This window comes from Phacochoerus africanus, chromosome 4, assembly GCF_016906955.1.
Source record: "Phacochoerus africanus isolate WHEZ1 chromosome 4, ROS_Pafr_v1, whole genome shotgun sequence".
Taxonomy (NCBI): Eukaryota; Metazoa; Chordata; class Mammalia; order Artiodactyla; family Suidae; genus Phacochoerus; species Phacochoerus africanus.
The window spans coordinates 15,308,732-15,380,820 of NC_062547.1; the positions used below are offsets into that span (position 1 = coordinate 15,308,732).

General features: G+C 38.5%; 4 protein-coding genes and 1 pseudogene across 4 annotated transcripts; all 5 read left to right on the plus strand.

The window, feature by feature from the left end:
• Nucleotides 1-1,088: 1,088 nt before the first annotated feature.
• Nucleotides 1,089-2,019, plus strand: LOC125124475 (olfactory receptor 140-like; annotated as a pseudogene).
• A 12,263-nt stretch (nt 2,020-14,282) lies between these two features.
• On the plus strand, nt 14,283-15,218 carry LOC125124052 (olfactory receptor 4C15-like). The gene has a single exon (XM_047774230.1). It carries the CDS (start codon nt 14,283-14,285, stop codon nt 15,216-15,218), a length of 936 nt encoding a protein of 311 aa, XP_047630186.1.
• A 10,456-nt stretch (nt 15,219-25,674) lies between these two features.
• On the plus strand, nt 25,675-26,648 carry LOC125124053 (olfactory receptor 4C11-like). Its single transcript, XM_047774232.1, has one exon. The coding sequence runs from the start codon at nt 25,711-25,713 to the stop codon at nt 26,623-26,625; it is 915 nt and encodes a 304-aa protein (XP_047630188.1). The 5' UTR covers nt 25,675-25,710; the 3' UTR covers nt 26,626-26,648.
• Nucleotides 26,649-36,586: 9,938 nt separating this feature from the next.
• On the plus strand, nt 36,587-37,501 carry LOC125124054 (olfactory receptor 4C11-like). The gene has a single exon (XM_047774233.1). The coding sequence runs from the start codon at nt 36,587-36,589 to the stop codon at nt 37,499-37,501; it is 915 nt and encodes a 304-aa protein (XP_047630189.1).
• A 14,296-nt stretch (nt 37,502-51,797) lies between these two features.
• Nucleotides 51,798-52,730, plus strand: LOC125124476 (olfactory receptor 4C6-like). Its single transcript, XM_047774586.1, has one exon. It carries the CDS (start codon nt 51,798-51,800, stop codon nt 52,728-52,730), a length of 933 nt encoding a protein of 310 aa, XP_047630542.1.
• The last annotated feature ends 19,359 nt before the right edge of the window (nt 52,731-72,089 follow it).

Consider the following 72,089-nt stretch of genomic DNA (forward strand, 5'->3'; position numbering starts at 1 on the left):
TAGGGCTGTACCAGTGGCATATGGAGGTTCCCAGACTAGAGGTCAAATCAGAGCTGTAGCCACTGGCCAACACCACAGCCAAAGCCATGCCAGATCCGAGCTGTGCCTGTGACCTACGCCACAGCTCATGGCAACACAGGATCCTTAACCCACTGAGCAAGGCCAGGGATCAAACCTGCATCCTCATGGATACTAGTCAGATTCGTCTCCACCAAGCTACAATGGGAATTCCCTCTTTCCACATTTGAGAGCTGAGGGTTCAGTTGTGAATTCTCATGGAAGAGAGAGTAACTCTTACCTGTATAACAGAACTCTCAGCTCACAAGATATATCTGAGAATTACAATGTGTAAGTTCACAAACACAGAGGAGGGCTCAGAATCATGGGACACTGAGGTGACTTACAAAGTCACTTGGAGTTGGAGCCAAGAGGAAAACCCAGATCTCACGCAGATGGCACAGTGTTTTCTCAGTAAATTACACACCCAATTTTGCCCTATAGATGTTTCACAAGTGACAGGTACTGGGTGTCTGAAGAGATGTAAATCATCATGGAGAAAGTAAGAGAGAATTGGAACAAGGACTTAGGCAAGACTGCCAAGAACATGCTCCTCAATAACAGTGACCATTTTATTTTCTTTTTTATTTATTTTTTTATTTTTTTGTCTTTTTGTCTTTTTTTTTTGTCTTTTTGTCTGTTGTTGTTGTTGTTGTTGTTGTTTGTTGCTATTTCTTGGGCCGCTCCCGTGGCATATGGAGGTTCCCAGGCTAGGGGTTGAATCGGAGCTGTAGCCACCAGCCTACGCCAGAGCCACAGCAACGCGGGATCCGAGCCACGTCTGCAACCTACACCACAGCTCACGGCAACGCCGGATCCTTAACCCACTGAGCAAGGGCAGGGACCGAACCCGCAACCCCATGGTTCCTAGTCGGATTCGTTAACCACTGCGCCACGACGGGAACTCCTGACCATTTTATTTTTAAAAAATTGAGACTGTAATTCTTTCCTCATTAATAGTTATCATTCTTCATTCCATCGCAGACAGTTCAGGCCTCAAGAAGGTGTCCCTTTGCTGAATGGATCTCCACATGTCTCCCAACAATGTGACTGAGTTTGTTCTCTTGGGACTCGCACAGAATCCACACTTGCGGAAAATACTCTTCATGGTCTTTTTGTTCATTTTTCTATTTACACTGTTGGCCAATCTGTCCATTGTCATTACCATCTCCCTCAGCCCCACACTTTTGGCCCCCATGTACTTCTTTCTCACTTACTTGGCCTTCATCGATGCCTCCTTCTCCTCTGTCACCACCCCGAAAATTATCATTGACCTGCTGTATCAGAGGACAACCATCTCCTGGGGTGGCTGCATGACTCAGCTCTTTTTGGAACACTTCCTGGGAGGATCAGAGACCATTGTCCTCATTGCCATGGCTTATGACCGCTATGTGGCCATCTGCAAGCCTCTGCACTACACAACCATCATGCGCCATGGGCTCTGCCAGCTGCTGGTTGTGGGCCTGGATTGGGGGGATCCTGCACTCCACTGTCCAGATTTTTTTCACACGTGAGTTGACCTTCTGTGGTTCCAATGTCATTGACCACTTCATGTGTGACTTCTTCTCACTGTTGGAACTTGCCTGCAGCGATACCTAAACACTTGGAATTGTGGTGGCTACTAACAGTGGGGGCATGTGCTTGCTCATTTTTTCCATGCTGATTGTCTCCTACATTGTCTTTCTGAGCTCCCTGAAATCCTATGGCTCTGAAGGAAGATGCAAAGCCCTTTCTACATGTGGCTCCCACTTTACAGTAGTGGTACTCTTCTTTGTCCCATGTATCTTCACCTACATGCGTCCTGTGGCCACTTACCCTGCAGACAAGTTGGTAACTATGTTCTTTGCAATCCTCACTCCCATGTTAAACCCTCTCATTTACACAGTGAGGAACACAGAGGTGAAAACAGCCATGAGGATTTTGCTGAATAGGAGAGTAACTCCGGCTGCTCATGATGCCTAGAAAGTGATGATTTCTATACATACACAAAATTATACTTGTAAATTGTGAAAGAAAGTTTAGAAATTTTGCATCTCATTGATTGGGAAAAAAAATGACTAGAACCTAACATTTGTTGAATCTTGAATAATAATGGCTAGTTATTTAATAAGTACTTTGACAACTTTTAATCTACTTTACTAAGGCTTCAATATTCATATTCATAGCTTCAGAATAGACAATGGAAAGAACTTCTTTAAACCCATAGTTCAATGATTGTAGAATATGTTTTTCTCAACTGTCTTACTTCTTCTTTACCAAACTCTTTGTATATGTTACTTGAATGAAATTCGCTTTACTATAGACCTTCATTTGAGCATACTTGATTTGCTTAACTTGTGGTAAACCAGATAATGGGTAAAAATTCTTTGATAGGTACCCAAGGAAGGGAAGGAACAGTTGGGGAGTGAAAGTATCACTGTTGATTTTTGTTTTTTTATTTTTTTTTGCTGCACTATGAATTTACCAAAAGTGAAAAGGGAGACATTCACAAAATAAGGAAAAGAATATTCATAATCTAGTTACTTTCATGACTCAAAAATTAAGCCAGACATTTTGATATACTTTTTTCTTAAAGCTAGATTTAGTTGATTAAAAATACTATTCTTTATTATATTCTGTACTTCTGATTTTAGAAATATCCTTTCTTTTATGAAAAAATAGTGAGAGTACATGATGGTTGGTGTCTTATAAATTTTATTTCTTAATGAAAACTTATTTTCAAAGTTGTTTGTATATATGAAATTACAGACTCTGGAAAGCACCTCCCTGCATTATCTGCCTCCTGTTAGGAGTTCTAGGAGACCTGTGATGATTGCATGATTCCTCTGCATGATACGGCTCCTGGAATGAGGGGATGAAGAGATAGAGAATGACTAAAGTTTACTTTATTTGTTTGGTTTTATTTTATTTTATTATTAAAGTATAGTTGATTTACAATGCCATGCCATAATTTGCTCTTGTTACTTCAATAGCCTTATGGCACACTTTTTTTTTTTTCTTGAATATAAAGAAAATGTTTTCTTTTTCCATACTAATACTTGAGGAGCCATTAGAAACAAGAAGGGTAACAATATTTCATCAAATTTCAACAGAAAGGCATATGGTCAGGTTCCAAAGCTATTACCCAGTTGTACTCAGTTGGTCTGATACATTCATTTACATAAAACAAACCCTTTACCATCTATCAAGCATTGTTCTTTCAATTGATTTACTCAAATACTAAACTGGTATTTTCATTTTGTTATCCTTTTTTTTTTTTCTTCACAAAAACAAACTGAAACCAAGAGAGGTTTACTAATTTACTTACCTTACATCATATGTGCTTACTCCATAATATGTGTAAGGGAAACCAGAATAAAACTTCCTTTCAAAATTTCAGCTACAAACTTCCAACTCAGGTCAACAAAACAGTCTTTCCTTCAAAGGAAACATAGTTTCCTGCTTTATGTTTAGATCTAGAGATAAGAAAATTATCTGTTATCTTAAAGATTCACTTTATCCTTCTAGAAGATGGTGTTAAATTTGTTGTATCCTTGTTTCACAGGAAGTAGTACATTTTAGTACTACAACTTTTTTCCTCTCTTTGAATATTTGAATTATGCCACCTCACTTTTACAAAAGACTAACATTAGTATGGTTATATATATATATATGTATTTATATATATATATATATATACATATATATATATATATATATATATATATACACAAAAATCCCCTTAAATTTCTTTCTGTTAGTGAAAACAAGTACTAACATTGGTCTTAAAGGCAAAGTGGATGATGTCAACTTTCGGAAACTGGGGGATACCTGAGATGCTCCTGTATACATATGGAGAATATCAAATCATTCTACATTATTTACATCTTTTTTTTAATAAATCAAATCTTCTCTGACAGCAATACTCCAACTCATTACTTCTCACAAATGTCCCTTTCTCAAACTCACTGTACATCTGGGGCTATTTCTTCTATAACTTGAACAAACAGTAATTTCCAAGCATGGTACTGGGGTGACTCTGTTTACTAAGTTTTGCATGGCTGTCTCCATTTCATAAGAAACAGAACTTTGTGGAGTTCCCATTGTGGTGCAGTGGTTAATGAATCCGACTAGGAACCAGGAGGTTGTGGGTTCGATCCCTGGCCTTGCTCAGTGGGTTAAGGACCCGGTGTTGCCGTGAGCTGTGGTGAAGGTTGCAGACGCGGCTCGGATCCCACGTTGCTGTGGCTCTGGTGTAGGCCAGCGGCTGCAGCTCCGATTAGACCCCTAGCCTGGGAACCTCCATATGCCCTGCTGGAGTGGCCCTAGAAAAGGCAAAAAGACAAAAAAAAAAAAGAGAGAAACAGAACTTTTCCCCACAAGGTCAAGTCATGGAAGATGATATAATCCATCTATTAAAATGATCAAGTTTGCAACTGTTCATGAGAACAAAACATTTCAACAGAATCTAGACTGAATGATATATGGCTCATTTTGTTTTATGACTGTTAGGGGACACAGCAGCCAATGGCATCTTTTAACCAGGCAAATCAGGGTTAGAGATTACAAAGCTGTCACTGCCCATGTCTCCAGTACATTTCCTTCCCCTTCTTTCTTTTCACAGGACTATAGCTGGTCTCTCTCTCTGTCTCTTTATCTCTCTCACTTTTTACCCTGTATTTTGAATAATTTGAGCCTTTCTCAGTTCAAGGTTTTTATTTATATTATTCTGCTCACTGCTAGAATTCCCTTTTCCAGAATTTCAGCTTGGCTGGATCCACTCCATTTTATCTACTTTCAGATGAACTCCCACCTCCTTAGACAAGTTTTCTCTGTTGACATTTTTTTAACTTTTCTTGAGTTATTCTCTAATCCATCTGGTTATACCCTTAATATGAAGGGTCACAAACTAGACTTTAAAAATTATGTCTTGGAGTTCCCATCGTGGCACAGTGGAAATGAATCCGACTAGGAACCATGAGGTTGCAGGTTTGATCCCTAGCCTCACTAAGTGGGTGAAGGATCCAGCATTGTCATGAGCTGTGGTGTAGGTTGCAGAAGCAGCTTCAGATCCCAGGTTGCTGTGGCTGTGGTGTAGGACCGTGGCTACAGCTCTGATTTGATACCTGGCCGGGGAACCTCCATATGCTGTGGGTGCGGCCCTAAAAATAAACTATAACATAAAATAATCCAAATAAAAATTATGTCTTGACTTTTATTTTCTCTGTGTTCTCCACAAGTTTGTACTCCCTGTAAGGTCAGGTGTTATGTTTATTTGTTCATGCTGAGGGTAGAACACTGCCAGTCACCTTGTAGGAGCTTAATAAGTATTACTGAGTAACTCTAAGTCTAAAAGTAACTTAGCTCTTTTTGATATTTTCAAATTCATAGATCAGGTAAAAAGAAGGACAGAACAAATAAATATAAGTGATAGAGGAGTTAGAATTATCCAGTTTTCATGCCTCCAAATGTCTTTTTTTGGAAGCAAGTACGATCTCACATTAGCAGTTGACTATTCTATGTAGACGACAACACTGCAAAACTCTCTACTACCAGTTTTCCTTGCTTAGAGAAACAGAATGAGAATCACTCATTCTGGAATTAACATACTTCAGAATCTAGGGTCTCTGTCTATATCTAGATATAGTGTCTATATCTACACCCTTTAAGAGAAAAGAGCAAGTCTATAGATCTGTATTTTTTAACTAGGGGATAAAGATTCTTTTTTTTTCTTTTTTTTTTTTTTTTTTTGGCCACACCCGGGGCATATTGAAGTTCCAGGGCAGGGGATGGAACCCCCTGGAACTCAGCAGAGACCCAAGCCACTACAGAAACAAGTGGGATCCTTAACCTGCTCTGCCACTGCCAGAACTCCAGGATAAAAATTCTTGCTGTTACAACCTAGAGTTGGGTTTCTAAATCCAAAGGATGTTTATTTTCTCCAAAGTCTTACTTTGTCTGTCACTAGAGAGACTCTGACACTGATCAGAGTCTGACTTCAATCTGCTTCTTTCCGTGGGGTGTGAATACACACAAAAATAGGAGGGACAAACACCTTGGTATGGACGCTCTCTGAAGGGAACTCATGAGCTAAGTCCAGATTTTCCCTAATCTTCAATCCCAATGCTTCATTACTTTAGAGTAAACAGACCTGTCATCCCTTCTTTTCCAAAAAAAAAAGAAAAAATCCTTTCATCTCTAGAAATTGTGCTCTTAATTTTAAAGATATGGCATATCAAGCTCAGGATCCAAGAGGAGAAAAGCACATTTGGTATGAATGCATATATGTTTGCATATTTATACATAAAATTTGTTATTCTTTAATAAACATGGACTGCTGCTCTAGTACCCAAACTGCACACTTCTTTATAGACTGATGCTGTGCCTTACCCCAGAACTATTTTTTTTTCATTTAATAAATACACAGGTATTTCACCCCAATTCTGCAAAGGCACTGTGTGTCATCCCAGTATACACCATTTTCTATTTCTGAATATGAAAGGAAACAAAAGCATGTTCCAACAGAAGCTCAGAAGATGTTAAAAAAAAAAAAAAAAAGAAGAAGAAGAAAGAAAGAAAGAACTCTAATTGGCTGGGGACATAAAATTTTTACAAACAGTTGAGCAAGTCAAACTGTGTTTTGGAAAATTGTAATGATGGGAAATTTCCAAACCCTGAGGAGAACTGAGAAGCTATTCTGCAGGTTCATGACCTCTCAGGGAAACCTCTTTAAATTCCAGTTTGAGGTCACGCTGGAAACTTTTGCTCCTTTACTTTTTCCTTGAGATCATGTTGAAGATAGTGCTTGAGAAACAGTGGGGGAAATTCTCTTTCTCATCCGCCAGAGTGTTCTTTTTCTCTCTCTTAAATGCAGAAGTAAGGCTGGGAACCCTACTTCACATTTTGGCCATCTATTGAATGGACTTTTCTCCGTAGAGAATAGAAGATTGCCACTACCAGAATTTTCAAGGAACAGACGTGGTGAGATTAATAATTCACATTTTTGAATTTTTGGAGGATTTTAAATTGGGATGTAGTACTTAAAATACAGATATTGTGATGCAGGCTACCAAGTGTAAGGCAAGCTAGGCTCTATCACTTACCCTGTGTATACTCAGGACAGTTACATATAAATTTTTGCCCTAAGAATGTTCATTTTTAATGGGATCCTATGTTAGCAAGGTCAAAGGATTTGGAAAAAAAAAAAAAATAATACACCTCGAGTTAACCAGACAGAACTTGACACAATTTAAGTGCTCAGTAAATAGCAGCTGTCTGACTACAAACTTTTTTTTTTTTTTTTTTTGGTGAGATAGGAGGACCTATTCAATTCTAATGAAATTAGACCAGAGTTCAGTTTTTCGTCTTTAAGTCCAAATAACTGAAATACAATAAGTGAAGATTCCTGTCATAGCTACTCAATAGCATTTTATGTATTTGTTCTTAATATTTTTGCACTTAACATTTACCCTCTAAATCTGTCCTTCATCCTGGTGTTTTAGATTAAAACAAATGGAATTTTTTTGAGGAGACACAAATAATACCAATATAGAAGCAATGTAATTCAATTCTGTCTGTCATTTAGGGAGTTATTGATATGTAAATGTAGCACTTAATATTCCCACAACAAAACGTTAAGGAATGGCCCGGGGAAGGACATGAAAAGTCTCTTGCTCAAGTCACAGAGTAGTCTTTTGATTTTAAATGTGCTCATTTATTTTTTTCTACATGTACTTGTCATAAGTAGCATTTGATTTCTGCTTCTAACTGTTTCAGAATATTTAAATGGCTGAAGCTCTGGACTGGCTTAGTGCTAGTGGTTGTGGCTCATCTTGCTCTTAAAAGGAGCTAAATTGCTGAGATAACAAGTAGAAAGAAGTCTCAGGCATCCATCAGGAGGAACGCAAGTGGAAACATAGAAAACTTATTTTTTTCCAAATTCCAGAAATAGTAAGAGTAGAAAGGTTGAGACATTTAAAGAAGTCAGCAGAGAATATTGAGAGGAGAGAAAAGGTTTGAAATCTGAAGAGAACACATTTTTCAACCTGTAAAGGAAAGGAATATGCTTAGCTAGATAGACAAAGAATAAATCTTTTTTTTTTTTTTTGTCTTTTTGCCTTTTCTAGGGCCGACCTCTTGGCACATGGAGGTTCCCAAGCTAGGGGTCTAACTGGAGCTGTTGCTGCTGGCCTACGCCAGAGCCATTGCAATGCAGGATCCGAGCTGCATCTGCAACCTATACCACAGCTCTCGGCAATGCTGGATCCTTAACCCACTGAGCAAGGCCAAGGATTGAACCCACAACCTCATGATTCCTAGTCAGAATTGTTAACCATACACCACCAAGGGAACTCCTTTTTTATTTTTTTGACAAAGAATAAATCTTTTATTGCTGAAGTAAATAATAATAATGGATCAAAAATTCAAGGAAATTAAGTGAGGGTAATGAGAATGAGGTTTCAATTTATTTAATATTAAAATATAATCAGGAGCTCCCATCATGGCTCAGGGGTAATGAACCAGATTAGCATCCATGAGGATGTGGGTTCGATCCCTGGCCTTTCTCAGAGGGTTAAGGATCTGGCATTGCTGTGAGCTGTGGTGTAGGCGTAGGTCGCAAACGTGGCTCAGATCCCATGTTGCTATGGCATAGCCCAGCAGATGCAACTCCAATTCAGCCCCTAGCCTTGGAAATTCCATATGCCACAGGTGTGGCCTTAAAATGCAAATAAATAAATAAATTCACAAAGGAAAGATCATGGAAAACTTCTATGAGCAATGTAAACAGAATAAGATATTTCCTCTAGAAGTATATGCAATGAAAAGTGATATTAGAGTGAACACATAGGATAGGGAGGGCTGGGCCCCTGGTTTGGCTATTTGCGGATGGTTTATAGCAGATTTTTTTTTTTTTTTTGTCTTTTTGCCATCTCTTGGGCTGCTCCCAAGGCATATGGAGGTTCCCAGGCTAGGGGTCGAATTGGAGCTGCCCGCCTACGCCAGAGCCACAGCAATGCAGGATCCGAGCCGTGTCTGCAAACTACACTACAGCTGGTGGCAAGGCCAGATCCTTAACCCACTGAGCAAGGCCAGGGATCGAACCCTCAACTTCATGGTTCCTAGTCGGATTCGTTAACCACTGAGCCATGGCAGGAACTGCTACAGCAAATACTTTTAATATAAGATTCTATGATATATTAGCACGTTGGTTCCATCTAGGCAAATTAGTTACACTGGCTAGATAATAAAATTTTCTTCAAACCTCATCTTTTTTTGAACAAATATGTAGGTGATGCGTAATATGGTTTTGTGGGTATTAAAGTTGATTTGTAATATTAGATTTTCTTGTATATATATATATATATATATAAATACATATTGAAAATAAAAAATCTCTACCACTTTAATATATTCCTTTCTTGATATTAAAATTATATTAAAATGTCTGTATAAATGAGCAAGGTTGTTACAATATTTTTTGTGTTTTTCTCATTTAACATATTGTAAAAATTCTTCACTTTTATGTCTTTGTATTTTAATTAGTGTTTATGCCTTACACACTTGGCTATTAATTAATGTGTTATTAATAATATTAATGTATTATTATTCAACAATTAATACTTCTGAATTTTCACTATATGACACAGCATCATCTATTATAAAATTTATACAACCTCATTTTACCTACAGAATAATTTTTAAGGTTGGAGTTACTCGTATAAAGAATACAAACATATTTAGGATTCTGGAAATATTTGATAAAACATTTCCCAATAAGATTACATGAATGAAGCCGTTTCATTGCAATTTAGAATTTAGAATTTAAAAAAAAAAACATGATTTACCAACATTTTATTATTTTGATAGACTCAATTCTCCAGTTCACCTCGTGCGTACAGATACTATTTAAAAATAATGCTTATGGAGTTCCCATCGTGGCGCAGTGGTTAACGAATCTAAGAATCATGAGGTTGCGGGTTTGATCCCTGGCCTTGCTCAGTGGGTTAAGGATCAGGCATTGCCCTGAGCTGTGGTGTAGGTTGCAGACGCGGCTTGGATCCTGCGTGTATTGTTGTGGTTCTGGCATAGGCCGGTGGCTACAGCTCCAATTCGACCCCTAGCCTGGGAATCTCCATGTGCCACAGGAGCGGCCCAAGAAATGGCAAAAAGACAAAAAATAATAATAATAATAATAAAAATGCTTATATCAATATTTCACATCTTTCTCTTGAATTATACATTACAAAGTATGTTCATAAATACTGCCTTATTTGACTCTGAGAGGCCAGCAGCTTGAACAAGTGTTACTCTATCTGTTTCATGAGAGTGAAATCCAAGGATTGTGTTTTATTCAATAACACAAGGTTATGAAGCTGTAATAGCCAGATTTTTTATATCAGGGATTGAATTATTATTATATTACTTTAATTAACTTCTGTTTTGGAATAATTTTAAATTAATAAAACAGTTCTCAGAGTTCCCATCGTGGCGCAGCAGAAACGAATCTGACTAGGAACCATGAGGTTACGGGTTCTATCCCTGGCTTCAATCAGTGGGTTAAGGATCTGGTGTTGCCATGAGCTGTGGTGTAGTTGCAGACTCAGCTCGGATCTGGTGTTACTGTGGCTGTGGTGTAGGCCAGCAGCTGTAGCTCTGATTCAACCCCTAGCCTAGGAACCTCCATATCCTGCTGGTGTGGCCCTAAAAAGGACAAAAAGACAAAAAAAAATTCCCAAGATATTACAGAGTTCCAGTCTTCTGCTTAATTATTTTTCCCTGATAATTATTATATAGCATTTCCAGGAGTATATTTGTCAAAATTGTGACGTGAACCTTGATATATGGCTCCTAAAAAAACACCAGATTTTTTTCACATTTCACGAATTTCCCCGCTGTTTTTTCTTTTATTTTCTGGGATTAAAACCAGGACAAAAAATGCATTAGGGCCATTCCCTTTTAAGTGATTTCAAATCATAAACCTTGTGATCACAAGCTCCAAAGAACTATAGTCTCCACTGCCAAAGTTTTAACAATAATTTAGAAATTTCTTTTGTCTTAAAAAAGAGAGGACCAATTTGTTTATATTTAATGAGTATTTTTATTTTAAAATGGTATTTCCCTTAGAAACTCCCCAGATCAGGGAGTTAGAGAGCCTAAGAATTATTTAATTGTTAGATTAACATAGAGCCTTATTCTTTCTCTCCACCCTTTGCCCAATTTTTTTTTTTTTCTGCTGTACAGCCTGGGGACCAAGTTACACATATATGTATACATACTTTTTCCTCCCATTGTTGTGTTGAGATGTAAGTATCTAGACATAGTTCTCAGTGCTACACAGCAGGATCTCGTTGTAAATCCATTCCCAGAGCAATAGTTGCATCCGTTTGCCCTATTTGATCTTACTTGTACAATGAGGGTAACTGAAGAAGAAATAGACATAAGAGGATCTGAGGGACACAGTAGTTTATTCAGGGCTTATTAAAAACATTTAAAAGTATTCTGCATTTAAACAATAGCTTATCTTCTCTGTGACCATAAAACATTTTATATTTGTGAATATACAAAAGGATGAGTGAAGATATTTATCAGCCTTGGTCATGGTAAAGCAGAAATTAGAAGTAAAACATCGCCATTTCTGCTGTGTGTCAAAGGCCCTGAGAGCTTACTTTCATTGTTTATCATAATTTTTTCCAGTGCATCTAAGTGCATAAATGGTTTTATGAGTATTACCTTATCTGATTCTCACAAGAATCAATAGGCATTGTGATTATATGCAGTTATAGGATAGAATCTGAGTTCTTGAGAGTTTTAAGTAACCTTTCTCATCACATAACTTAATAGAAAGCTTGGATTTAAACTTAGGTATCTAAGAATCCGTGAAGCTGATGTGCTTATTCATTTCATTTCATTGTCTCTCTTGCTTTGATCCCAAGATAGACTGACAACTGCTGGATCATATATTGATATTCTTTATTTTTTAATAGATGGTCAGTGACTGATCCAATGACCTTATAGGATTTTCATTATACCCTTGTTTTCTTGATGAGAGGCTGTAGCTGAATATGAAGTTCGGAGTGCGGACACTGTTTAGGAATGCCTGTTACCCTAAAAATACAATGGAAATAGTTATTTTAGAGTAAATAAAATGGCAAATACTAGTACACACACTTGTATATTTAGTTTTACTAACATTTCAATTATTTTTTGTTAGCTGTCAGTGTTGTTCAAATTTTTTTTTTTTTTTTCTGGCTGCTCTCACAATATGTGGGCCAGGGATTGAAACCACATTGCAGCTGCAGCTGAGCCATAGCAGTGACAATGCTGAATCCTTAACCTGCACTACCAGGGAAGTACCAAAATAGACTTATTTTTAATGCTTACAGGAAACCTAATTATTCTCATCATGGCTCAGCAGTAACGAAATCAACTAGCATCCATGAGGACAAGGATTTGATTCCTGGCCTTGCCCAGTGGGTTAGGGATCCGGCATTGCCATGAGCTGTGGTGTACGTCACAGAAATGGCTCCCACCTCACATTGCTGTGGCTATGGCATAAGCCAGCAACTACAGCTTTGATTCAACCCCTAGCTTGGGAATTTTCATGTGCAGCACTAAAAAGACAAAAAAAAAAAGCATCGATTATACATATATGTACACACACAAACATACATGCCATTTGGGTGATAATTTTACATATACAGATGTGGACACAATTATTCTTCAAAGCTTGCTATGGAATGAAATCAAAAGTTGGAGTAATGATCTGGATGGCCCATGGAATAGCTTTCTGTGTGGGTAAGGTGTCTGGTTTTGTAAGGGAGAGAAGAGTAACTAAAATTGGTAAGGGCATTTTACCGTAAGGAACATTTTCAAGTTTTCCAATTTGATCCTCATTATAATCCTTAAGAGTAGGGAGGTGGTATATGAACATCCCTGTATTACAATAAATCATAAATTTGACACAGATACACATTGGTGAGAAGTACTTGATCTGACTTGGTCATGTTGTATAAATAATTTTCAAATAATTAATAAAGCATTAAGACTCTGGCTGTGTTCAACATATTGTTTTTCTTCCTGACTTGTGTGATTGTTGACAATTTTTATCTGCAAGTAGTTGGGCTGTTGCCTTTGATTCTGTATCATTTGCTCTGTGTCCTTTATCAAAAGGAATCATTCAAATAGGAACAAAGGAATCAGATTTTAACCTCTACAGTGAATGGAGACTCTTGAAAGGTCATCCCTGCTCTGAAGTTCTTGCTAGAAAAGAAAAATTTTAACTTCTTTCCCCGTAGAATCAGTGGGAAGGGCTTGGGATTTGGACTCACGGGTTCTGGGTTAAAATTCCAGACTCAGCACCTGTCATTTGTTTGATTTTATCTCTTTAGGCATGAATTTCCTACCAATAAAATAGGGTAATATGATCTAATATGGATTGTTTCCAATCCAGGAGGCTCTGAAAAGTTGCTTCCTTGCATTATGTCTTAGTCGTCACAATAATACTCATTAGAAGGTGATATTATTTATTATAGACTTAGGTTCTTATTGTTTAATGAAGAGAATAGACAATTCAACACATGTATACTAGTTGTGCATTGGTCTACTGCAGGGCATATTCTGATTGATCTTTTTCTTTTATAAAGAATGAGTTAATTAATCTAAAATTCTCAGTTCATTTCAGTCTTTTAAGGACGTAACTGGGAGAACTGCCATGATCTCCAAGCACCTCTTCAACTGGGTATTATGTCTTCTCCTTGTAGATAAGGAAGTTTCCTGGTCAGGGGTGGCATGCAAGTCATCTTTGCTCCCTTTTCACGCACAAGGAGAGTGTGATCAATAAACTGCCACCCTCCTTTCCTCAGAACTTGGATGTGGCTTCAGAATCCGTCTCACAGTTCACTCCAGGAAACCACTACTAGAGTTGGCAATTGAGATGAAAAATCTTTCTCATCCCTACCACACATCCCTATCCTTCCCCTTCACTGAAGGTTGGGCTTCGAGTATTTAATAATCTATCTGTACCTCAATTCTTCTTAATATTCTGCTACCACCCTAAAAAATAGTTTCTAATTTCGTGTTCTCCATGAGCAGAGAAGCACGAGCATGTAAAATATTTTTTTATGTGAATGCACCAACTGGATGACTATGATAATATCACAAACTCAGCTGCGACAGATTTTTTTTTTTCACATAATTGTAAATTCCACCTGCTCATCCTGGCAGCTTTCCCCTTTTGCTTGGAAAATATGCAGAACCAAAGCTTCGTAACTGAGTTTTTCCTCCTGGGGCTTTCACAGAATCCAAGCGTTCAGAAGATAATAGCTGTCGTGTTTTTGTTTATTTACATTGCAACTGTTGTGGGCAACCTACTGATTGTGGTGACCATCAGCAGCAGCCCAGCCCTCCTGGGCTCCCCCATGTACTTCTTTTTGGCTTTTCTGTCCTTCTTGGATGCATGTTTCTCCTCCGTCATTGCCCCAAAGATGATCGTAGACTCTCTCTATGAGAGGAAAACCATCTCCTTTGAAGGCTGCATGGCCCAGCTCTTTGCTGAACACTTCTTTGCTGGAGTGGAGGTGATTGTCCTCACTGCCATGGCCTATGACCGCTACGTGGCCATCTGCAGACCCTTGCACTACGCATCTGTCATGAACCGGAGGCTCTGTGGCATTCTAATGGGTGTGGCCTGGGCAGGGGGCTTCCTGCATTCCACGATACAAATTCTCTTCACTGTCCAGCTGCCCTTCTGTGGCCCCAATGTCATTGATCATTTCATGTGTGACTTGTACCCATTACTGGAGCTTGCCTGCACTGACAGCCGTTTCTTTGGGCTTTTGGTGGTCACCAACAGTGGATTAATCTGCATCGTAATCTTCTCCTTGTTGCTTGTCTCCTATGGGGTCATCTTGCTGTCTCTGAGAACCCGCAGTACTCAGGGGCAGCAGAAAGCCCTCTCCACCTGCGGCGCCCACGTTGCTGTTGTGGTTGCGTTCTTTGTCCCCTGCATGTTTGTATACGCACGACCTCCCTCTGCTTTCCCCTTTGACAAGGTGGTAGCCTTATTTTACACCATCCTGACTCCTATGCTCAATCCTTTGATTTACACGTTCAGGAACAAGGAAGTGAAAAGTGCTATGAAGAAAGTGTGGCGCAGAATAATGGTGGTTTCTAATGAGAAATAAAACACTCAAGTTTGAGGAAAAAAGTAAAAAAAGTTGAATTTTCATGTTAGACAAAAACTTTATGCAGATGGGCCTGGTTGGGCACGTGGTAAAGTAAGGTAGTATAAAAAGCATGAACAAAAGGGTCAGGACATGATGTTTCAACTTTAGATTAGTTATGAACTCCGACTTGACAACTCAGTATCCTCATACAGAAATTAAAAGGATTGAATTTTATGCTCATTAGGAATCTGAAAGTCAAAAAACAATGAACAGACATTAACTATCAGACCTCTTTCCACTCATGTGACGCTTTGGAAAACCTTTGTGGAGGGAAGACAAAACTGTCTTAGAGATTAAAAGTGGAGACAATTTTAACATTAAAAATTATATTTAGAATGCAATTTCAGCAACAGATGGAAAAAAATCATGATTCAGGAATGGAAGGGCTTAGAATATTCACAGAAGCTCCCCTGTACCTTGTATCACATGGCTATGTATTTTAAAACAGCAATTCACACCTTGGATTTCATAAACCCTCTCCCTATCTACACTTTATTTTTAGAAAGACCTCACCACTTGCTGATATACTGCATAATTTGTTGACTTATTATTATTGATGTTGTCTGCCTTCTCTCATAGAATGCAAGGGAGGACGTGGGATGTTATTTTTTCTTTTGTTTATTGATGTGTCATTAACGTCCAGAACAGCCTGGTGTAGGAGCTCAGTAAAGATCTGCTGAATAAATGAATAAATGAAATACCTTCCCATATCCAAAATCAAACATTATCTTTAACAATAGCACAGTAATATTTCAATTTTGTCAAAGTAGTAAAATTATTGCTGATATTAGTCCTTTGATTCTGATGATACCTCTAAGTCATGCTTTGATATAACACAGACCAGAGTATTTAAAATACATTCTGTATTCTAGTTAATTTCCCTCCCCAAATTCTAAATATAATATACACAAATTCAAATAGAAAATGAAACCATTTTTTCTCTATACACTCTTTCTCTCTCTCTCTCTTTTTTTTTTTTTTGGCTTTTTAGGGCCGCACCTGTGGCATATGGAGGTTTCCAGGCTAGGGGTCTAATCGGAGCTACAGCTGCCACCCTATGCCACAGCCACAGCCACAGTAGCACCATATCTGAGCTACATCTGCGACCTACACCACAGTTCACCAGCAATGCCAGATCCCTAACCCACTGAGCAAGGCTAGAGATCAAACCCACAACCTCATGGTTCCTAGTTGGATTTGTTTCTGCTGCATCACAATGGGAACTCCTCTTTTTCTCATTCTTTATTCTCAAATTTTCCTTCCACTCCCTACAAAATTAAATATTACTTTCAGTGATCTGACTTTTATTCTGAAAGTATTTCTGATTTCAATAAAATTTTCTATGACCACAAGCTTGAATTTTATAGCGGGTTTAATCTGGCCAGAGTATCTGTATTATTCACTGGGCACCTTACCTTAGTAAGATACGACTTTAACTGAACAGAGTTTAAACTAGAGTCCGAGTTTATCCTAAGACTGAATGTGAGACAGTGATAAACTCAGAAATGATAGAAACCTCAGTGGTCCTCTACCCCTACTTCCACAGTTTCCATGAGGAAAGAACCATTGTCAGCTGCCTTCAGTAAGACCTTGGCCTTGGTATAACAAAACTAGGATTCCCGTTGGGTAATCCAATCATTCAGTTTACAATTAATTTTAATAAACACAGAGTCGGCAGACTCAAACACTGAAGGAACTTCCAGAGATCACTGACTCACCTTTTGCCTTTGTCCAGTTCAATGGTCTCCTTTGAAATTGCTCTTTGCAATTTTCCTTCCCACAAGAACTAAAGAGCTTACATAATCCTTCAAAGGCAGGGTGTTAATTTAGGGCTCTGTGACTGGGAAGTTTAATGCGGATTAACTCTTTTGTTGCTATTCTTGTTTTCTAGGTTAGGAAATATTATGACATTACTGTGAATATCATATTAAAATTAAAGAGATTTAGATTCATAATAGTAGTTAAGAGGTTTGGAGTCTAAACTCAGTTCTGTTTTTTTTTTTTTTCTTTCTTTCGTCTTTTTTGTCTTTTAGGGCTGCACCCAAGGCATATGGAGGTTCCTAGGCTAGGGGTCGAATCGGAGCTACAGCTGCCCGCCTACACCACAGCCACAGCAACGCCAGATCTGAGCCGCATCTGTGACCTACACCACAGCTCTTGGCAAACGCCGGATCCTTAACCCACTGAGCAAGGCCAGGGATCGAACCCACAACCTCGTGGTTCCCAGTCGGATTCATTTCCGCTGCACCGTGATGGGAACTCAATAGACTCAGTTCTGTTTTTAACTAGCCAAGTAACCTTAGTGAGTTATTTCACTTTCTCTGTCTCTAATGTCTAAGGAAGATTTAAAAAATGCATAAATATGTCTTCTGTACTTTCTCTGAGATAGGGATTCTTTCTTTTCATATGTTATATATCTTAATATTTTGGAGAATGTTTAAAAGGTAAGTCTTTATATTCCCATTTAATTGATGGGGGAGCTGAGGCTCAAAGACTTTAAATGACACACCAAAAACCTTCCTCAGAGCCTTCCACTTCACTTGTAATGAAAAAAAAACAGGTGTTGGGGTATGATTTTCTCTACAAATTTTCTCAGTGATGCTTGGGCTTACTGGTTGCCACTAGATCTTCAGCAAAAGTGGGAAGTGTGGTGCAATCTTTTCATGGCATTCTCCCACTGCAATTTCTCTCTTGCCCTCTCTCCTTTCATCTCTGCCTTGGACTTCTCATTTCACCCTCACTGAAGGTACCTAGCAAGGAATGTCATACCTTGCAAGAAACTCTTAAACCAGAGTGTGGTCGTAAGATGTTCTCCCAGGTAGAAAAGTACTTTTGTAATGCAATCTATCACTTGTTTAATAGCTTGCAACCATTCAAAACCTTCCCTATAAGTGGAAGGACATATATATTTGAGAAGATAAAGAAAGAGTTCCCACTGTGGCATAGTGAGTTAAGAATCCAGTTGCAGTGGGTCTGGTCGCTGCAGAGGCATAGTTTTTTTAAAGGATCCATCTTTGCCATAGCTGTGGCATAGGTCACAGATGCAGCTTAGATTCAACCCCTGGCCTGGGAACTTCCATATGCCTTAGGTGTGGCCATGAAAGAAAAAAGGAAGGATGGAAGGGAGGAAGGGAAAGAAAGAAAGGATGGAAGGAAGGAAGGATGGAAGGAAGGAAAGAAGGAAGAAGACAGGTATTCAATAATTCTTTTCATTTTCCTTCTTTCCTATCTTCCTATCTACATTGATTAAAAACTGAATATTAATAACGCTAAACTAAATATATATTTAATTACTACTTGACATTTAACAAAGAGAAAATAGGAAAATCAAGATGTTGAGAAACTATATAAATTCATATAGTAGAAAAGTGGTGAGGCCAGGGCTAGTTTACTATACATATTTCTTTAACTGGCTTCAAAGACTCCCAGGCCTGCAGAAGAGATGGGCTTAAGGAAATCTTACAGAGAAGGGAACAGTTTCTTCACACCAAGTCACGTGTGTTGAAATTTAACTAATCGGCCCCAAGATTTGCTTTTGCCCTTGGGCTGTTTGAGAACGGTAGTTCATGGCATATCTTCTGGGATTGGTTTTGGAGAACTAGTTTCCTGGAAACGCCTGAGGCTGAAGGCCAACCTTAGTCATTTGCAACCTTTTGTGGAAATTACTATAAATATCCAATGCAGTAAAAAGAAAACACTTACCTCATGATTTTCCAAAAGAGGTACTGCAGGAAGAGAGCTAGCTTCAAAGGCATTTCTGTCTTAGAATGCAGAAGTGATTTTCTCTATAATGTTTCCAAGAACTGAATTAAGAAATACACTCCAAATACCCTCCTCTCTGCTCCTATACAGACCTCACCATTTTGTCTAATTCAGTGCTTCTGGGGAGGAACCGTGAGAAGTATGGCCACATGCATAGTTCCTTTTCCCCATAAAACCTGACCTTCTATAACCTCTTGTGATAGAAATTACTGATCAATATCAATGAAGTATATTTGGTGTGTTTTATTCAGGCTTCATTCATATAATTCCCCTTCTAAGTAAATGAAAGGTTATGATAGGAAAAATCTACTCTATTGGAAGTCATCTGTTTGGTCGTAAGAGGTAAGTGTTGCAGTCTGTCTGAAATGTGTTCTTCTAATTGCCTCTTCAAGATTGATCTAATGGAAACTATACTTGGTGTTTTTTCTAGCAAGCTTGGAGCTCCTGGTGAGTATATCCACCAGTGAAGAGTTAAGGTGCTCCAGGGTTCCTAAGCCTTCCCTGAGCCCAGCCCAAAGCTGGGCTTTCTCTCAAATGCATCGCTGCACGCAGAGGATGCATAAATGGCACCAAGGCCAGCTTGCCATAAGTTTTTATCTCAGGGATGCCCTCCTTTGATGTTTTAGGTCAGTGGTAATATTTCTGGGACAGAGTATGAAAAAGGCTGCACCTTCTACACACCTGGGTTTCTAAGACCCTTCACCACCCTTTACCTATGGCCCCCTCCCACAGTTCCTCTCGTTTAGGGGGCAAGTGTTGGTGTGGTGGGGCAGAAAGAAAGAAGCTGAACTCTGTGATAAAATCTTGGGTAAAACCACCCTCTAACATTTTTTGTTTACCTTCCTGGATCCTGTCCTGGACGCCTTCCCTGGTATCTATTCACTTTCACTCCCTCCTGCTCTGACTTCATTTCATCTCTGCTTCTTTCCTCCTCTTCCCTAATAACTCATTTAGGCAGTTGTTTTTCTGCTTTGCCATTAATCTCAACATGCAGTTTAAATAACTTGATTTTGGAGTCAGGATTGAAATTTAAGGTATAAATTGTCATCCTTCTTTGATTGTTCAGGTTTTCTCTTTTCTGAGATACAATCTACCTAGTAATTTGGATGTGATGTTTTATATGACAAGGAGAGTGAATGCTGGAGGGAGAAGCTATCTAGTTGAATCCTTCTCTAGTTCTAACTTAGCTGTCTTAGGTAAAACTTTCTGTATCACAGGTCAAACCTTGTACCTAGAAAAGAACAGAACTGTACCTAGAAAAGAACAAAGCAAATAGCTACATATACCTTGTCAAAAAAAAAAAATGCATGGGTCAAGTGAAATAACACAAGTGAAAACTTGTTTGAATAAGATTATTGTACAAGAATAATATTTTTCCTATATATATAAACTCACATAGTAATAGGGGTAGATACAGATGTCTAGATGTCTCTCTGGGGAGAAAATTAGAAGACTTTTGTTACCAATATATTTGAATTGGTTGAAATTTATTCAGGTGAAAACAAAACTTAAGGGTTAAGGAAGGGAAAATATCTTCCTCAACTACCACGCTGTCCTCCTAAATCAAAGAGGTAAGAAATAATTAAATAACATAAATAATTAGAAATAATGGCTGAATTCCATGATAAAATTCTGAGGTGGTATTGATCTGACCTAAGGCATACTACTTGTCAAGTGCTGCTTTTCTGTCTTTGTATCTCCAAATCTTCTCTTGGCTTATTTAAAATAAAACAAAATAGCATTACCTGATTCTGGATTTTTGTGGTTGTCCATTTCCTGTGCACAAACTTACCTCTTAAAATTTTTTTTTTTTTTGCTTTTTAGGGCCGAACCCACAGCCTATGGAGGTCCCTTTGCTAGGGGTCAAATCGGAGCTACAGCTGCCACCCAATGCCACAGCCACAGCAGCACAGAATCCAAGCTCCGTCTGTGACCTACACCGCAACTCATAGCAATGCTGGATCCTTGACCCACTGAGTGAGGCCAGAGATCGAACCCACATCCTCAGGGATACTAGTTGGATTCGTTGCCCCTGTGCCACAATGGGAACTCCCTCTTACAACTTTTTTATTTAACAAGCATGTAGTTTAGTTTTTTAATGAAGAGGATATCTGTTTTATTTGAAGAAATGCATGCTGTTCCCCTTCAAAAAGTATTTAATCACTTTTCTCACCAAATTGCTCCTCTTGTCCCCAAAATCTCCCTCCATTTTGCTTTTATTCCTTATTGGAAACCTAACATATTAAAGTTAAATGATCATTATTTTCTTTTTTATCGTCACTAGAAATAATTGGAACTGCCAAGCATAACTTGTGATTATAATATTTCTAATTTCTCACACTGAACTAACATTATTTTAATTTGACTGCAAGGAAGTAACTTTATTAGATACTGAAATATTACTGATACTGAAATATTTATTCTGCTTAAGGAAACTCAGTATAAGCTTATTGAATACTTGAGTTTTAGAAAACCTTGCTGGAAATTTCTGTTTAACACATTTAAATCCATAATTCTGCTTCTTTCTCATGTTTGAACTTCACTATCCAATCGATTTATTCTCTAGGGATTCTTCAACTATTGGAATCAAAATTCATTTGGTATTATTGCATAGAGTTGTGTGTAATTTTTAGATAGCTAATGATCTTACCTAGATATGTGTTACCCCCCAACTTGGTTTTAAAGAGGCTGAGGGCATCTTTCCATGTCCTATCACTTGACTCCAGATATAACCAAGTTCTTAGTACACGTATGATGACAGAGTTGATGGTGTTATTGATTGGTTACTAATTGATTGGTGACTAATCAGATTAGGAAATGTATCTCACAACTCATTAAAATAAATTCTAAGTCATTTGACATTAAATTTAAAAGGAATAGAAATACTATAAGAGAATAAATATGATATCTCCCAGGAGTTCCTTCCTGGTCTAGTGGTTAAGGATTAGGATGTTGTCACAGCAGCAACTTGGATTTGATCCCTGTCTGGAAACTTCTTCAGGTCATGAGCAGGGAAAAAAAAAAAAAGGAGAGGAGAGAAGTGAGAGAGAGGAAGAGAAAAGGAGAGAGAGAGAAAAGGAGAGAGGAACAGGGGAAGGAGAGAGAGAAGGAAGAGAGAGAGGAAGAGAGAGAGAGAAAGTGAGGAAGGAGAGAGAAGGGGAGAGAGAGAGAAAAGAGAGAAAAGAGAAGAGGAGGAGAAAAGAGAGGGAGAGAAGGAAGAAAGGAAGAAGAAGAGGGAGAGAGGGGAAAGGAGAGAAGAAGAAAGGAGAGAGGGAGGAAGAGGGGGAGAGAGGGGAAAGAGAGAAAGAGAAGAGAGAGAAGAACAGAGAGAGGAGGAGAAAGAGAGACAAAAGAGGGAGGAGGAGAAAGAGGGGAAGAAAGAAGAGAAAGAGGAGAGGAAGAAGGGAGAAAGAGAGGAGAAAGAGAAGAAGAGAGGAGAGGGGAGGAGGGGAGAAGGAGAAAGGAGGACAAGGAGAGAGGGGAGAAGAGTAGAGAGGGAGGAGAAGAGAAAAGAGGGAGAGAGAGAAGAGCAAGAAAGAAGAGAGGAGGAGGAGGAGGGAGAGAGAGAGAGGGAGGAGAGAAGAGAGGAGAGAGAGAAAGAGAAAGGGGAGAGCGAGGGAGAGGGGGAGAGAGAGAGGGAGGGAGGAGAGAGAGAAGAAGAAGAGAGGAGGGAGATGAGGGAGAAGGGAGGGGAGAGGGGAGAGGTAGGAGAGAGGGGAAGAAGAAGAAAGAAGAAGAGAAAGAAGAGAAGAGAGGGAGGAGGAGGAGAGAGAGAGAGAGAGGGAGAGGGTGAAAAGAGAGGAGAAGGGAGAGGAGAGGGAGAAGAGAGAGAGAGAGGAAGAGAGAGAGGAGAGGAGAGGAGAGAAGAGAGAGGAGGAGAGGGAGAAGAAGAGGAGGAGGAGAAGAAGAGAGAAGGAGGGAGAGGGGAGGAGAGGGAGAGAGAGAAAAGAGAGAGAGGAGAGAGAGAGGAAAGAAGGAGAAGAGAGAGGAAAGAAGAGAGGGAGAGGAGGGGAGAGGGAAGAAAGGGAGGGAGAGAAGAGGAAGAGAAGAGAGAAGAGAGAGAGAAGAAGAAGGAGAGGGAGGAGGAGAGAGGAGGAAAAGAGAGAGAGAGAGAGAGAGGAGGGAGATAGGAGAGAGAAGAAGAGAGAAGAGAAAGAGGAGAAGAGAGGAAGAGAGGAGAGGAAGAAGAGAAAGAGAGGAGGAGAGAGGAGAGGAGAGAGAGAGGAGAAGAGGGAGAGAAGAGGAGAGAAGGAGAGAGGAGAAGAGAAGAGAGAGAGAGAGAAGAGGGAAGAGAGAGAGAGAGAGAGAGAAAGAGAGGAGAGAGAGAAGAGAGGAGCATGAAGAGAGAGGAGAGGAGGAGAAGAGAGAGGCGAAGAGAGAGAGCAGAGAGAAGGGAGAGAGAGATGATAGGAATACAGGAGAGAGAGAGAAGACGAGGAGAGAAGAGAAAGGAGAGAAAAAAAGGAGATCTGTATAAACTTTATAATATTATAAAAAAATTATATATATATAAAATTTGGTATATATATATATACCAAATTTAAATTAAAATCCAAAGTGAAAACAGGAGAGAAATTGATAGGTTTTTTTTTTTTTTGGTCTTTTGTATTTTGTCCTTTTAGGGCCATATCTACAGCATATGAAAGTTCCCAGGCTAGGGGTCGAATCGGAGCTACAGCCGCCAGCCTACACCACAGCCACAGCAACATAGGATTTAAGCCACATCTGCAACCCACACCACAGCTCACAGCAATGCCAGAGCCCTAACCCATTGAGCAAGGTCAGGAATCGAACCTGCAACCTCATAGTTCCCAGTCATATTTGTTTCCACTGCACCATGACGGGAACTCCCCAAAATTGATAGGTTTTATTGTATAAAATTGAAAAAACCAAAAAAAGTGCTCAAAACTTAAAGATGTCAAATTTTTAACTTACAAGAGATATACATAATTCAAAATAGATGAAACATAAGAAATCAAAATAACAAAAATGTTCTATTACTAATCAAAAAGCATATATCCTAAGTTTAATTCTGTTAAGTAAATAAAATTCCCCAAGTTAGATTTTTATTTGTAATTTGTGCCATATGGCTATAGTTCTAGAAACAATGGGAAATTATTCAATTTGCACATAAAAATAAATATTTATATATTTTATAAATAGTTTTCATACAGAATGTGTAAGGAAATGATATTTACCTCTAGGCTATGGGATCAGTTAATTATGAATTTTTGAAATGTACTTTTCTCATCTATAATCTACTTTAAACTGCAGACATTTTAGTATGTGAATATATTCATTCTATAATTATTTTTCCCAATAAATATTGAAACAAACAAACTGGAGGGTTATTTGAGAATAGTTGTCAATAATTATGAAAATATCAACATTTTTGTTAGTAATTCCCTGGACATAAATTTTAATGAAATTATTAAAATAAGCAAAAGGTTGTTATTGAAAGTATTTTTATTAAGACAAATACCTGAAAAAAAAAACATAAAAATAAATGGTAGAATTTATGTTATTTTTCTATGTTAATTTATAATTGTTAAATAGATACATTATACAGTCAAATGCTCTACCACTGAGCTATACCCACTAAATAGATACATTATGGATATAATTAACTACATGGAAAAGGCTTTTAAAAATTAAAAAGGAAAATAAGAAACTATAATCATAGAGGATGATTGAAATTATATGTATTATAATTCAATGTGTTACATATGCAAAGAATGAAGTAGAACAGTGAGAAGTATTTGTATGTTGAAATTCTGAAATACCTTTTTAAAATTATGTTTTAAAAAGATGAAATTTGGAAGAAGGTAAACCTCTGGATGATGGTGGTAGGAGAATCAGATACAAGAGAGAACATTACACAGGTTATCCAAATATTAGAAGTGGAACAATAGGTCAGATCCAAAGGATGTGAAACTTCATACCATGCTTCCAACATAAGTTATAGATTATTTCAAATACATAGAAAATTTCCTCAATTTTTATAGCTTCAATGATTTACTCAAATATATCATATGCTTTAACTGACAATGAAGGTAAAATTACAGCTTTAATGAACCTAAAGATGGAAAATAAATTTTTTCTTAAAGCATAATCTAACCAAGATACTGAAGAGGTCAGGGATAATGGATGCAAATTGAAGTCCAAATTAAGAAATGTCCTTGCTCAAGAAGAACCTGCAAAGGTATTATTTCTAAATTATATAGGGATATCATTTGTCAATAACTGAGATGCATACACATTATATATGCATTTATATCATATACATATGCTTGATAAAGTATCTATTAGAATCTCTAATCATCATATGAAGAAAAATCTTCAAGGCATTAAAGTTACTTGCTCAAGATCATAAAGCAAAGTCACTAGTTCTCAGACCTTGGCCTGGAGCACAATCTCTTGAGGGCTTCCTCTCTCCCCCCCAGATTTTTGTCCCCATAGGAATACCTTGAAAGGATGTCTACGGTTAAAGATAAATGTCACTGTTTTTTTAAAAAGTCTTCCAAGTGAATGTAATACATGAAAAAAAAATTAGTAACACTGAGTTATATGTGTTGATGGAATTATAAATTTAAAAATTGTAATTCCAAGCCACTGGCAAGTCACAATTTCCCCATTTTTCTTTACAGATGAACCACTTAGCTGTATCTGTTCTACATTCACCATAACCATGCAGGTGAACAGCAGTGTGAATGAGTTCATTCTGTCTGGATTGACGCAGGATGTACTAATGGGGAAAGTAATATTTGCGACCTTCTTGTTTCTATACCTCATGACTCTCTTGGCAAACTTCCTTATTGTGATGACCATAAGATATAGCCAGACACTTGGGAGCCCCATGTACTTCTTCCTTTTCTATTTATCATTTGCTGATGCCTGTTTTTCAACAACCACTGCTCCTAGATTGATAGCAGATTCCATATCTGAAAAGAAAGTCATCTCCTACAATGAATGCATGAGCCAGATCTTTGCAGTTCACTTCTTTGGGTGCATGGAGACCTTGGTGCTCATCCTTATGTCCTTTGATCGCTACGTGGCCATTTGTAAGCCCCTGCGGTACACAACCATCATGAGCCAACGTGTCTGTGTTATACTGGTGAATCTGGCCTGGCTGGGGTCTTGCATCCATTCTTCAGCACAGATTTTCTTGGCTTTGAGATTACCCTTCTGTGGCCCCAATGTTATCGATCACTATTTCTGTGATATGCAACCTTTGTTGAAACTTGCCTGCATGGATACGTATGTCATCAACCTACTCATTGTGTTTAACAGTGGGGCCATATGCATGATGAGTTTCATAATGCTGCTTATCTCCTATGCTTTTGTTTTACATTCTCTGAGTAATCAGAGTGCAGAAGGAAGAAAGAAAGCCCTTTCCACCTGCACCTCCCACATTATTGTTATCATTTTATTCTTTGTACCATGTATATTCACATATACTCGCCCTTTAACTCTATTTCCAGTGGATAAGTTGGTGGCTGTGTTTTACACTATTGTGACACCTTTGCTCAACCCTCTGATTTACACTCTGAGGAATGCAGAAGTCAAAAATGCCATGAGAAAGTTATGGTGCAACAAACTCTGACTCAACGTGGCAAAGAGCAGAAGATGCTAATTGTTAATTCTGTCATTCATTAAATAAAATTGGATAGATGGAAAAAAGAAAATGTTCTACTTCCAGTGTAGACAATATAATCCTCTTCCAGGAGATGTTTGAGGGGATAGGTAGACTATATAGATGACAGATCTGAATTATTTGAAGCCAGTGTCACACAGAATGAGAGAATATGAAATACCACCATATTTGTGGCAGCACAAGCCCATTCCTCACTCTCATTCTGCATTGAGACCTTTGTTCTTTTGAGGCTTGTGGGCCAGAGCCTGTTGTTTCTGTAAGTTTCCGGTTTTGTACATTATTATTTTTTCATGCTTCTTATCCATGTTTTGTAATTTGTTTCTGATTTCCATCATCCATGTTGTTAGCAAATCAGGCCTGGTGCTACTGAGTCTGTATCATGTCTTTTCTGGCTCAAGAGTCAATAACATCGTCACTCCCAAAAACATATGCTCCACAAGGAGCATAGACATCAACTAGTAAAGCCCCTATTTGATGCTTATCTACCCTTTGTAACACCCTTAAAAAATTGGCCTTTCATTTGCCTGCCTATGTACAGGGAAATAACATCACTTTCTATTCCAATAGGACAATTCTAGTTGTAAAAAATATATTCATTGTATTGATCCATAATTTATCTTTATGTATATTAATATATTTTTATTTTTCATGTCCATCATTATTTTTGTATTACTTAGTTTTACATATATACCTACTTTTGTAATTCAAGTTCATGGATACTTCCCTAATCTTTGGTGGTTGAATTAGTGGCAATTTTATAAAATTGTGAGAGTCATAAAAACTAGCACCTCATGGATGAGATCATAATATAAAGGCAACAACCACATATAAAACAGAGCTAATGCCATAACAACCCACCCAAAGAGACGATGTCCACAGGGAGATTCCCAGCTTGGGAACACAGAACAAAATACATCAAAGAAGCTAAATGTCTCATTAGATATAATCCATAGTCCTATTGCATGGAAGTGTTTTACTGACTAGTGGATTGGACTGGCCAGTTGCCTAACATGTACACTTCTAAATAAGGAGAGACTTTTCAGTCTACAGATACTGCAATTGTACATTTATCAAGAAAACTTTGTCTGGTAATTGGGCTTCCTATAGAAGCCCTGCCTGGAAAGGAAGATATTGATCAGTGACTGGGATAAGTATTTTGGTGTTTTAATTTATATTTTTTCATAAATCATTAAACTTATATTCTGGTTCAGGTACTGTTAACTAATAAGTATAGACAATAGGAGCCATTTATGAAGAGTGGGCATTGATCGTCTCTCTGAGAATAAATATAAAGATTATTTTCCTTCATATTTGAAGATTAGACCATAATATGTGGCAGATGATGCCATGTAATGCCATTTTGAGATGTTTTCATGACCTTGTCTTCTTGAGAATATGTCATTGATGGACTTTAAAACTCTGATAATAAAGTTTGGAAGATCTGATTATATTCCCATTTGTAAAAACTTCAGATGTTAACTGGTCTTATTGGTTGATCTTTCATTATGTATAAAAGTATTGAATTACAATTTTGTATACCCGAAACTAATGATATTTTATTGAATTATAATGATAATTATAATTCAATTTTAAAAAGTTTGGAAGATTTATTTATTTATTTATTTATTTATTTATTGCTTTTTAGGGATGCACTCAAGGCATATGGAAGTTTCCAGGCTAGGGGTCAAATTGGAGCTGTAGTCACCATCCTACGCCACAGCCACAGCAATGTCAGATCTGAGCTGTGTCTGCAACCTATACCAAAGCTCACTGCAATGCCAGATCCTTAACCCACTGATTGAGGCCAGGGATTGAACCTGCAAACTCATTGTTCCTAGTCAGATTCATTTCCACTGAGCCATGACAGGAACTCCTGGAAGATATATTTAAAACTCAAATTCTTTCCTAGAAAACTTTTTGAGTACAAATTCTGTAGATTATGAGGCAGGGATTTCTTAATTTGTAACATAAGCATTGATAGGAATCAACTGTAAGAAAAAAAAACTGCAAAAACACAATCATATGGAGATTAAACAATTTGGTACTACACAGCAAATGGATCAATGAAAGAAAATAAAAAAAGAAACTGAAAAGTACCTGAAGACAAATGAAAACAAAAACACAAAGATCCAAATTCCATGGGATATAGCCAAAGCAGTTCTAAGGGTTAGGTTTTTTGTTTGTTTGTTTGTTTTTTCCTTTTCAGGGCTGCATCTCGGACATGTAGAAATTCCCAGACTAGGGATCAAATTGGAGCTGCAGCTGCTGCCCACAACCACAGCCACAGCAATGACAGATCAAAGCTGCATCTGTGACCTGCACCACAGCTCATGGCAATACCAGATCCTTAACCCACTGGGCAAGGCCAGGGATTGAACCCACCTCCTCATGGATACTAGTTGGGTTCTTAAACTTCTGAGCCATGACAGGAGCTCCTAAGAATGATATTTTCAGCAAAACTAGCATACCTGAAGGAACAAACAAAATCTAAACAAACAACCTAATCTTACACCTAAAATATCTCCAAAAAGAACAAAACTCAAATTTAGTAGAAGGAAAGAAATAGTACAGATCAAAGAAGGAACACAATGAAATAAAGAATGAAACAAACAATAGAAAAAAATCATGGAAACTGAAGGCTGGACTTTTAAGAAGCTAAAAACATATGTATATATATATATATGACAGACCTTTAGACAAACTCATCAAGGAAAAAGAGAAAGGGTCCAATAAAATCAGAAATAAAAATGCAGTTACAACCAACAAAATAGAAACACAAAGGCACATAAGAGATTACTATGAACAATTATATGCCAAAAAAATGGACAAATTCCTAGAAATGTGTAATTTCCCCAAACTGAAACTGGAATAAATAAAAAATATGAACAGACTAATTACCAGTAATGAAGCTGAATTAGTAATTAAAAGAATCTCCCAACAAACAAAAGTCCAGGACCAGATGATTTCACAGGTGATTATATGAAACATTTAGTCAATAATTGACACCTGTCCTTCTCAAACTATTCCAAAATAATTGCAGAGAAAGGAACACTTCCAAACACATGGTATGAGGCCATCATCATCGTGATACCAACAGCAAAGATATCACAAAAAAGGAAAATTATAGGCTAATATCTCTGATGGACATAGATGCAAAAGTACTCAACAAAATAATAGCAAACCAATTTCACCAATACATTAAAAGGATCATAAACCACAATCAAGTGAGATTTATCCCAGGGATGCAAGTATGGTTCAGTGTCTGTAAATCAATCAATGTGATATACCACATGAACAAATTGAACAAGAAAAATCATATGGTCGTCTCAATAGATACAGTAAAAGATTTTTACAAAATTCAACATCCATTTATGATGTTATTCCCAAAAGAGGCATAGAGAGAATATACCTCAATGTAATAAAGCCATATGTAATAATCCCACAGCTAACACCATACAGTGAAAAGCTGAAACCATTTTCTCTAAGAAAAAATAAGACAGGGATGCCCACTACTGCCACTTTTGCTCAACAAAGTATTGGAGGTCATGGCACAGCATTCAGACAAGAAAAAGAAGTAAAAGGAATCTAAATTGGAAAGGAAGAAATAAAACTGTCATTGCAGTTGACATGATAATATAAACAGAAAATCCTAAAAATACCGACAAGAAACCTCTAAAGCTTATCAATGAATTTGGTAGTTTCAGGATACAAAATTAATATACAGAAATCTGTTGCCTTTCTATATGTTAACAATGGTCTATTAGAAAGAGTAATGACGAAAACAATCCCATTTACAATTTCATCAAAAATAATAACATATCTGTGAATAACTAAGGTGGATTCTAAAAAATAAAATGAATGAAAGAATATAACAAAATATAATAAAAATGAAGCAGATTCAGAGTTATAGTAGTTACCAAAGGGAAGTGGAGAAGGGAAAAAATATGGGTAGGGAATTAAAAGGTGAAAACTACTGTGTGTATAAATAAATGCATACATAAATACATAAACTACTTGCTTTGGCAGCTTTTCCACAAGTTTAGCATTGCTATCTAATACAGTTTAGCACTGACATGTAAACAGAGGGAAAAAGAGATAAGGAGAAGCAATATCATATAGAGATGAGCTCATGGAGGGAAGAGTGCATTTTGCTTCAAGTTTTAGGAGTATTTTCTGGGGAAAGTGTTTATTAAAGGTCAGTTATGATCAGGAAGATTTATTTTTTTTGAATTATGATTAGCTGAAATTTCTCTGAAAATGCATGTGTTTAGGGTACCAAAGTTAAGGGAGAAGTTTTATTTCATATGTTTTACTAAAACACTAAAATAAAATTAAGTTCTTGTGACTTTAAATTCCATCTCTATGCTAATGGACCTCATTTATATCTATACATTTATATCTCTACTCCAGACTTCTCCCTTGAATATTGGAGTTGTATACTCAACAGCTTGCTTGATATATGCCTTTATAACTCTGATAGGAATATTCATATTTAACTGATAGGAATATTCATATTTAACGACTGATTGTTCTTACCCAAAACATAAGCTAGCTGTAACTGTCCCCAGGAATTTCTATCCTTCTAGTTTCCAGGCAGAAATTATGGAGTCAAAAACATTGATTACATCACAGATCTACACCTAATTTGTTAAACAAATAAAATGATGTGCCTATAATATATGCAGAATACAATAATGTTTCCACTAATTCTACTACCTTCTTGGTTGGAGCTGTCATTATCTCTTACTTAGATCACAGCCAAAAGCTCTAAAATTCTTCCTCCTTCTACTCTTCTTCTGCTAAGTCCATTTTTAGCACAGCAGCTGGAACAACTTTTGAAACTATAGTCAAATAAAAACATTTCTCTGCTTAAAACCCTGAAATTGCTCCATTTCACTTGGGATAAAAGACAAAATCCTTACAATGATCTGAACTTCCGTTGCCTCTTTGGCCTCTTCTAATATGTACATGCTTTCTCCTTTGGCTCCAGCCACACTGACTTCCTTATAATTCCTTGACCACAGGATTTCATATTGTGATCTTTGCTTCAGATAAGAAATTCTCTTCCAGGAGATCCTTGGCTAATATCCTCCTCTCCTTAAGGCATTATTCTAATCTCTCTTCCATAAAGCCTGCCTTAGGCCATATTTAATACAGCATTCCTGATCCTCTTATCTTACTCCATTTTTCCTTCTTTTTACACAGCAATTTTCATCTTCCAACATTTTATAATATTTATAGTTTCTTGTCTATTCTTACTAGAATGTAAACTCCAAAAATGTGTGGGTTTTTGTCTACTTGTTCAGGAACATATATCAACTCATGTGTAGAGTGTTTTATAAAAACAGTTTAATAAAACACTGTATTCCTAAAGAATCATAAGTTGAATTTGACCCTGGGAGTTTTATATGCACATTAAAGTTTGAGAAACATTGCCACAGGGCACTTGCATCTAAGGTTGCAACACTATCAACTTGGTTTCAGACTTCAAGAAGGGAAAATCAATTTGGGAAATACACATTCACTGTTTTAGATTCCAGCTTGGAGGTTAATGTGTATCCCTTCTGGGTAAATCCAACTGTGGGGAAATTAGTCACAGAATTACACTTAGCTGCAAATGGGCCCTGGAATGCAGGCTGTGCTCAGGTGGTTGTGAATGCTGGTAGCCCCCTCTTACTGCAGAGCAAGAGGAAAATAGATTCTAGTAGATAAGTAGCATTCTCTGCCCCTAATGCCAAGCCCCTGGAACATCCACAGAAACATTTTTCATTCAAATTAAATTTAATTTGTGTCTTTAAAAGAATTATTGTTAAATCTCCAGTGCCTAGAATAACTCTGGTCAATAAATACTTATTGCATTAATAAATAAAAGATTACAGAAATATAAAAACCATCAGAAGTTGGAAAATGGCATCGAAAAGATGGTCCTTCATATAAAACCATATGGCAATACCAAATAATAAAGAGCAAAAGGAAAAAAATAGAATGTAAATATGAAGAAAACACACAAAAAGCCAAAATCTGATTCTTTGACTAGAATAAAATTAATAATCTCCTACCATGTGGTGGTATTTATAGGAGTGTATACATCTGTCAGAAGTCATCTACTGTATGTTTAAAAATGGTGCTATTACATGTAAATTATACTTTAAGAAGTTGATATAAAAATAAGTAAAAATACTTCATTTACATTTCTCTCTTTCTCTAAGTGACCAATTGACCTCAATATATTATAAAAATTGTAGAAATTTTAATTAGTAAAGTTTCATTGTCCCTATTTATATTTTACAAGTATAATTAGGATTTATAAGAATTATTATATCTAACAGTAATATTTTCTAGAATATGCAGTAGGAGAAATTAAGAAACTTACTTAAAGTCACAGAAACATAAATCATGAGGCTAGAATTCAATTAGATCCCATTTATTTGAATCTTTACCTGGGCTCAGAGCTTTGTCTGCCTTAGAAAAGATCTGACTTAAAAGACAGAAACTTTGGTGACATTTAGTGTTCCATACCTCAATAGACTTTGAAAGTGTGTTTTTTCTTGGAGTAGGGTGAATGGGTGGAGGCTTTGGTAATTGAAAGGGAAGCATCTGTCCCTTAGGAATGAAGAGGAGGGACGAGGGCTCTGTGGACAGAATCTGCCTGTTGGCAGCCTTGTCTGGGACTAATTATCCCTACATTTGCTATGATTCTGGATTAACTGAACTAAGTAGCTCATTTAGCAAATCCTTCAGGGTTGGGTGGGAAGGGTGGACTCCTTGTTCCTCCAAAGACTGGACATTTGTGAACTTTTTATGAAATTCCTATAAATATCTGATGGAGGAAGGAGGAATGTTTAATTCACATGCTCTGCCCCGGAATGATTTGGGATAATGGAAGTGGCTATTTAGAGATGTTCCTAACACAGTATAGTGGGGATATTTCCTATTCATTCTAGAAATTTCTAAAAACAGAAGAAACTTTCTGCCAGTGTTATGGACCCTTTTAAAGAGTCTAACAAGGCCTTCTAGGAAGGGCTGGCTGTGTATGGAGTATCCTCTCTCCCCATAGATCCTGCAGCAGAAAACAGAGTGGATCTTTTTGAAGTTCAACTTACACACTGCAAACCCTGCACAGGATTCATCTTCAGAGTAAATCTGCATTGAAAGAATAAAAGCTGTGAGCTCCCACTTGGATGTCATTTCTTTTATAAAGAGAAAAGGTAAGTTTTCTAGCCCAACTGAACCATTTCCATTTTCTTGCTTTTCACTCAAGACTGGGTTTTTAGGACCGTTGCTTTTATCCAGTTCTGTCTCCTGAGAAAGATGAAGTTCAAGAAAAATGTTTCCTTCCATGACAAAATTCTGAAGTTTCAAGGTTCCCCAGCTGCTACTGGTCTCTTCTTGATACAGCACTGGCTCCAGCCTATTCTTATTGGAAAAAAAAGGGGGTATATTAAATAAAGCAGAGGTATGTTATTCTACACCTGCAGATGTCTTGTTTGCAAAGCACAACAACAGGAAAAGGATGGGGTGCATGTTGATGATATGCAATGAGTATGCATTGATACTGCTGACACAGTGAGTCTATGGTACTCTGATACTGATTTTCCTGATCTTATCTTACTTACATTCAATGTCCGGGACCCACCATCATCCCTCCTCACAGCCTCGGATTACATTCTCTTTCTGAGGCTGGGGTAAGGGATAAAAAGAGGAGTGGGAGAGAAGGAAACAAACTCGCTAATGAAATCCTAGGGCAAACTCCTCTCTATCCCTAACATGGGTCTTTGCTCACTTTGGCATTGGGTGTTTTTCACTGTTTCATCCCCTGATTCTTCTTCCTTCTCAGGCTTTTTTTCACAATCATATTTTTCCCTTTTTCTCTGATCCCTGCCATATTTCATATATCTCTATATTGCCTCTTCTTTCCCTATTATTTTTCAAATATATGTAAAAAATGATTTCTTTGTTTGACCCAACCTGATGTTTGCATACATCTGAGAGTCAGGACATACATGGAATGTGTCAGGGGTTTTCTTCTTTGCCGGCTTATGACTTCCAGGCTGTATGCTGACTCCCTCCTGATGGTTGGAGCCTAGTGCTTTGCAAGGGAGTGTAGGGTGGCATGTTAGAGAGAGATTGCCATGAGCACAAAGGTTTGAGTTCTGGTCCTAGTTCCTCTGTAATTACCCTCTGTTAAACCCTGCCTCCAAGCTTAGCCTAAACTTCATGAAAAAGAATAAAATGAACTTGCATTAGGAAATGGCAAAATCAAATAAAGAGATAGTAAAGAAAAATGAGATAAGGCTATAATTAGGGATTGCATAATTCAGTAAACATGGACACATATGCAACACCTATCCACCCACACGCACACACACTTTAAATTGGTTGGCCATTAGCGAGTTATTCGACAGTGTTAACTTGGTTAGGACAAGCATCAACAGACACCGTGGGAAGAAACATGGAAAACAAGGTGATGGCATGGAGTTAGAGGACTTTGAGGGCCACAGCGAGGTTTCTGGCCATTGCATTTGAAAACCTTATTAGCCCTTGCATTACATTTATGATTCAACATAGTTTATTCCTTTGCAAGAGATAGCAAGGAGGTAAAACAAGAAGGGTGGAAAGAATGAGGAGAAGAGGAAATATCTGAAACTGGGTCTTTTTCTTTCTCTTTAGAAACATAGATTAGGCCTGTGAGGGCCCATCTAAACAACTCTACTATTGGCCATTTGTAATACCGATGTTTATGGAATGTCAGCCTGACATGGTAGTAGGTTTGAGCTAGTAATTCTCACGATGTGAACCCAAAGAAATATCTTTCTCGAAGTGTTCTTTTTCTTTGGATAAGTGTGTGAGACATTTTATTTAGAATCTAATGAGTAGTAAATAATGCTTGAAAGGAAATATTCTGTTCTATGTTTTGGGGATATAAATGTAATCCCTCTTTAAGGCACTGGAATTACTCTCTATGATATTAAAATAATAGATTCAAGCCATTGTACTTTTATCCAAACCCATGGAATACACATCACCAAGTGTGAGATTTAAGGTAAACTATGGACTTTGGGTGATTGTGATCTGAGTGTAGGATCATCAGTTAGAAGAAACACACACTCTGCTGGGAGATGTTGATAATGTGTCAGAGGTTATACCTGTGTGAGGAAGGGACTATGTGGGAAATCTCTGTACCTTCCTCTTACTTTTGCCATAAACCTAAACTGCCATAAAAGTATTAAAAATAATAACAATGGCAACAAATGATCCTATTAAATCTGAGGGGAGATATTTAAAACATGTTTCATCCAAGATCCAGATAGGATCAGAGATAAAAATAGAAAAATGAATAAACTGAACTGAGAATATTTTCTTCAAGAGTGTTTCTCCAATAATATCCATGTTTAACCATATTGGAATAGTGCTATTATTATTTCTAAAAACACAGAATTGTTGCATAATACTTGAAATATATGTAGATAGATATAAAATATTTTTATATTTTAATTTTTTTCCTAAAAATGTTTTAGGAAAACTCAGACTAAGATAAGGCACGTATTAGCACTCCATTTATTATATGAAGGCTAAATCTTAAAGTGTTTAAGTCATTTGATCAAGGGAAATATTCTTTATGCAGTTCTCAATCTCCATTGTAATAAACATTTTTAAAGGAATTTACCTTTTGTTCTCAAAATACAAAGACCTTGATCCAAGGCAACCGGTTTCTGAACCAACAGATGGATCTGGGAGGAGCTTGGACATCTGCAAATTTCCAAAGATTCATAGGAGATTAAAGGTGGCTGGAGGTAACAGGGCATGAAACACAAGGAATACAGTGCAACCCACTGATCTTCCCAAGATGTCACTTTTCCTCTCTGCAGATTAAGCCTTTGTCAATGGCATCTTACCTACAACCATTGGCATGTCAATGAATAACAGTGTGACCGAATTCATTCTTTTTGGATTGACACAGGATGCAGGAAAGCAGAAAGCAATATTTGGAGTCTTTTTGATTCTATACCTTGCAACATTGTTGGGGAACTTTCTCATTGTAGTGACTATTAAGGCCAGCCAGATACTTGAGAGTCCCATGTACTTCTTCCTATTCTATCTGGCCTTTGCTGATGCCTGCTTCTCTACAACCACAGCCCCCAGGTTAATTGTGGATGCCCTGTCTCAGAAAAAGACCATTTCCTACAACGAGTGCATGACCCAGGTCTTTGCAAGCCATTTTTTTGGCTGCATGGAAATCTTTGTGCTCATCCTCATGGCCTTTGATCGCTACGTAGCCATTTGTAAGCCCCTGCGATACACAACCATCATGAGCCGGCAAGTCAGTGGTGCGTTGGTGAAACTGGCCTGGGTGGGATCTTGTATCCACTCTTCAGCACAGATTTTCCTGGCTTTGAGATTGACCTTCTGTGGCCCCAATGTGATTGACCACTATTTCTGTGACTTGCAGCCCTTGTTGAAACTTGCCTGCATGGACACATATGTGATAAATTTGTTAGTTGTTTCTAATAGTGGAGCCATATGCATGGTGAGTTTCATAATCTTGCTTATCTCCTATGTTGTCATCTTGCACTCACTGAGAAACCACACTGCAGAAGGAAGGCGGAAAGCCCTTTCCACATGCACCTCCCACTTAATTGTGGTTGTCATATTTTTTGGCCCATGTATATTCATATACACACGCCCGCCAATCGCATTTCCAATAGACAAAATGGTGGCTGTGTTTTATAGTATTGGGACACCCTTGCTCAACCCCCTGATCTATACATTAAGGAATGCAGAAGTAAAAAGTGCCATGAAAAAGGTATGGTGTGGCAACGTGTGACTTCAGTGAATAAATGATATACAGGAATTTTAATGTATATTTCCTTAACAGATTAGCTTTGTTTAATAAACAGGAACAATAACATATTTTTGTTGGGAAACCAAGAATTAAGAAATATGTAGGTGTAGATAAAAAGATAGCTATAGATACATCATATCTTTATTCTAGAGGAATGATTAACAATTTTGAACACTCTCCGATGACTCTTACTTGAATTCTATCAACATATGACCATATTCACGTAGTAATCTATAGAGATATTTCTCCAAAAAAAATGTACTACCGACATAAGGAGTATTTGTGCCTGTGTTAGCATTGATTCTTTTTCTAGATTTTATTCCAGATCTTATGAATGTGCTCATAGGCGTTAATCCATAAGGGGCAGGAATCTTACAGAATCAAAATTGCTGTCCTGACCATCTGAGGGTTCGAGAAGATGTACTGAGAAAATATTGCTCTGGAAATTAATGCCTGAACCTGTCTCTGTGGTGTATCTGCATTGATGGACCCTCAAACTCCAATAAAAGCTGGAAATAGCAGTGAAAACCTAGACTATCCTTAGGAGTTCCCGTCGTGGTGCAGTGGTTAACGAATCTGACTAGGAACCATGAGGTTGCGGGTTCGGTCCCTGGCCTTGCTCAGTGGGTTAACGATCCGGCGTTGCCGTGAGCTGTGGTGTAGGTTGCAGACGCAGCTCGGATCCCGAGTTGCTGTGGCTCTGGCGTAGGCTGGTGGCTACAGCTCCAATCGGACCCCTAGCCTGGGAACCTCCATATGCCGTGGGAGCGGCCCAAGAAATAGCAACAACAACAACAACAAAAAAGACAAAAGACAAAAAAAAAAAAACCTAGACTATCCTTGGAAAACCTCTCAAAGTTCTAGGCAGAGTGAGGCTGGGTGGGGGGAGTCTTATATTTGACTTTGTAGGAAATATTAGCCAGTCGATTGCCCTTCAGAGTCTTTCACATTGCTCTTCCTAAAGGAGAGAGAAGGGGAAGTAAGAGAGTTTGGCAACAGGAATATGCAGAAGAGGAAGTAAAGGGAAGGAAGGAGGACAGAAAACAATTCGTGTTGAAGGGAGAAAATGTGAAAAGTAGTGGTCATTTTATCCAAGTGGGAGAGAAGGAAGTTTATCTTCCATATATTTTGAGAATCACTTTTGGGTATATGAACATTTGCAGGAAAAAAAATGAAATTTCAATATATTCCTGTATTATTAAGCTCCCTTGGGTATTATGTTTATTTGAGTATTGGGATATAAGTTTTTTTTTTTTTTTTTCACTTCCCAATAACACCCAAAAACTCAAAAATCCAGATTTCTTGGGAGAACTTGAAATCAAAAAGTCAGTTCTAGTGCTTCTCAAGTTCGGCCCTTCAGTTGTATATGCTATTTTTAAAAACTGTGTATTCTCACTTTTGAAAATAGCCGAGTCTGTATGTATAATACCCACTCAGCACCACTACCATCACCTTATAATCTCAAAATTAAATGGTATTTTTTTTCAGTACCCAAGTTTATAATTCCTACTAAATTGGCACCACGAATATTCCTTTAATGATGCAGGCAATTGAGAAAAGAACACAATGAACTTCATAAGTATGTGAAGCCTTTCTATCAAGTGAAGACAAAATGTTATCGTGTTGCACCAAAGATCCCTAATTGTTCTGATATAGAAAGTGGTGGCAGGAAAAAAAAAAAAAAAACTTTTCAAGACCATAAGGGACATTTATCAGATCATATTTATCAATATCATATTTTCAAGTGGCAATTTTGTTTCACACTCCCTCCAAATAAACCTCCTGATTTTTCTAATTTTATATCTAATGGTTCTATTTTTAAAGTATTTGAATCTGGTCCTATAAGGATTATATTTAAGTGTTATTGGTTCTTAAGTAACAAAGACATAATCCAAATAAAACTTTAATTCTTATCTCTTGTTCGCTCTTTGAGTTTAATAGATTGGGGAAATTTTATTTTTTGTCTGTGCCTAGATGAAAACCCAAGAATTTTATTTTCATTAATAGGTAATACAAAAACCAGTTTCACTTAGATTTTAGACAAAGGCTAATTAGAAAAATAGTCAAAGGACACAAAAGTCTTATTGACCTGGTGTCTTAACCTGGCTACTGTCTCTGGGCTTGAGGGGTATCGAAAGTTTTTATTTTCTTTCCTTTTGGTGACTTTTTATAGGTCCTCTCATCCTGGTGTTCTTGACCTAGAAGGAAAATGTCTATTCCTTATAATCATTAGTGACTCCTTGCTTAGCCCTTAGAAAGCCAGGGATTACTTTAAAAATTCTGCACTCTACTATGTGGCTCTATTGGTTTGGTCCTTCAAAAATTCATGTATGCCCTAAAAAAAAGAAAAAGAAAGGCATTCCTATCGTGGCAAAGCAGAAACAAATCCGACTAGGAACCATGAGGTTGCAGGTTTGATCCCTGGCCTTGCTCAGTGGGTTGAAGATCTGGCATTGCCGTGATCTGTGGTGTAGGTTGGATCCTGTGTTGCTGTGGCTGTGGTGTAGGCCAGCAGCTGTACCTCCAATTGGACCCCTAGCCTGGGAGCCTCCATATGCAGCGAATGCGGCCCTAAAAAAAAAAAAAAAAAATGGCCATGTATGGCTCCACAATGGCAGTCTGTGGGGAAACATCCATGCATCTCTGCCCTAAGGAACACTATTAATGCAGAAAGACTGTTAATGTAGGCTGATATCAATGACCCACACTAGCCTGATTCCACCAGTAAGCCAGTCTCCTTCCTGCCTAGACCTTTCTGATCTCAGTCCCTTGTACCCACCAATATGGAGGACCTCATGCTAGGCTCTCAGAATAGCACTCAACTGCACAAACACACACATACACTCACAAACACACACACACACAAAGTCTGGGATAAAGACCGGGCACATCTCTACAGTGATTTTCCCCAAGGTTGTTCTCACAAACCACTCTCCCACTTTATACTCTGACTAGATTTATATCCTTTGTCTAGTTGTAGGATGCTTACTTTTATTATTTCCTTTGGTTTGGAGACAGGCACAGAGTGATTTGAGCGAGGTTGCTAATTGCATATCTATTGTCTCTAGTCAAAATTTCAGCTTTAACTTTTTTTACTTAAGAAATGTTAATTCATAACTACTTTGTACTAACACTGGAATTCAAGAGAATTCGTCTTCTTTTAGAAAGGGATTGTACATTACTCCAAGTAGAGAAGTATTTTTTGCACTCACATAAAACATACATTAAATGGACAAAAATTTGTACAATTATTTATAAACAGGGAAAATGACAAAGTGAATTGGGTGGAGAATGACTTTAAGAAGGAATAATGAAGAAAGAGGGAAGGATTACTCCAAGCACAAATGAAGAAAAAAAAGAGCACAATCTGAAAGTTGAGAATTATGTTTTATTTGGTGAACAGAACTGAGGAGGACTTAAGCCTAGAAGACTGCTCTGAAGAAGTAAGGAAAGAGCCAGGGCATTTAGGAGTTTTGCAAAACAAACAAACAAACAAAAAACCAGGTAGTATGAACATCAAAATGTTACTCTTAATAAAATATACCACTGTAACTATGTCTGGTCACTTGTGATATAGCATGATAATGTGAGAAAAAAGAATGTATACAGGTATGTATAACTGGGTCACTTTGCCGTGCAGTAGAAAATTGACAGAACCTTGTAAACCAGCTATAATGGACAAAAAGAAAAAAAAAATAAAGAAATCCAGGCATCTCAACAACTTCAGCACTATTCTTTGTATGGAAAGATGTAAGAATCTGGGCTCTTTGAATTGTTCCTTTGATATGTGCCTTAAGTATCTAGGGCCAGTATCCTGCTCTGATTTTCCAAGTATATATCACATTTGCCCTTGGAGCCTGGGTGGAGATACCAATTAAACTTCATGGTCTGATGGAGTTCCCGTCATGGTTCAATGGTTAACGAATCCAGTGAGGAACCATGAGGTTGCAGGTTCGATCCCTGGTCTCGCTCAGTGGGTTAAGGATCCAGCATTGCCATGATCTGTGGTGTAGGTCACAGATGTGGCTCGGATTCTGAGTTGCTGTGGCTCTGGCGTAGGCCGATGGCTACAGCTCCGATTAGACCCCTAGCCTGGGAACCTCCATATGCCATGGGTGCGGCCCTAGAAAAGACAAAAAAATAGTAATAATAAATAAACTTCATGGTCTGAGAGTGGCAGAGAGTGCGTGTGAGTCTAATATTGCAAATAAAAAAGAAAGGAAATATATTTATTGCACAACAGACAAAACACAAACCAAAAGCATCCGTACCAGAGATTGATCACTATGCTTTACCCATTTTCACAATGGCTTTATGAGGTACCCATGGCAGCAGACACTCCCATGCCTGCCTCTTGTTCATATGGTGACTTTGCATAAATTGGAAATGCTTGGTCTGCAATCAAGACACTTTACTTCCATATAGCAAATTGCCATAGCACACTAATTGTTTACAAGACTCTTCCCTGCCATCTGTCAAAACACTTCAGTAATAAAAATATACATCTTGGATACTTTGATGTAAAAATTCCTTAGATGGAGGGCCCAAGTACACACACATGTGTGGCAGCTTTGGATGTCCCCTTTAGGCAGAATCAATTCTTATTGATGCAGTTCTACACCAAGCCAGGGAAAATTCACTCTCCACTGGGAGACATTTTGCTACTATTAACATTCAGTTAGAGTCTCACAGAGTTATTCTTAATACTCTGGGTTTTTGTGGGGTTTTGTGTGTGTGTGTGTGTGTGTGTGTGTTTTATTTTTATTTTTTGTCTTTTTGCCATTTCTTCAGCTGCTCCCGCAGCATATGGAGGTTCCCAGGCTAGGGGTCGAATCAGAGCTGTAGCCATCAGCCTACGCCAGAGCCACAGCAACACAGGATCCAAGCCATGTCTGCGACCTACACCACAGTTCATGGCAACACCGGATCCTTAACCCACTGAGCAAGGCCGGGGATCGAACCCACAAACTCATGGTTCCCAGTTGGATTCATTAACCACAGCGCCACGATGGGAACTCCATAGACTTTGGTTCATTTTTAAGAGCAAATAACAACATTTACGTTCTTCGGGGTTTCAGGGAAGATAGAAGCATTAGCCTTGCATGATCAGAGCCCTGTGTACACTTCTGATTTTGCTTCTTGCCACTCTCTACTTGGATTGCTATTCCTATTCATTTTTGTTTTTTATGTTTCCTTGAAAATACCATAGTATTCCTTGCATTAGAATTTTCTCTCTCTAGAATCTTCATCCCACTGATCTTCACATGACTGTTTCCTTATTAACAGTTTTGCAAATTATTGGTGCTCCTTGGTGTTAAACATACTGGTTAATATATTTTAGGAGTTCCCATTGTGGCACAGTGGTTAACAAACCTGATTAGGAACCATGAGGTTGCAGGTTCGATCCCTGGCCTTGCTCAGTGGGTTAAGGATTCGGCGTTGCCCTGAGCTGTGGTGTAGGTTGCAGACGTGGCTTGGATCACACGTTGTTCTGGCTCTGGCATAGGCCAGGGCTACAGCTCCAATTAGACCCCTAGTCTTGGAACCTCCATATGACCTAAAAAGGTGCGGCCCTAAAAAGAAAAAAAAAGAAAAGAAAAGAAACCAAAAAAGTATATATTTCACAACTTTTTCTAACGTCATCTCAATAAAATTAAAAATCTGCTGAAACATTACCTGCTAATAGAATCTTTCCCCAACTACCCAGCATGAAGTACCTTCCATGGAATAATCACAGCCCTCCACTTCCATTAACTCTGTTCTACTAATCATATTCTGCCTTTTTGTTTTGTTTTGATTATTTGTTTGTGTTTTTTTTTTTTTTTAGGGCTGCACTTGTGACATACTTTAGGTTCCCAAGTTAGGGGAGCTGCAGCTGCCGGCCTACACCACAGCCACTGCAACTCAGGATCTGGGCCACATCTGTGACCTACACCACAGCTCACAGCAATGCCAGATCCTTAACCCACTGAGCGAGGCCAGGTATCAAACTTGCATCATCATGGATACTAGTCAGGTTCATTACCACTGAGCCATAGCAGGAACTCCAATTTATTTATTTATTTATTTATTTATTTATTTATTTATTTATTTATATTTAGCCACGAGGCATGTGGAAATTCATAGTCCAGAGATCAAACCTGTACCGCAGGAGCAATCTCAGCCACTGCAGTGACACCAGATCTTTCACCTGCTGCGCCATAAAGGAGCTTCTATACTGTTTAATTTTAACTTTATTGATTGTCTCCTCTTTCCTCCATCCATTTGAATCTGGTGATCTGAGAAAGAAAGACTGTTGTAGCCTATAATCATTCACCAGGTATTTATTGAAAATCAAACATGGGCCGAGCAAAAATAAAACACCTTCCTTCACAAATGTCCCCTCTAGAGAGAGATGGAAGGTAACAAAACTCAAATGCTACTTACAAAAAGCAATTTTACTTTTGGTCCTTGTTGCTAAAATGAAGATGTTTGTAGATGCAAACTATCATGTTCAGAGTGGGTAAGAAATGAGGTCCTACTGCACAGCACAGGGGACTATGTCCAGTTCAATTCCTGGCCTTGCTCAGTGGATTAAGGATCTCTCATTGCCATGAACTGCAGCAGAGGTCACAGATTTGGCTAGGATCCCATGTTGCTGTGGCTGTGGTGTAGGCTGGCAGCTGCAGCTATGATTCAACCCCTAGCCCAGGAACTTCCATATGTCATAGGCATCACCCTAAAAAGCAAAATAATAATAATAACAATAATACATTTTTAAAAAAGAGCAACAACAATCCAGGAAGGATCAGAACCCCAGGAGGTAACGGATGTCATTTTGGCTACCTCAGAGCAGAGGATCTTCCTAAGTTAGGAATTATTTCCAGGAACCAAGTCTTGCTTTTCATTTACATTGTGAAACTGCTCAAGGATACCAATGGCCACCAAAAACAACTTCAGTTGTAAAAATAAGTTTTCCAGTGGGGAGGGGAAGAAAAGCACTGCATCTTGAGAAGCATATGACTCTGTTGGGTGATATCACGTGTAGCCATTCTGTAATTGAGGTACAGATCACAGTGCAGGAAACAATGATGAAGTGGTTATACTGTGATCTAGATTTCTGCATGTCAATCTGGCCCCAGGGATGGTCTTGCCCCGGGAACACCCTATTATTGAAGTAGGTGGATGGAAATTCACTGCATTAGGGATTAATACCTATGTCAGTGGAAAATCAGACTCGAGGGGTGAACCAGAATGATGCAAGTCTGCGCCTTGTGATAGCTGCTCAGACCACTTATAGCCTGAGTCCATCACCTAAAGGGGAAGGTTGCAGCTGTAATGTAACTTCTCAGAAGCTGAGCAAAAATTATTTCTACTTCGATCTAAGACTAGATCAACCTCAACTAGAATTCAAAAAAGAACCTGGATGATTTGGTAAACACTGTACTTGGATACCTTTTAGCAACTGTCCTTAACTGGAGAGAATTTAAATCCTTTGGCAAGCCAGAAAGATGATGTTTTCATTAAGATTGTAAATATTTAAAGCTTCTGTTTTAAATTTCTTCTGGAAAGCAATAAAAACAGTTCTGCAAATTTGACCAAGAAGATGAGTTTTACTTTATTTATATCCCAGATGGCTTGCCTCCACTGTTAGAAAAACCAAGTTGGAATAATCTCTCCTGGTTCTTGGACCCTCTACAGTTACTTCATTAAATGAATCATGAGTTGGGGAAGACCTTAGACTTCAAATGACCCTTGAATCTGTCTTCATACAGCTTTCTATTTTTGACTAACTCTAAGACTAAGCTCTAAGAACTCTGTTGTTTGGCCAATTATTTCATATATATACTTGTGGTGGTTTCATAGAAGTATAGTATAGAATTCACTTTCAAAACATGGAAATAATTAATTGAATTAATTACAATGAAAAAGTACATAGGCATCTATTACTCTTAAAGTACTTAAATAATTCACACTCACCATCTCATTGCTTTATCTGTAAGCAGCATATATTCTCTGGATTAGGAAATCTGAATTATGAATTTGAGTTTTGAGTTAGATTATTTTGCTTGATCTGCTTTCATAATTTTTTGAGCAAATTTTTAAAAATTAAATGAATGGCTCTATCTTAGAAAGGAAAATTGCTAAATAAAATAAACTATATATATTTTTTAATGTGCTCATAGGTAGCAAGAAAATGAGTAGATAATGTATTGAGAAATTCTTACCGGGAAATTCTGTTACCCTCCATTCCAATTTCACTTTTCTCTCTCTCTCACTATTTCTTTCTCTTTTCCTTTCTCATTCTCTCCCTCTCTCCTCTAACCCCTCTTTATCCCCCTCTTCCTTCCTGTGAGTTTGCATGTGTTTCCCACTCTTTTCCATTTTTTTTCTTTCTCTTTCTCCTTTTTCCTATATCCCAAGACTTTTCTCTCTTTCTTTCCTGCTATTGGCCTCTAATCTATGCTTTAAAAAAAAAAACCTAAAGTACTATTTTTCTTAAAATGTCTTATATTTAGTTAATAATATATTGGACTGATGGCTTTAAGAATGAGAAGAACTTTCATATTTATCTGTGTCAAAACATAAGGACTAAATTTCGTTGTAAGTAGATCTACATACAGGAATGATTATAGCAACAGTGACAATGATGGTGATGGTGCCAGTGCTGGTGCTGCTGGTGGTAATGCTGCTGGTTTGGGGATGTTAACCAGGGAGGTAACTTAGGAACATCCTGGGAAAACACTAGAAGTTACCATAGACCTTTACTATTACTATTACTATTATAATTACAACACCACTGTCACTTTCATTCTGCAAAATTTTACTGGAGTTTGTTGCACTCCACTAACTGGTCCTTAGTTTTATGAAAAGAGAAAGGAACGGGGAAGATATTTGTATAAAGGAATTGTTTGAAAGTCCTTCAGGGATACATCTAATTATTGAGTTGAATGCTCACAGAGTTCTATAAGCTACAAGAGCACCAACTATACATCCAACTGACAATTCAAATGCACTAGAAGCATTTAGGTACTCAGATATTCACCGGAGAATTACATATTTATATACAAAACAGAATTGGGAAAGAGAAGCCACCATGTCAGGCTTCCTGGAAATTCAAATCCAAGTTATGCCACTCACTAACTCTGTGACCTTAAGAAAGTGACAAACTCTATAATTAACAAATGCTAGTTGTTATTATTACTGTCATTATTTTGAAACAGATATATTGAATAGACAAAAAATAATTCTCACTGTCTTGTATCTAGGAAACTAAATGTTCGTTGAAATATTTTCTGAATTGTTTTACAACATACAAGGCATTCTTTTGTTTTTTTGTTTTTATTTAATTTTTATTTTATATTGGAATATAGTTGATTTACAATTACAGTGCATTCTTTTAAGGTATAAATTATAGAAGGAACAAAGCTCTCTGATACAATATTGGTGGGAATAAATATTTGAAAGGAGAACATACCAATACCTATTCAGTTTAAGATGTTTATATTCTTTGATTGGGCAATTCCACTGTAAAAATGCATCTTGTGCTTGCATATGTATTGTGCTTGTGTATATATTGTGTAGATGTATACACAAGAACAAAGAGATTTTTTAAAACTTCAGTATTGTTAAAACAGCAGAAAGTTGAAATAAAGTAAATCTTCATATACTGATATGGAGTGATATCAATGATAATTTTTTCATTAAAATGTAAACTACAATATATATGTGCACCTATTGTATAATTATACAAATTCCATATTTCTAAATGCAAATGTACACCTGAAAGAATAAATTGCACAGCTAAAATAATTACATGGCTAAAAAGAGTTCCAGAAATCAAAACTAGAACTAGCATGTGTAACTCAATGCCTTTGCTCTCGATTTTACATTGTACAATGTCTCTTAACCTCCACCTCTGGGCTTTTGCCCATGTTTTTCCTTCTGCTGGGAATAGACCTAGTCTTCCTTTCTCTTAGCTGTAGCCTAGCTTTAAATCTATGTCTACTTAAATAATGTCTTTCTCTTTCATTTACCCACTTCACAATGATTCTTTTTGTAATTATTTTAAATTTACCAATCCTGCCCTTATTTAAGGAAATGCATCACATCTAACAAACTTTCAAAATATTGTTGTCTACTTGAATAATTAAGGAAAAGTGAGGAAAGTAGACTCGGAAAGAAAAAGAAAAGCATTAATTGTGATTGCCCTGTCTTCACTTGAACAGCATTCTTAAAAAATAGCTTCACTGACCAATGGAGAAAGGAAATATTAGAGATGCAGCTGATGGTGTGATTCAACACTGGATTGGAAGTTCAAGGTACTGTTTACGTCTTGGTTTTGGCGGAAGCATATCGAGGAATATAAATGGTAAAGATAAAGGCCAGTCAATGGCATCGTTGTGCTTGGTTAATGGATACATAGCAACCAGACTCTGAGAACAGGTCTGATCTCAAACCTGGAGGATGAGCTGACACCTATAACCCCTTGCACCTTCCTTCCAATTGATACAATGTATTGGATTGTATTGATACCAATGCATTCTTTTTTTTTTTTTTTGTCTTTTTAGTTATTTCTTGGGCCGCTCCCGTGGCATATGGAGGTTCCCAGGCTAGGGGTCGAATCGGAGCTGTAGCCACCGGCCCACGCCAGAGCCACAGCAACGCGGGATCCGAGCCGCGTCTGCGACCTACACCACAGCTCACGGCAACGCCGGATCGTTAACCCACTGAGCAAGGGCAGGGACCGAACCCTCAACCTCATGGTTCCTAGTCGGATTCATTAACCACTCCGCCACGACGGGAACTCCCCACCAAATGCATTCTTACTAATTTATTAAGAACTTTAAGAAATGTGAAATAATAGCAATATTTAAACATGTCCCTATGGAAATAAAAGAAACAGGAAATAAATCTGAAGCCATAATCTACAGAAAAAAAATGTTTTATAAGTAAGTGGAATCAACATTCAGCCTGGTGAAGGTGAAGGCAGGCATTGGGGAAAGGGTAGCATGCAGGATACGTGGTGATGGATTGGTTGAGAGAGGGAATGGACAAACGCAGTAAGAAAGCTCAGAACTTAGGTATGATCATAACATAACACACCTTAAAACATAAGGTGTGATTAGGAAAAAAAAAAAAAAGGTATATATTGCTTTCCAAAGTTTCTTCCTGTGAATTACCTCCTTTGACCTTCTCCGCAGCTCTGTGAGGCAGGAGGTAGGTACAGGTCAGAAAGCATAGTATTTAATTTAAAAGCACATAGCATATAGTGTGCTTTGGAATTAACCACATGACTGCCAAGGAACTGTGAGGAAGTTACACAACAGTGAATGTTTCAGAAAATCCACACGATCGTAATATATCATTTAACTATTGGTGATTATTAGGTGAGAAAAAAAACTGCACATTCCCCTCAAATAGTAAGCAATACACACATAGCATCTATGCTTTCTCTATTCCTAATGGAACTGCTGCTGAAATTGAGGCTTGATAAGGCTGAGATTACTTACCTGCTAGCCAGTAAGCAGCCTGGCTGTGACTTGGAGGGAGGTTTGCTATGTCTTGATCCAGTGATATTTCCTGCAAACAGAAAGCCAGATAGGAAAGAAAAAGATGTGAGTCTGGCAGGAAGTGGATGGGATGACAGTGAAATAAATAGAGGGAGGAGAACCAAGAGATCAAGTTGAATGAGCAAAGGAGGGATGTTACAGACTGGAGTTGAATGTCAGGCAGGCGTTACTCTAACTTCCAAGCCATAAGGACAGATGAGACATCAGGTAGAACTTAGAGCAGTGGTTTTCAATTTTTTTTTTAACATGAAATGAATCAACTCTCTAAGAAAATTTCTCCCAGAGGCATAAGCAACAAATGCACTTATGAGGTGAATGTTTGGGTATGAGGTGAATGTTTGGGTATGAAAAGGTGAATGTTTGGGTATTACTACTTATCTAGTAAACCATCCTTTCTCTGTCAATGAGAAAACTGAGGCTTAGAGATTCCAGTGGCATACCCACGTAACCAATAAGATTAGTGACACGATGTGGAGTAAAACCCACTATTCTTTCCCTGACTCCTGAACCAGTGATCCTTATACCTCACAGGGCTCCTACTGGAAAAATCTAAGCAGTCCTTTTTTTTTTGCTTTTTTTACTTTTTTAGGGCCACACTCACAGCATATGGAAATTCCCAGCCTAGGGGTCGAATTAGAGCTGCAACTGCCAGCCTACACCACAGCCACAGCAATGCTGGATCTGAGCTTTGTCTGTGACCTATACCACAGTTCATGGTAATGCCGGATCCTTAACCCACTGAGCAAGGCCAGGGATCGAACCCACATCTTCATGGGTCCTGGTTGGGTTCGTTAACCACTTAGCCATGGAAGGACTCCCCTTTTTTTTTTCTTTTTATGGCTGAACCTGGACCACATGGGAGTTCCCAGGCTAGGGGTTGAGTAGGAGCTGCAGCTGCTGGCCTATGCCACAGAGACAGCAACATGGGATCTGAGCCACATCTGCAATGCCTGACCCTGAACCCTCTAAGCGAGGCCAGGGATTGAACCTGCATCCTCATGGATACCATGTCGGGTTCGTAACCCACTGAGCAACAATGGGAACTCCAAATGGTCCTTCCACATTCACTTGTGGACACTCTGCCTCTGGTGTAAGGGTGGGCGTGAGGGTGGAAGTGAGGTTGTTGAGTAGCCAGAGTGACCTCTCAGCATTTGCAGAGTGTTATAGTCCAAATATCGATTTGAAGTTATGCTGCTCACACAACTCCTAAGATGTGGCATCCAGCCTCTGCTTAAAAATCCCAATAAGCATGAAGCATATTTTCATTTTAACCTTTTCTAGGTTGCAAGAGTAATTCTTCTGAAATACCACATAAATCTGCTCTCTTTTCCAGTGGTGGAACATAGAAGTTAAGAATTGTGGCTCAGTGGTTAACGAACCCAACTAGCATCCATGAGGATAAGGGTTCAATCCCTGGCCTTGCTCAGTGGGTTAAGGATCTGGTGTTGCCATGAGCTGTGGTGTAGGTCACAGACAAGGCTCGGATCCCATACTGCTGTGGGTGTGGTGTAGGCCAGCAGCTACAGGTTCGATTTGACCCCTAGCCTGAGAACCTCCATATGCCTCCGGTGAGGTCCTAAAAAGACAAAAAGACAAAAAAAGAAAAAAAGAGAAAAGAAAAGAAAAGAATTTGAGCTGTGAGATCAAAATGTCAGCTTCATAGCAAGCTAGGTATATAATCTTATGCAAGAGATTTAATTTCCCAAGACCTCAATTTCTCTACTTTAAGATGAGAATAGTAATGGTACCTACTTCACATGGTATCATGAGTTTTAAATGAGGTAATACATATATTATACTTGGCACCTTGCAACATAGTTAGTGAACCTAAAAGCTAACTATTGAATTGTTGTTCCTACTATGTTCCAGAATATTTTGCTCCATTTAGGGAACAGAGGAAATGAAAGGAATGACTTGAGCTGATTCAGATTTGAATCAAGTATATTGTGGCCTGGGTCTGGCTGGCTCATCTAACCTGGGAACCTTCATTAATGAGAAATATATTAGTCAGGAATTATATAATCACTAGTTTCAGATGTATTTCAATAATTGGATATTTATGATAAAATACACAATTACAAAAGAATTGTCATAGCATTTAAAAAAGAGCACAGAAAGAAGAAATAAGTTCACACGTATTTGGAGATAAAATAGGAATGCTATATTGTCATATACGTAGCATGGTGATTAGAAAATTATAAAAATCACAGTATAATGACTAGAGAAAAAATATTGATGTTTGAGGGCACTGATTCTGGCATCAGAAAATATGGTCAACATTTAGGCGTCACCACGGACTCGCTGTGCAACCTTGGTAAAATTTCCTAAACTCTATGAGAATCAATTCCCTCAGTGATAAAACTAGTCAGTCAGAGGATTATTCTAGTACCTGGAGTAAAGTAGATGCTCAGCAAATTGGTTATTAATAGTAACAGAAAAAGAGGGAAACGTACTTCACCTGGAAGCACCATTTAAAGGGAGAGGAGGAATGTCTTAGGGAGAAACTAGCATTAATTGAGGAGCTCTCTTTTAAGCTCTTTCTTTTGCAGGTTATTAAAAGCCAAAGGCCTGGACGATGAATACAGGAAAAAAAAACAAAAAAAAAAAACCCTGAGATCCTGGAACTACATGAAGTCAAAGAATCACTAATTCCAAATCATATGTTGCTTTTTCAGATTTTATAACTCTCAGCTGATGCCCATAGCACCACCAGTTTGCCAGGACACATGGCAAATCAAAGCCACGTGACAGAATTCATCCTTCTGGGCATTACAAAGAATCCAGAGCTGAGGAGACTACTCTCTGCCGTGTTTCTGGTCATGTGTGTGTTCACCGTCTTGGGAAACCTCCTCCTCATGGTAACCGTGGTCACAAGTCAGAGTCTGAGATCACCTATGTACGTTTTCTTAACCTCCTTGTCCCTTCTGGATGTCACTTTCTCTTCTGTCATTGCCCCCAACATGATTGTGGACTCCCTCTCCGGGAGCACTGTCATCTCCCTGGAAGGCTGCATGGCCCAGCTCTTCGCGGAGCACTTCTTTGGTGGCGTGGGGATCATCCTTCTCATCGTGATGGCCTATGACCGCTACGTGGCCATCTGTAAGCCCCTGCGCTACAGGGTCATCATGAGGCCTTGGGTGTGCTGCCTGTTGCTGGCAGGGGCCTGGGTGGGGGGGGGGGTTATTCATGCAGCAATACAGCTTCTCTTCATGTATCAGATACCTTTCTGTGGTCGCAATATCATAGACCACTTTATAGGTGCTCTGTTTCCACTGTTGAACCTGGCCTGCACGGACACCCACCTCCTGGGCCTCTTAGGCATCCTCAACAGTGGGGTGATGTGTGTGGCCATCTGCCTTATCCTCATCTCCTCCTACGTGGTCATCCTCTGCTCCCTGGGGTCTTGCAGCTCTGAAGGGTGGCGGAAAGCCCTCTCCACCTGTGGCTCCCACCCCACAGTGGTTGTCATGTTCTTTGTGCCGTGCGTGTTCTTGTACGTGAGGCCTGTGGCCATCTACCCCACAGACAAGGCAATGGCTGTGTCCGATTCCATCATCACACCCATGTTGAATCCCCTGATCTACACCCTGAGGAACACAGAGGTGAAAAATGCCATGAGGAAACTGTGGATGAAACCAGGGAATTTGGTCGGCAGGTGACTGTCATGCTTGGAATACTGCGTGCTTCTGAAAAGGAGAGATTCTTCTTTCAGAAATACGTGAGAAATAAAACTGATCATTCTCCATTAACAGCTGGAGGGTTTTCCTAAAACTATTCATCTGATTTATGATTTAAAGTGTTTAGAAGGATTAGGATACTCTACTGTTTCATGACATTCTTTGGCTTCCCATTATAGAAGCACCTTGCCTTGTCCTTGAATTACCTGGTTAATCCTTCTATAGCCTCTAACTCTCCAAGCACACCTTGAGCCTCTCACCTGCCCCTCACTATGCATCTGCCATGTTGAGATTTATCATCTGTCCTTACGGCTGTTACAGCCTTGTCTCACCACAGCACTGTTGCTTCCCTCTCTCTAAAAACTGACCCTCATCTTATTTGGTGGCTGTTTTCCTCTAACTTCTGGTCCTTAGATGAGGAGATTGTGTCATTACGGCATACAACCTCCTCCATAACTCTATTCAATGATTCTTCTACTTTTGCCATCATTCTCTACATCAAAAACTTCTTTTTTTCAAATTATAGTTGATTTATACTGTTGTATCAATTTCTGCTGGACAGCTTAGTGACCCTACTTTCCGTAAGGTTCTATCACCAAAGATTGAATATAGTCCATTCCCTGGGGCCAGATTGACATGCAGAAATCTAGATCACAGTATAACCATTTCATCATTGTTTCCTGCACTGTGATCTGTACCTCAATTACAGAATGGCTACACGTGCTATCACCCAACAGAGTCATATGCTTCTCAAGATGCAGTGCTTTTTTTCCCTCCCCACTGGAAAACTTATTTTTAAAACTGAAGTCATTTTTGGTGGCCGTTGGTATCCTCGAGCAGTTTCACAATGTAAATGAAAAGCAAGACTTGGTTCTTGGAAATAATTCCTAACTTAGGAAGATCCTCTGCTCTGAGGTAGCCAAAATGACATCCATTACCTCCTGGGGTTCTGATACTTCCTGGATTGTTGTTGCCCTTTTTTAAAAATGTATTATTGTTATTATTATTATTGCTGTTATTATTATTATTGTGCTTTTTAGGGTGGTCCCTATGACATATGGAAGTTCCTGGGCTAGGGGTTGAATCATAGCTGCAGCTGCCAGCCTACACCACAGCCACAGCAACATGGGATCCTAGCCAAATCTGTGACCTCTGCTGCAGTTCATGGCAATGAGAGATCCTTAATCCACTGAGCAAGGCCAGGAATTGAACTGCATCCTCATGGTACTAGTTGGGTTCTTAACCTGCGAAGCCACTGTGGGAACTCCAGCTCTTGCAATTTTTATTGTTTATTTCTCATCCATAACTATTTTAGCACCTCCCCCATTAATCTGTTGTCTTTCACTTAAACTCCCTTTCATAAATTTGATATTTAAATATTTGCTTATGCCCTGGATTAAATTGTATTTTTTTTTCAATACTTCTGCAGTGCTGACCCTTGACCTGCTGTGGTCATAGGCCAGGCTCAGGTAGGACAGGACTAGCAGATGATTTGCCAGTAATTTGCCATTTTCCTGGTGGAACATTATTTCCCAAAGTTATAGAGGAGGACGTGCCACAACAACTTTATTGTAACTTTTGAACTAATTAGCCAAATTATTTTAATGACTGGAGGTGTAATTAGAGTTGGATTGACAAAAATGATCTTGCCCTTCCCAAAAGCTGTATTTTAGTACACAGAGCAGTGAAGTGAGGATTAAAAATAGGAGTTGGAGGAGTTTAACAGCTACTTACCATCTGTGGAACATTGAGCATAAAGCAAATCTCTCATCTTCCTCTGGGCTTGGTTTGCTCATATGTTGCCAAGAGCTAAAAGAAGACGGCCAAAGCTATCATCTTCCAAGTCCCTCAGGAGAGCATGTACAGGGAGGGATCTAATTTATATCCGGAGACCAAGATCTAAACATGGCTTTTAGCATTCCAAACCTTCCCAAGTAAAGATAGTGGGCTGGAGGTCAAGAGAGCCAACACAAAGTGCTAAGTGCAAGTGCAAAGTATGGACTCCAGCTATTCATTAGGAAAAAAATTTTTTTTTCCACATAGGGAGCTATTTAAAGGCTTTATTAAAGTGGTAAGGGGAAAAAAGAAGACAGAATGAAGATTCTTTGGTAACTGGAATGGTTTCCATCCTTTGTGCCTAGCACAGAATTCTATGCAATTTTGCTAAAAATTTGTATTAATGAAATGTTCATTTTGTCTAAGGGTCAATTTTTCAAATTTACTGAGTAACCAATAATTTAAAATATTTATAGCGTTTACAGCAATTAATATACAATGAGCTGTTTTGAAAAGATGTTCTGTAGATACGTGGTGGATTCATGTCTCATCTAGATTTGTTTCAGTTTAATTTATATTCATGATATATGACCAAAGATCTGAATCTACCAAGTATTTTTCATTCTTTAGTTCTGCACATCTTAGAAATATTTTCATTATTTCCACAAGTATGTATCGATTAACCCCTATGGGCCCGAATATTTTAGGCACTTGAGATGAAACAGCAAACAGAACAAAGAAAGATTCCTTCCCCCATGAGCTTAGATTCCTGAGAAGGAGAAAGACTTGGATTAATTATCTAACCTATAAATAGTGTGTTTCATTAGGTTTACACTAACTATGGGAATGAAGATTATCAGGGCAAGGTCAGCTTGAAATTTTATTTTATTTTATTTTATTTTATTTTATTTACTTATCTATCTTTTTAGGGCCACACCTGGGGCATATGGAGGTTCACAGGCTAGGGGTCGAATTGGAGCTGCAGCCACTGGCCTACCCCACAGCCACAGCAATGCAGGATCTGAGCCCACATCTGCAAACTACAGCACAGCTCACAGCAACACAGGATCCTTAACCCGCTGAGCAAGGCCAGGGGTCGAATCTGCATCCTCGTGGATACTAGTCAGATTCATTTCCACTGAGCCACAACGGGAACTTCCGTTTGAAATGTGAAGTAGTCAGTGTTAAAATTTAAGTGATCAGTCTTCATGGAGGACATCACGTTTGAATAAATATTGGAAGATGCTGAGTCAGCCATGAAGATATTCACTTGAAGACCAGGGTCTGGTGGATTCAAGGACCAGTAACCTGGGGGTAAGGGAGGTGGGAAGCCAGAGAGCAGCAGGAGATGATGTTCCATTATGAATATAGTGCCTGATAGGTTGAGGTAAGGATTTGCTTTTTGTTGTTGCTGTTTTTTAATTAAAGTATAGTTCGTTTAAAATGCTGTGCCAATTGCTGCTATACAGCAAAGTGACCCAGCTATATGTATATATGCACATTCTTTTCCTCATACTACTTTCCATCATGTTCTGTCCCAAGAGATTGGATATAGTTCCCTGGGCTGTACAGTAGGACCTCATTGCTTATGCATTTTAAGTGTAGTGTTTTGGTAAGAGTGAAACTGAGCACCATTAGAAAGCTCTGATCAGAGAAGAGCAGACTTGGCTTATCTGTGACAAGACTACTCTGGCTGCTCAATTACGGGGTGACCTGGGGAGGGGGTAAGGGCAGTAATGATAGAATCAGGGGGGCAAGTTATGGAATGATCTTGGTGAGAACCAAATATGACTTCCTCTGGTCAACTTGGTAATGATAGTAAGAAATGTTGAATTCTGTACATAGTTTGAAGGTAGAACCAGCAGAATTTTGTGTCAGATTAGATGCGGGTATGAAGGGAAAAGGGAAGAGTTACTTAAAGACTTTTGGCCTGAGCTATTGATAGGATGGACTTGCCTTTAACTGAGGAAAGCCTTCTCTGGAAGAAGAACATGGTGGTGGGGATGGGGTGAGGGTGAAAGGCAGTGGAATCAGTTCCTCTTTTTTTTTTTTGTCTTTTTCTATGCGGCCTATGGAGGTTCCCAGGCTAGACGTCTAATCGGAGCTGTTGCCACTGGCCTACGCCAGAGCCACAGTAACATGGGATTCGAGCCACGTCTGCGACCTACACCCCAGCTCACAGCAACGCCAGATCCTCAACCCACTGAGCAAGGCCAGGGATCGAACCCACAACCTCGTGGTTCTTGGATTCATTTTTTAACATTTAAAATTTTAGGTGTTTTTAGACAACAAAGTGGATATTTCAGTGGGCAGTTAGGTTGAGTCTGGAGTTAGGGAGCATAGTCTTGGATGCTGATATAATTTGCAAACATTCAGCAATAATAATTCAAAGCTATAGGATGGCATGCATTATGGAAGCAGTATGTAGAGACAGAAGAAAAGAAGGACACCTAAGACTGAGCCCTGGGGTACAGCAATCTTAAGTAGTCAGAGAGAAAAGACAGAGTCAACAAAATAAAATGTGGAGTGACCTGTGAAGCAGGAGGACAATCAGGAAAGAAAGGTAAATGGAAAACCAAGTGAAATAAGTGTATAGAGGAAGGAGCTATGGATTTAACAATGTGCAGGTCATATGCAATACGGCCAAGAATTTTTTTTAAGGTGGAAAGCTGGGGAAAACTGGCTGGAATTGGTTTAAGAAGAACTGAGAGGAAAGGAATTAGATATAGGCAGTATGAAAACTTCTCCAACATATTTTACATGGTAGGGGTGAAATTAATGAAAAAGTAGCTGGGAAGGGAGTGGGGATAAAAAAGAAGATATTTTAAGATGAAGGAAACAAGATGTTTGATGGTGATGGGAAAGGTCCTACACAGAGTTTGCTAAGGGGAGAGAGGAGTGAATTATCAGACCACTGCTCTTAGGTAGACAGGAGGAAATGGGATCTGGTACACAGTGGAGATAGTGGCTTTGGGTAGTAGAACAGATAGATTACAGGGAGCAGGATTCTATAGCAGGTGGAGAGGGGCCGGGGAAGCAGATTATGTGGTTATAGATCCTGGGGGTGAACAGACTGATGTCAATTTGTACAAATGATTTCTAATTGTTTCATGGTTTCTTTAAGTAGAAAGTAAATCATGGGTTGAGACTGAGAAAGGAAGAGGAAGTACTGGAATTTTAAAGACAGAGGGAAAGGTGGAGATACTCCTCTAGTTCTTTATCACTGACAGTCCTAATGGTCCTTTACTCACTTTAGAACTGTGAGAGAATAAGTGGATCCTGGAATTCCAGTGCGATGGTCGAGCAGCATCAAAGACTCACCTGAGATCCAGGTCATGAATTTAAGATAATATTGGTTAGTGTGATCCCAAAGTACTATTCCCAGGATGAAGCACAACTTAGTTAAAAATATACACAGTCCGTTAACATCTTCTGAAAATAAGCACATTTACAAAATTTTGGGGTGAAACTTGAAGGAGTTGGACTTAGCCTACTATTTGACTCGAGTGCCACCTAGTGGGAAGATAGCCTAAGTGCCACGTTAACCAACGGGTTGTAGAAACTACAGAAATGACCACTAATCAGGTTGCCCTCATCTGTGCAGGGATAGGGTTGGGTGGCTTGTTCCCCTACCTGTTTAGGAAATCCTCCTGGGAATTGATCTTTATCTGAACATTTATCATATAATTAGCTGAGCTTATTTGTCCACAGATGTGACAAATTCCCAACTTGAAAAAAATATGTTGCCTGCTATCTTTAGTAACTAGCTTTTCCTTTTTGCTCCAGGTTGAGTCTTTGTTTCTATTTTTCTCTGAAAGGTCTGAGCAACGGTGTTGTGCTTAAGTTAAGAATTCCGCATAAGTCAATTATACTCTAATAAGATTTATTAAAATAAATAATTCTGGGAGTTTCCATTGTGGCTGAGTGGTTAATGAACCTGACTAGTGTCCCTGAGGACACGGGTTCGCTCCCTGGCCTCCTTGAGTGGGTTAAGGATCCTGTGTTACCATGACCTCTGGTGTGGGTCACTGACATGGCTGGGATCCTGCATTGCTGTGGCTGTGGTGTAGGCTGGCAGCTACAGCTGCGATTAGACCCCCAGCCTGGGAACCTCCATATGCCGCAGGTGCAGCCCTAAAAAGACAAAAGAAGGAAACAAAATTCTGTAAATGGTATATTTGGCATCTTTTCCAAATGGATTTTGAAACATCTTAAATCTGGCAGGAAGCTGCTACTACTGCCCCAGGAGCAGTCTCTAGAGTACCCTGTATTCCTGATTTTATCCCAAATATTTCTTGCTAACTCTTCGTATAATAGCAAGATTCTTCCACTTTGCAATACCTATAATTGTAGATGTGGTTCAAATTCACTTTCTTGGGATAGATTTTTAGTCACTTTTCTCCCATGGTTTCCTTTTCTACCTCGAGCATGTTCCCAGGACCGTAGGACAGGTTCATTTAGCTTCTGCTTTTTGGGTGACATTTCCAATCTCAGAGGGCAAGACAGTTACCCAAGTGATAGATAAACCGACAAATCAGAATTGTGACCGTTTACAGCTCTCCCTTAAAGATGAGAGCATTTTTGAAACATTGCTTTAGATATATATTGGCTGGGGTCAGATTGGAGTTGCAGCTGCCAGCCTACACCACAGTTACAGCAACACCAGATCCAGGCCACATCTGTGACCTACCCCACAGCTCACGGCAACATAGGATGCTTAACCCACTGAATGAGGCCGGGGAGTGAACCCGCATCCTTGTGGATTCCAGTCATATTTTTAACTCACTGACCCACAACAGGAACCCCCTGAAACTTTTCTCATAGTCCAGGAGGCTTTAAAACTTGCAATACCCTCAGCTTTTAGCCCCGTTTGGGGTGGTTTTATACGGATCGGCACATTTAACATATTTAGGAGGAAGGTTATGGCTATATCAAGTGGACATTTAAATTTGGATTTTTAATATCTGGTACACGGATAAGGAAGCATTGAGATGCTAATATATTGAGATGAAATTATGTTTCATTTTAAAAAATTAATTAATAATGACATTTTCTGACATTGAGGTCATTGTGTTTTTGTTTTTGTTTTTTTCTTTTTATGGCTCTACCTACAGCATATGAAGTTCCCAGGCCCAGGGTCGAATCACAGCTATAGCTGCTGGCCTACATCACAGCTACAGCAATGCTGGATCCAAGCCACATCTGCAGCCTACTCTGCAGCTTGTGGCAACGCCAGATCCTTAACCCACTGAGTAAGGCCAGGGATCGAACCTGCATCCTCACAGAGACAACATTGGGTCCTTAACCCACTAAGCTGCAATGGGAACTCCCGTATTATTTGTATGTACACATATAGTTACCTCTTCTGGGGGCCCTCATTCCTTTCAGGAGATCCAGATTTCCCCTGGGTATCCTTTATCTTCTGACTGAAAGACCTCCTTAACCCTTCTTGAACTGAAATCTGGAATTGATGGATTCCTTGACTTTTGAATACTTGAAAGTCTTTACTTCACCATTGTTTTGAAAGATAATTTTGAGAAGTGTTGAATTCTAACTAGACAATTTTTGTCTGAATCCTTTAAGGATGTTGCTCCACCCAAGTTATTAAATGTCTGTGTAAGTTTCTAGAAATACCTCCTTTAATATCACTAGTCCTTGGGAGTTCCCATCGTGGCTCAGTGGTTAATGAATCTGACTAGGAACCATGAGGTTGCGGTTTCGATCCCTAGCCTTGGGCTCAGTGAGTTAAGGATCCAGCGTTGCCGTGAGTTGTGGTGTAGGTCACAGATGCGGCTTGGATCCTGAGCTGCTGTGGCTCTGGTGTAGGCCAGTGGCCACAGCTCCGATTAGACCCCTAGCCTGGGAACCACCATATGCTGTGGGTGTGGCCTTAGAAAAGAGCAAAAAAAAAAAAAAAAAAATCACTAGTCCTAAAATTAAGATTTTCTACATCTTAAAAACCTCAACTATGCACAAGGTTACCTACACATTAAAGAGTTCCCCAGTAAAATCTTTAATAATGCACTTTTTAACCAGACAAGTTTGCTCATTTTGAAAAATAAATGTGCAAAACATGGGCTGGTAACTTTAGAGGGAAAAAAAAATAAGGGAAAGGCCTACCAAGATATCAAAATATAGCAGACAGCTATAATAATTGTAAAAATGTGGTATTAACAACAGATAAATATCTCATTTAAACTGAACATAAACCCCTGACATAGAACATAATGAATATGAGATTTTGGAATAAGGTTAAAGCAATATCTCAAATTAATGGAAACATATAAATCATTCAAAAAAGTTAGTAGGACAGGAATTCCCATTGTGGTGCAGGGGAAATGAATCTGACTAGGAACCATGAGGTTGCAGGTTCAATCCCTGGCCTTGCTCAGTGGGTTAAGGATCTGGCATTGTTGTGAGCTGTGGTGTAGTTTGCAGAGGCAGCTCAGATCCTGCGTTGCTGTGGCTGTGGCATAAGCCAGCAGCTGTAACTCTGATTTGACCCCTAGCCTGAGAATCTCCATATGCCACGAGTGAGGCCCTAAAAAGCAAAAAAAAAAAAAAAAAAAAAAAAAAAAGTTACTGGGACAATGTGTAGCTATCTGGAAATGTATTCTTTCTATCACAGTAATAAAACAGACAAAATTTAAATGAGAAGTACCTGTCATTGTAACAGAGGAAACTATGGAAAAACTGACAACTTTGCAACAGAGAAGGCTTTTCTAATAATGATTCAGCGACAGTTGGGAGTGAGAGAATTGCATATCAAGATTCAGAAGGTGGAAAATTTAAGACTGAGAACAAGTGAGGAAGAAATACGGATGTGAAAGGGTAGTTTCCTTAAAATTAAAGGGAGGAGAAGGGCCTGTACTTTACATTTTGGGGACCTCTCCTAGTCATGTGGGTATCGGGGGAAAGACATGAATAATCCAGGAAGTGTAGTCTCATGTTCTCAGAAGAGCCCAGCTTTCTATGTTCCAAGGGTGTGAGGATTTAACTGTGCACAGAAACTCTTCATGTCCCCAATTTATCAAAACTCTAGGATTATGGGTCATGTTGGTGGTTGGAGAAGGGGCTTGTGGCAGCTGCTGCTCTGGGCTTGGATTCTAATAAATTTATTGGATTCAGGAGGCAGAGAAAGATTGCAGTGGGGGAAGTTCTGGGAATTTGAGTCTCTGTGCATCTTCTATGTGTTGATATTCTATAAGTGAGTTGAGGTATTTGTATGTACTCATCTTTGCAAGAGTAGAATTCTCCAAGATAAGTGATAGGCATGAATGCTCTGAGTATTAAATAGTTCGAAGACAATTCAGAGATCTTAAGTGATTAAGCAAATAGGAAAATCAATTGACAGTTAATGCGACTCTCAAGAGAGTTTGTTGGAAGTTCTCTTGTGGTGCAGAGGGTTAAGAATCTGGTGTGTCACTGCAGCTTGGGTCACTGCTGTGGCCCTCGTTCTATCCCTGGCCTGGGAAATTTCATATGCCATGGGCACAGCACCATCCCAAAAAGAGAGTATGTTGGCTATATACTAATATTGGAAAGGATGTTAAGTCCCTTTTGAACCAGTAAATGCTTTCAGAAATTTAAATAATTTTAAGCCAGGAAGAATATTGGTGGTTAGAGTATGTTCATATGAAAGTTATTAAACAAAGAAACAATCAAAAAAACCAGAATGTCTCCTGCCCCATTTCAAAATATCATCAGCAGGAAAATTCTAAACATGTACCATGGCATACATGGTAAATCATATTTTAAAAAATTAAGACAATAAATAATACAAAGAATATGAAGAAAAAAATTTTTTAAAAATAGCTGAGGTGATTGATCGAGTTACATCCAACCAGGCTTTGACAACTTGAATGGGAACAGAAGTGCCAAAGTATGTATTAAATAGCATTTGCTTCTATTCCAAGAACCCGTAAGCTCTAAGGTTAGAGCTTACTAGAGCCAACACCAAAGTAGAGAATACTAACAGACACCAAATCTAACCAAAGTCCACTCTAATCTGAGAGCATATTTCATTATGGATTTAATGGGGATGGGACCTCTGTTTTATGTTCCTGGCTGCCTAGATCCGCACAAATTTTTGCCCAAGGAGCTGATTCCAGATGGTCGCTCATGATAAGTTAGCTCTACCACACACTACCGATGAGTTAGCATTACCTTACACTGCTCATGTTACAGTGACCTCCCTACATACATACACAAGTGTGCCCGCACCAGTCTCTGACCCACACAGCAAGAATAGAAATCATGCCAGTTGTTAGTTTTTCAGTTCTGTTCCAGGAGCTGGGGATCCTAGATCCATTTCTGTTGTAGCATGCCCTGCTGAAAGCAATGCTGAGAGATGATTTTGGAAGTATTTGTGGGCACCAGAAATGGTACATAGAGCATCCACCTTCCTCAATGGGTTCCAGAAAGAGCTTATTTTCCTTCCATTTAAAGACTGGGCATTTTTAACTTACCCAGCCTGCATCTTAACTTTGCTTTCTGCTCCTCCCTCTTCTTGCCCTATTCTAGTAACTTTTTTCAACATCTCATTAAAGGAATTCTCTGAGACCCTTTCCAATGATCATCATTTTACAAAAATCCCCAAACCAAACCAATAGTAAAAATTTATAAATATAAATTTCATATTCTTTAGGGGATTGCATGCACACACACCCAGTTAAATATTACCAAACTGCGAAAGCCCTATCAGATAATTTTATTAATTAATTTGCAGCAAGAAAAAAAAATAGGATCCCATTCTTTATCAATGAGATGTTAGGTTAGAAAAAAAGAAAGGAAGAAAAAAATATGCAATTACATTTCTGCTTTGTGATCTTATTGTACTTGTTCCTGATGTGATTTACTCTGAGTTGCAGCTGTGGCTGTCATATCTGTGTTCACATTTTGTCAAAGAGGTTAATTTTATAAGCATTGATATTATATGAATGTCAATTTGTTTAATGTTTCATATCCAAAAAAAAGTGAGAAACAAAAGCATGAAACAAAACAAGAGGTATCCCCTCCAAGTCACATCTAAAATGTTCACCAATATGTGAGAGAAAATGTTCATATAGTAACAATAAATCTGAATTCTGTGACAAACTTGTAACAGTACCATGATGGGGATTGGACATGGCACCATCCTATGCAGTCATTCCCCTGAAGGGCAGAGATGTCAGGAACAATACTTGTATAGACACTTAGCTCTTCAGCCTCTCCGGTGCCAAAGTCTAAACTGATCAATGATTTTGGCTGAACACCAAGGCTGAAACTGAACTTCAGAGATTACCGATTCAAAAGTTTTCTGTAAGATACATTTGAGAAACAACTGGCTGCACATTAAAAAGATACCCTTAGTTGTCGTGAATATAAACAATGGAACCCTCAAAGGGACACCCAGTCTTGAATGTGAACATGGCACTGTGCCCATGCACTGAGTGACAGGAAGGGGGAGAAGAGTGATCTTAGGAAGATGTTCTGTCTAAAAGAGGGAGTTGGCATGAAATCATGGATGGGAGGGAAAGGATGCGGGCCTTCGTTGCAGTTCTTGACTGGACAGGGCACTGGAGACAAAGACATCTTTCAAGGTGGCTGATGTAGTGTCTTCAGAGAATCTTTGATTATGTTGGGGAATTGAGACCTACTAGTAGGAGCCATTGTCAGTAGCTCCATTGTAGGATTCAGCTCCAGACTTTCTGGCCAAGAAACCATTGGTTGCTAAAAGACGTTATCACTGGGGAGTTGATAAACCAAAGTGCCTGTTAGTGTGGAAGTGGTTTTGGCAGCAAGCATTCTTAATAATGAAAGCATTGCATCAGCCTTGGAGACCAAGAGACCATGTTGGAAGGCTATAGTGACCACAAAGCACCATATTCCTCAGGGAATGCACTTGCCTGCTTCCTGAGCCAAAGACAGGGACTGGAGTGCCAAGGCATCTGTAAGTAAGGCTGATCTAAAGAATGTATCCTGGCCATTGCCTCAATGTAGCTAATGACCCTCAAAAATTACACTCCAGAGAAACATTTGGCATTCACCTGTAGAAGTTATAAGTCTACAATTAGGTAAATAAATTGGATTAATTTTTATTAAAGACAATTTTGTTTACAAGAAACTTTGTTTCCTTTTTTTTACTTTTTTTTTGTCTTTTTTACTTTTATTTATTTATTTTTGCCATTTCTTGGGCCGCTCCCGAAGCATATGGAGGTTCCCAGGCTAGGGGTTGAATCAGAGCTATAGCCACCGGCCTATGCCAGAGCCACAGCAACACAGGATCCAAGCAGCGTATGCAACCTACACCACAGCTCACAGCAATGCCAGATCCCTAACCCACTGAGCAAGGGCAGGGATCAAACCTGAAGCCTCATGGCTCCTAGTTGGATTTGTTAACCACTCAGCCACAATGGGAGCTCCTTACTTTACTTTTTAAATTTGTTACTCAATGAATTTTATTACATTTATAGTTGTATAACGACAATCACAATTTTATAACATTTCCATCCCAAACCCTCAGTGCATCCCCTCCCCCACCCCATCTCATTTGGAAACTGTAAGTTTTTCAGACTTAATTTTTTAGAGCAGTTTTAGGTTGACAGTAAAATTGAGAGAAAGGTACAGAGCTTTCCCTTATACTCTCTGCCCTTACACACACATAGCCTCCCCCATGACCAACCTCCCCTACCAGAGTGATACAGTTGTTCCAATTGATGAGCTTACATTGATACAAAATAATACTTGGAGGCCATAGTTTACCTTAGGATTCTCTCTTGATGCACATTCCAAGACTTTGGACGAACGTACAATGACCTGCATCCATCATTCTAGTATCATATAGACTGTTTTAACTGCCTTAAAAATCTCTATACTTTACCTATTCATCTCCCTCCCACCACTTTTAAATGATGAAATAGGATAAAAGGAAATCTATCTTTAATATGGCCATCTTTTGAACTTCTTCACTCAATGTAAGGAATTTGTCATGGTTAAAGTACGCATAGACAGGGCTTGCCAGTAGGAGGCACTAGGTTTACTTAGCATTCAAGGTCCTAGAAATTCATCTTTAACAAATCAGTGAGAGAGTAAATATGATACATCTTTCTATCATTTTCCCAACAGAGGGTCTTATTATATTTGGTTAAGCCTTGTGCCCAGGCCATATTCCAGGGGACAAGAACTTTATGAGATCATGCAATACACTAAAATCCTTCAGTGTAATGCCTCCCCTAAACTCTCCAAGTCATCTTTATCTACTGTAGATAAGTAGGAATAGGTGGAAATGTTTTTATAAATATGCCCCTCATGAATAGAAGCATAATCATAAACCCCAAATCTAACTTGATAGATCATATAGCTTAATAATATTTTAAAAACTAATCCCCAAATCTGACTTTATAGAGCACATATTTAATAAATAAGGGGGAGACTTTCTGCTTTGAAGTCACTATCTGCCATTCACAGGACACTGGTCTACTTTAATCTTCAAAAAGTTAGAGTATAGGAGTTCTCCTTGTGGTGCAGTGGAAACAAATCTAACTAGTATCCACGACGATGTGGGTTCCATCCTTGGCCTCGCTCAGTGGGGTTAAGGATCCGGAATCGCCATGAGCTGTGGTGCAGACAGTAGACGCAGCTCAAATCTGGCGTTGATATATATATCTCTGCGGTGTAGGCCGGCAGCTGTAGCTCCGATTTGACCCCTAGTCTGGGAACTTCTGTGTGACACAGGTGTGACCCTAAAAAAAGTAAAGAAAATCTATTCTTCAAGTCCATGATTATGACGGAGCACGATAATGTGGGAAAAAAAGAATATATACTTCTATGTATAACTGGGTCACCATGCTGTACAGTAGAAAATTGACAGGGAATTCCCGTCGTGGCGTAGTGGTTAACGAATCCGACTAGGAACCATGAGGTTGCGGGTTCGGTCCCTGCCCTTGCTCAGTGAGTTAAAGGATCCGGCGTTGCCGTGAGCTATGGTGTAAGTTGCAGACGCGGCTCGCATCCTACGTTGCTGTTGCTCTGGCGTAGGCTGGTGGCTACAGCTCCGATTAGACCCCTAGCCTGGGAACCTCCATATGCCGCAGGAACGGCGAAAGAAAGAAAGAAAGAGAGAGAGAGAGAGAGGGAGGGAGGGAGGGAGGGAGGAAGGAAGGAAGGAAGGAAGTTGACAGAACACTGTAAACCAGGTATAATGGGAAAAAATAAAAATCATTATATAAAAATGAAAACAAAAACAAAAAAAGCAAAGAAAAAAAGCGACTTATATTACAAATATGACAAGGAAAAAGTACCTAAGAATTGATATTTTAAAATTGATGTTAAAAATATGAACCTAGGTTGGTTTGTAGAATAAAATTGATCCATGGTCTTCATTAAAACAACAACAAAATAGAACGTTCTCCTACTTAATTATTTGCTAATCATGTGAAGTTTATAAGATCTGTTCACTAATATTCCAGCCCTCTTCTTTTCTGGCACCTAGCTAGATTGCATCTCCTGGACCCCTTGTTGAAATATATGGCATTATTTTGTAAAGCTGAATATGCCACAGTCTGCAACCTATTTAAAACTATTCATAGTTACTGTTCATAGTAGTCAAATATCTATTGGCCGGATAACAAATAAACATATTTTGAAATAATCACACAATAGGATGTGATAGAACAGTGAAAATGAGTCTACGACTTTACTCAAACTCAACATAAAACTTAGTAACATACTGTTAGGTGAAAAAATAAAAGCAATTTCTAGTAGACTGCATATAAGATGCTGTGTTGCCTAAAATTCAAAGCCAGGAAAAAATACATATAGATAAACAGCATTTTATTTTTAGGATAAAATCAAGGTATTGGTTACTTTTGAGGCAGGAGGCAGAGAAAAGTTTAAAATATATTTAATTATTAGTAATATTTGAGTTCTTGAGATGGTAGCAAGGACTCTTTATTATTTACATAAATGTATAAAGAATATAAAATAATAAAATAAAAGATTCTGAAAATGTTTGGAAATTGGTGAATTCTGCAATTGAAAACTTATGATGAGAATGGGTTTCTTGGGAATTCTTTTGTAGCTCAGCTGGTTAAGGATCCAGTGTTTTCACTGCTGTAGCTCTGGTTACAACTGTGGCATGGGTTTGATCCCTGGACCAGGAACTTCCACATGCCATGCATGCAGCCAAAAAAAAGAATTGGTTTCTTGGTTTCTTCTCTTTGTTCACTCTGTTTTCTTTCTTGGATCCATTTCGAATCAGACTTTAAGATTAGGCAGGGTTTCTGGGTCTATACCTTCAGAAACTCTATTGGGAAAAAATTGTGACTTTTCTCAATAGTGAAGTAAAATTCCTTCAATAAAATACGTATTCCTTAGTAAGTGTCCTGGTACTAACATCAGTTAGCAAAACAAATGGAATTGAATTAGAATAAAATGTGAGTTATCTAGCAGGGCTCATATACATTTTAATCCTCAGACCACTTGCTGCACATCTGTGGCTCCTTGGTGAGGGATGGTGACAAGCACACAGAACAGAACCTCTGGCTTCAGGCACTGTGGGGGCTTTCCTAGTTGTGATTACAAATAGTTTACAAAAGTGGGAGAAGCTTGTCTAGCAAAAAGGGGCAACAAAGGCATTGGGTGGGAACAGGGTGCTTTCACCAAGGACAAAGATTTTTTCCTCTTCCTGTTCTCTGTTACCCTCTCTGCCATACATGTGCCTTTTCCTCTTTTTCACCGGTATCTTTGGTCAGCCCGAGGCACCTAATACCTCCAGACTCTCTTCTGTATTTGGTCCCTTGAGTACAAGGAGGGGTAACTTAAGTTTCCACAGGCTAAATGGAAAAATGCAAAGTTCAACTTATGACCACATCGGGGATGTTTCTGATTAGCAAAGGAGGAGAAACTTTAGGGAATACTACTCTGTAGGATGCTAATATCTTACATCATTATATCTTAAAATATTCCCTTTAGAGTTAAGAAAGATTTTTTTTTTTTTTTTTTTAGTATTCCATGGGAAGGCTGCTTTCAAAAAGGGATGGAAAGATTTGACACAAATTTCAAGTGTTCTAACAGGTAAGTGACAGACTACTTTCATCATGATACTGAGAGAGGCATCATTACAGAATAATCTAACAATTTTCAAATATATTTCCTTATGTCTTATGACTATGTTGCTCCTACTTCCTTTAAGAAAGAAACAACGGCAACAACAACAACAACAAATAGAGGTAATGACTGTGACAATTTCTGGAGAATGTTAGCTTTCCACATCCAAGAGACACTTAAATAGAAGACTAAAATGATTACTCTTTGCTTATTTCTAAAATGATATTTTAAGAATATAATTTGCAGATGGCACACATCTGAGATTTAGTTTGAAAAGCTGAATAACGACTCGATGGAAAGTTCAGAGGAAGTGTGACAACATAGAGGCTAAAAACTGTATCATGAAGGTGAATGATAATGTGTCATATATATAAGGGGGGTTATCATTCCTTAATTTGAGCTTTTGAAGGATAAATAATCTTGGAGTCATCCATTAACCTTCACATAAGAGAAAGGAGATTTTTTTCCATAGACATAAAATCAGCGTAGGGATTTTCCCCAAGAGAGAGGTATAGGGTAACCGATCAGGGACGGCTGGGTAGTTTAAGAAAAGAGTCCTAAGAAAAGCAATGCTTCTCATGGTGGCTTCTGCTATAAGACAGATTTGCAGGGTTGAAGGATCCACTTACCAGTATGTATTCCTCCCTTATCTTTGCTCCATCTTTTCTTTCTTTCTCTTTCTTTCTTTCTCTCTTTTTTTTTTCTTTTTCTTTCATGACAGCACCCATAGCATATGGAAGTTCTCAGGCTAGGGGTCAAATCAGAGCTGCAGTTGTCAGCCTACCCTACAGCCACAGCCACAGCCACAGCCACACCAGATCTGAGCCACATTTGCAACCTACACTGCAGCTCCTGGCAACACCAGATGTCTTAACACCATGAATGGGGCCAGGGATTGAACCTGCATGCTTACGGACACTAGTTGGGTTCTTAATCCACTGAACCACAACGGGAATGCCACCTCTCTACCTTTTCTATGTGGTTTTCTTTCAGTTCTTCTTGGTTAACCTGCTGCCTCAACATATTATCACTTCATCATTCTTTTGACACACTTAGGCGTTTTAAAGTTGGCTAACCTTGTTGAAAAGTTGAGGTGAGTAGAGTAATTATTAAAAGATGTTCTATTTTAACTGTGTTGTTTGTGTCCCAAGCACTGCAACCCGCTTTTTTTGTGTGTCAGATTCGTTTGAGAATCTCATGAAAGCTATCAAGACACATCTGGAAAAAATGGGTCCATGGTCATACACAGAGACATGTACAAAAACACACATCAATGTTAGGAGGAGAGGAAACATGTCAAGGCTTTCCTTGTGTCCTTGAAGGGCCAAGAATTCATGTAAATCTTGTCAAATACTCAAGATGATCTCTCTTATGGGTGCCAGAGCTCCAAAATCTTATATAGCCATGTGGCACTGCTCTGAGTACAATTTCTACTCCAGGTTATGGAGCTGATTTACTAAATTATTTAAAATTTATCCCATTTTTATCTGCATTTATAGATTGGGAGCATGTTTGACTGTTCACCATCCATAATATATATATATATGGCCATAGTATTAACAGTGTGAATGTGTTTTATAATCAGAACAGTACCAAAACAATGAGATAATTATTATAAGAAGTAATTTAAAAGCTCAATTTAAAAACACTTATACAAAAAAGAAAAAAAAGGAGCTCCTGCTATGGCACAGTGGAATCGGCTATGTGTCTGCCCTGCTGGGACACAGATTCAATCCCTGGCCCAGTGCAGTGGGTTAAGAATCTGGTGTTTCAGTAGCTGTGGCATAGGTTGCAACTGTGGTTTGGATCTAATTCCTGACCCAGGGACTTCCAAATGCCGTGGGGTGAAAAAAAAATAAACTAATAAATAAAAACACTTACCAAATACCTACATTGTATAGGGCTTTGGGTTTGGAAATGTGGAGAATAAAATCCTGAGAATATGTAGTTTTCAAAGATTTTCCTTCTAAGAAATTAGCTAAAGAAAGCACACACAATTGCATTTAAGAATCACCTATATACTATTATAAGAAAAGCTATCAAAAGAAGCCCTCGGAGAATAGGAAAAACTTCCTTTATCACAAAGCACTCACTGAAGGCAGTCAGAAGAGATTTTGTAGTAGTTGGGTCCTGGAATTGTGAGACAGTTAAAGTAGCTGGAAATAAAATTACATTCGAGGAAGGAAGGTGACTAGTGATTATGCTGTCGATTGAATGTTTGAGGAGATTCACAATCATTAATAAATTAATGAAACCACATGTATTTATGGTTCTAAATTTATCTCAAAAAATGTTTGTCCTAATGTATAAATAAGGTTGTTCTTGAAATGGGCAGTCTAAAGGGATTGATAACATATGAATTAAAAGCCACACACTCAAAGGAATGGTCACAAACATAGGCCATGTTTTCAAGTACAAATACTTCATATGGGTCACTCATTCGAATAAGTTGAGGGAAGTGCAAATTTATTGTACTGATTAAGATACTAAGACTCAGTTCTCTGAAAGCTTAAAATGTTTACCAACCATAACATGGTCTAAAGAGATTTTTTTTTATTGGACGTAATAAAGTAATTCACTTTATTAGATATTTTCCCATGAGTAATTTTTGTTTTGGAAGAATATTACACGTTTCAACTTTGTTGAGAAGAACATTTACCAAAGGAGAGCAAAAGTATAATTAAGAGTAATTTTGCTTCCTATTTGGTCTGTCTCAGTCTTTGCTTTGGCTGCTCACAACTTTCGAGAGAATGCATTGAATGTATGGGTGGGACTGAGAAGGAATACAATGGGGTAAGTCTTCCAGATTATATTTAAATTTGTCACATTCAGTTTCTGTTTTTCTTGCAAATGGTGTTCTTTTTGACATCATCTTGACAAGAAAGACTTAGAAGAAAGATCTTGTTCTTCAAGGTAAACTAATGATAATATTTTTTTCCATATCTGGAAAAAAAAAATCTTCCTTTGAGGGAAACAAAATTTCAAAGTTGAATTATCTTTGATTTTTCCAGGTTAGAAAGCAAATTGAATAAAGTTGGTTACTAACTCTCCTCTCCCCTTCTCATGAAAAATTATATCCATCCTTCTTCTGAATAACTGAATATTTTACAGTAATGTGGAGATTTCAGATACTCGGATAAAACAAACTCTACTGGGGATTAGAACCATGATCTGGTCCTACGTGAACTGCCTGGTGACATCTTCCCAAAGGACCTCATATCTGAAATGCTTAAGCGAAACATTTGAATTGTGAAAATATAAACTATTGAATGATAATATCCCCCTGTAATTTATAGGCAACCTTAGGAAATTTGCATCCTTTGAAGGGTGATTTTCCGAAATTGGAAAAGTGAAAAATAGTAATGGGGATATTGAACATATTACCAGTTACCAAAGAATGTTCACTTCTCTGTATTAGTGTATGTCAAATACTAAATGTCATAAAGGTGCTTCAAAGTAAGGGCATTTTACTTAGAG

Excerpts from the sequence above, each read along its gene's own strand:
- LOC125124052 (XM_047774230.1), top strand. The coding sequence starts at position 14,283 with ATGCAGAACCAAAGCTTCGTAACTGAGTTTTTCCTCCTGGGGCTTTCA.
- LOC125124054 (XM_047774233.1), top strand. The coding sequence starts at position 36,587 with ATGTCAATGAATAACAGTGTGACCGAATTCATTCTTTTTGGATTGACA.
- LOC125124476 (XM_047774586.1), top strand. The coding sequence starts at position 51,798 with ATGGCAAATCAAAGCCACGTGACAGAATTCATCCTTCTGGGCATTACA.
- LOC125124053 (XM_047774232.1), top strand. The coding sequence starts at position 25,711 with ATGCAGGTGAACAGCAGTGTGAATGAGTTCATTCTGTCTGGATTGACG.